General features: G+C 44.4%; 1 protein-coding gene across 1 annotated transcript; it reads right to left on the bottom strand.

The window, feature by feature from the left end:
- Positions 1-16,867: 16,867 nt before the first annotated feature.
- On the bottom strand, positions 16,868-35,045 carry LOC134346021 (NACHT, LRR and PYD domains-containing protein 3-like). Its single transcript, XM_063047358.1, has 11 exons — positions 35,023-35,045; positions 34,452-34,591; positions 33,852-33,943; positions 27,214-27,438; positions 23,881-24,052; positions 23,715-23,780; positions 20,105-21,875; positions 17,907-17,993; positions 17,581-17,751; positions 17,258-17,425; positions 16,868-17,096 (listed from the first exon to the last, which is right to left on the bottom strand). Exons 1-11 carry the CDS (start codon positions 35,043-35,045, stop codon positions 16,994-16,996), a joined length of 3,018 nt encoding a protein of 1,005 aa, XP_062903428.1. The 3' UTR covers positions 16,868-16,993.
- Between the last annotated feature and the right edge of the window lie 37,044 nt (positions 35,046-72,089).

Below are 72,089 nucleotides of genomic sequence, written 5' to 3'. Positions count from 1 at the left end.
GGTGCAGGGAGCAGGGTTTTAGATTTTTGGATCATTGGGATCTCTTCTGGGGAAGGTGGGACCTGTACAGATTGGATGGGTGCACCTGAACTCGAGGGGGAGCAATATCCTTGCAGGTAGGTTCACTGGCATGGTTCGGGAGGGTTTAAACTAATTTTCAAGGGGGATGGGACCCAGAGCGATAGAGCCATGAAAGAAATGCATGAAGTAAAGCCATATCTAACATATAGAGAGGCTTTGAGGAAAGTGATGAACTGAGAGCTTGGATACATACATGGAATTATGATGTAGTGGCCATTACAGAGACTTGGCTGGCACCAGGGCAGGAATGGATTCTCAATATTCCTGGATTTCAGTGCTTTAAAAGGGGTAGAGAGGGGTGAAAAAGAGGAGGAGGGGTGGTCAGGGATACTATTACAGCTACAGAAAGGGTGGGTAATGGAGCAGGATCCTCTTTTGAGTCAGTATGGGTAGAAGTCAGGAACAGGAAGGAAGCAGTTACTCTATTGGGGGTATTCTATAGGCCCGCTGGTAGCAGCAGCGATACAGAGGAGCAGATTGGGAGGCAGATTTTGTAAAGGTGCAAAAATAACAGGGTTGTTATCATGGGTGACTTTAACCAAATATTGATTGGGACCTGATTAGTTCCAAGGGTTTAGATGGGGCAGAGTTTGTTAAGTGTGTCCAGGACGAATTCCTGTCACAGTATGTGGACAGACCGAGTAGGGGGAATGCCATACTAGATCTAGTACTAGGTAATGAACCGGGTCAAGTCACAGATCTCTCAGTGGGTGAGCATCTGGAGACAGTGACCACCGCTCCCTGGCCTTTAGCATTATCATGGGAAAGGATAGAATCAGAGAGGACAGGAAAGTTTTTAATTGGGGAAGGGCAAATTATGAGGCTATAAGGCTAGAACTTGCGGGTGTGAATTGGGATGATGTTTTTGCAGGGAGATGTGCTATGGACATGTGGTCGATGTTTAGAGATCTCTTGCAGGATGTTAGTGATAAATTTGTCCTGGTGAGGAAGATAAAGAATGGTAAGCTGAAGGAACCATGGGTGACAAGTGAGGTGGAAAATCTAGTCAGGTGGAAGAAGGCAGCATACATGAGGTTTAAGAAGCAGGGATCAGATGGGTCTATTGAGGAATATAGGGAAGCAAGAAAGGAGCTTAAGAAGGGGCTGAGAAGAGCAAGAAAGGGGCACGAGAAGGTCTTGGCGGGTAGGGTAAAGGAAAACATTGAACATAGAACATAGAATAGTACAGCACAGTACAGGCCCTTCGGCCCACAATGTTGTGCGGACCCTCAACCCTGCCTCCCATATAAGCCCCCAACCTTAAATTCCTCCATATACCTGTCTGGTAGTCTCTTAAACTTCACTAGTATATCTGCCTCCACCACTGACTCAGGCAGTGTATTCCACGCACCAATCAATATTTTGAAAAGTGGCATGTCCCTTGCCGAAGTCGGCCGTAAGGTCAGCAAGAGCGAATCAAGTATTCACACAGTAAAGCAGAAAGAAGCTGAATCTCGTGGAAGTGTTAGTGCTACCCCTACAACGGCAAAAATCGTCTGTCTGGTTCCTGATAAAATGCTGGCAAAGACTGAGAAAGCATTAAGTGTGTGGCAAGAGGACATGTCACAGAAGGATATCCCTATTGATGGCAAAATTATGCGTGTAAAAGCACTTAGACTCAATGAGCACTATTGTGAGAGGTTTGAGGAGAGCGAGAGGAAGGAATTTACAGCTAGTAAGGGCTGGCTGGCTAGCTATGTAAAGTGCTACAGCCTCACGAACTTAAAGATCAGGGGAGAATCGGCATGGCAGATGTACCAAGTATCCTATTATGGAGCTGATCGAAGTACACTCCTGAAGTCTCTCAGAAAAATAAATGTTGATCACAAACTAACAAAACCTCACACTGCTGCTCTAAGTGTTGAAAATATAGCTAGTTAAGATGCTCTTGGAAAATTATGTAACACCATGAATGCTTCGCATCTAAAGGCAACTTGTTCAATTTTTCGTTCTGCATATTATTTAGCTCAGAATTCAAAAATTGGAATTGGACTGCATTCCCATACTAGTGCTACAAAGATAATTAATCGCAGAGCCATTAATATGAAAAGAAAACTTGCTAGCATATCAAGCAGATAAATGGAAAATTTTCTGTTCTTATTGATGAATCAAAAAGCCTGAGCATTAAGACCGCCCGAATAGTTCATTTGAAATGTGGAAGTGATAAGAAAGGTGATCGCCATTTTCTGTTTTTAGATCTAATTGAACTGCCTGATCAGAAAGCTGCAACTATTGCTAAGCATCTATTGAAATGTCTCAATCACCATAGGTTTAATGATTCTTACTTGAAACAGAACCTTGTAGTATTTGCTAGCGATGGGGCGAGTGTAATGCTTGGTGTCAAATCTGGTGTTGCTACAATTCTCAAGGAACATTACCTTGATGTGATAATTGGCATTGTCTTAATCACAGATTAGAACTTGCAGTAGGTGATTCGGTGAGAGTCACCGATGGAATAAATCATTTTTAATCATTTATGGACAAATTGTACTCTGTTTACAGTAGATCACCTCTAAATTAAAAGGAACTGTCTGAATGTGCCTCTCAACAAGAACAACAAATTTGCAAAATAGCGCGTGTTCTGGGCACCAGGTGGGTTGCCAGCTCGTTTCGAACAGTTTCAGCAGTGTGGCAAGATTATGAAGCACTGTGTTTTAATTTTGAGAAAGCAATAAAGGGTGAAACAAGATCTGGAAGTGACAGAAAAACCGAAGAAGGACTGTTGAACGCAAACACGAGGAATTCTGCAGATGCTGGAAATTCAAGCAACACATACCAAAGTTGCTGGTGAACGCAGCAGGCCAGGCAACATCTCTAGGAAGAGGTACAGTCAATGTTTCGGGCTGAGACCCTTCGTCAGGACTAACTGAAGGAAGAGTGAGTAAGATATTTGAAAGTTGGAGGGGGAGGGGGAGATCCAAAATGACAGGAGAAGGCAGGAGGGGGAGGGATGGAGCCAAGAGCTGGACAGGTGATTGGCAATGGGGATATGAGAGGATCCTGGGACAGGAGGCCCAGGAAGAAGGAAAAGGGGGGGGGCAAACCCAGAGGATGAGCAAGGGGTATAGTCAGAGGGACAGAGGGAGAAAAAGGAGAGAGAAAGAAAGAATGTGTGTATATAAATCTATAACGGATGGGGTACGAGGGGGAGGTGGGGCATTAGCGGAAGTTAGAGAACTCAATGTACATGCCATCAGGTTGGAGGCTACCCAGATGGAATATAAGGTGTTGTTCCTCCAACCTGAGTGTGACTTCACCTTTACAGTAGAGGAGGCCGTGGATAGACATATCAGAATGGGAATGGGATGTGGAATTAAAATGTGTGGCCACTGGGAGATCCTGCTTTCTGTGGCAGACAGAGCGTAGGTGTTCCGCAAAATGATCTCCCAGTCTTTGTCGGGTCTCGCCAATATATAAAAGGCCACATCGGGAGCACCGGACGCAGTATATCACCCCAGCCGACTCACAGGTGAAGTGTCGCCTCACCTGGAAGGACTGTCTGGGGCCCTGAATGGTGGTAAGGGAGGAAGTGTAGCATGTGTAGCACTTGTTCCACCTACAACGATAAGTGCCAGGAGGGAGGTCAGTGGGGAGGGATGGGGGGGAACGAATGGACAAGGGAGTCGCGTAGGGAGCGATCCCTGCGGAAAGCGGGGGGGGGGGCGGAGGGAAAGATGTGCTTAGTGGTGGGATCCCGTTGGAGGTGGAGGAAGTTACGGAGAATAATATGTTGGACCCGGAGGCTGGTGGGTTGGCAGGTGAGGACCAGGGGAACCCTATTCCTAGTGGGGTGGCGTGAGGATGGAGTGAGAGCAGATGTGCGTGAAATGGGGGAGATGCGTGTGAGGGCATAGATGATGGTGGAGGAAGGGAAGCCCCTTTCTTTAAAAAAGGAGGACATCTCCCTCGTCCTGGAATGAAAAGTCTCATCCTGAGAGCAGATGCGGCAGAGATGGAGGAATTGTGAGAAGAGGATGGCATTTTTGCAAGAGAGGGTGAGAAGAGGAATAGTCCAGATAGCTGTGAGAGTCAGTAGGCTTATAGTAGCCATCAGTAGATAAGCTGTCTCCAGAGATAGAGACAGAAAGATCTAGAAAGGGGAGGGAGGTGTCGGAAATGGACCAGGTAAACTTGAGGGCAGGGTGAAGGTTGGAGGCAAAGTTAATGAAGTCAACGAGCTCAGCACACGTGAAGGAAGCAGCGCCAATGCAGTCGTTGATGTAGCGAAGGAAAAGTGGGGGATACCAGAATAGGTTTGGAACATAGCTTGTTCCACAAAGCCAACAAAAAGGCAGGCATAGTTAGGACCCATACGGGTGCCCATAGCTACACCTTTAGTTTGGAGGAAGTGGGAGGAGCCAAAGGAGAAAATATTAAGAGTAAGGACTAATTTCGCTAGATGGAGCAGAGTCGTGGTAGAGGGAAACTGATTAGGTCTGGAATCCATAAAGAAGCGGAGAGCTTTGAGATCTTCCTGATGGGGAATGGAAGTATATAGGGACTGGACATCCATGGTGAAAATAAAGCGGTGGGGGCCAGGGAACTTAAAACCATCGAAAAGTTTAAGAGCGTGAGAAGTGTCACGAACATAGGTAGGAAGGGATTGAACAAGGGGGGATAAAACCCTGTTGAGGTATGCAGAAACGAGTTCAGTGTGGCAGGAGCAAGCTGAGACAATAGGTCTGCCAGGACAGGCAGGTTTGTGGATCTTGGGTAGGAGGTAGAAACGGGAAGTGCGAGGTGTGGGAACTATAAGGTTTGTAGCAGTGGATGGGAGATCCCCTGAGCAGATAAAGTCGGTGATGGTGTGGGAGACAATGGCCTGGTGCTCCTCAGTGGGGTCACAATCGAGGGGTAAATAAGAGGAGGTATCCGCGAGTTGTTGAAAAGACTTTCTTCAGAACAGTTTGTATTGGACTTAGCTCTAGAGTCTCATGTATGACACGTTTCATGAACTTGGTTTACTGTCAGATTGTTTACGGAAACGCACTACTACGATTGTGTATGCAGAAAAAAAAACAAATCCAATGTAGCATAAGATCACTGCGTGGACTGAAAGAGCAACGTGGTACAAAATCTCTAGAAGCTCAAGAGGCAGTTGAAAAGAGGAAGTTTGGAGAAATTACCTTAACAAGCAAAAACAAAATTGTCTCCTTTAAATATCTACAGTTTCTTACTAGTTGTATAAATGAGTGGCAGCACCGTATGTTCACGGCAACATCCTTCAAAGGTTCTCAAACTTCCAAATCCCTGCTAAATGAAATGTGTGTCCTTGATAAAGACAACTGGCCTGCTGAAATACCGTCTAATTATGGATAAGCTGCAATATCATAATCCAGATATTATGTGGAGGATCGTGGACGCCGCATCCCCCAAGATTTACGCCCAACACTGAGCTGTTCACGGGTTATTCCTATTAGTACTGCTGAGTGTGAGAGAGGATTCAGTCACATGAACTTGATAATATCAAAAACACGTTCAAGAATTCTCATAAGTCATATATCAGCACTTATGTTTGTTAAACTACACAGACCTCCTCTAATTCAGTGGAATCCTGAACCGTATGTTACAAATGGCTGCGGTACCACAGATCAGCAGATAACACCAGTACAAGAGTAGCTTCAGACACCCGAACACGTATTATGCCCGACCCTTTGTGGAAATTATTGTGAAACTTCTTATTGGTGGCATTTGATAAGTAGGTAATTACTTTTAAATTGGTAAAATACATGATTACCGTCTTTTTCTTTACTTGCTTGATATTTTTATTTATTTATAATTAGTGAGTGCAACCGTGCAATACTTTGTCATATTATTAAATTAAGTATTATATGTTTTATTGTACCAATTATACACTGAAATATAGTGATAGGCTATAATCTTGTTAATGTTTTAACTGTCACTAAATTTCTGTGGAGCTCTGGGATTCATTTCTGTGGAATTCTCTGCCATCTGTGGAATTCTCTGCCACAGCAAACTGTTGAGGCCAGTTCATTAGCTATGTTTAAAAGGAAGTTAGATATGGCCCTTGTGGCTACAGGGGTCAGGGGGTATGGAGGGAAGGCTGGGTTCTGAGTTGGATGATCAGCCATGATCATAATAAATGGCGGTGCAGGCTCGAAGGGCCGAATGGCCTACTCCTGCACCTATTTTCTATGTTTCTATGTTTCTATATATTTCTTTCATCTTAGTTTAGTGCTTGACATTATAAGAAGCCCTATTCATATATATATATATATATATATATATATATATATGTCACACCCAATTTGTTTAAATGTTCATTACATGAATGGGGCAAGGAAGTTGCCCAGTACCTGAAATGAGCAAGTACACAAATTAGCTGTGACATATATATATATATGTATATATATATATATATATATATATATAGAGAGAGAGAGAGAGAGAGAGAGAGAGAGAGAGGGAGGGAGAGAGAGAGAGAGGGAGAGAGAGAGAGAGGGAGAGAGAGAGAGAGAGAGAGGATATAGGAAATGGCAAGCATGTTGTCAGCTCCGGCAACTAAATAATTAGCATTGTGCTTGGGTCCGATGATGACTGAAGTAGTAAATGAACACTGGATCAATATTCTCTAAGCATAGGGACGTGAACGAACGGAAGATCAACGTGGAACGCACAAATTGCTAAGCCATTTTCAGAAACTGTAGGAGTGTTGCATGGCATCGGAATGAAAAAAAGAACAACATTCACGGCATAGTACAATATTTGAAATACTATGTGCAATTATTATCTCAGTACACATACACCACTTTATGTAACCGTGAGATCACTTTTCTCGCCAGTACATTCAGTATATCCAAGAACCGTAATAAAATCATTTAAAGCCCATATCCAACAGGACGGAGAAATAAGCAATGTGCAAATGAAAAACCGTGTAAACATAAAAGAGAGAACAATATTAATGATATCAATAATTATTATAAAAATTAGCATTTATTTGAACTGCTTCATTACTGGACGGTTACAGCAATAACACAGATGCAGAGCGTTCACAGAATGCTAATGTCGAAGCTAAACTTCTAGACAAAATCATCCAAATATTTAACACCGCACAAACAGTATACTAAATATGGGCATTGACCAAGCGAAAAAGACCTTACATGCCAAAGTGAATTATGTCATAAAATTGGAAAACAAATAATACTCTAATCTATATTATATTAACACAATTTTTAGGAAAACTTGACACGAAGAAATTCACACAACAAAATTTTGCGCAGCCTTAACAGCGGTGAAGTGCCTTGACTGAAAATTAGAGGCGTTCAATTATAGAAATCAAACTTTGAGAAATGAAACGCGGAGATGGAAATGGCAGAAGAAATGAAGACACAAAATTGAAAAGAGCAGAAATCGCCCACCTAATGGAGTATAAATTGGATAACCCGAGCAAGAAATTTAAGAGAATTGTAAGGCAACACCGAGTAAAGGAGCTGATAATGGCGTCAGAGGGAGAGATGTCCCAGTCCATCCGTGAAGCAGCTGCAATTCTTCACCCTAATGCCTCTTCTTTCTTTTCCAAGGCGGGGGCCCGATTCAAATCCATGATCCACAGCTGCATCAAACTGCGGTCCTTCTCGGCGGTGTGTTCCCGTTCTCCCATTTTTGATATCTCCAGGAGTGTCGAGGAAGGGGTGTACCTCCGGGATGTGGCCTTGTGCGACTCGATTCCTCGCTGGTGCCGCCAACAGAAGCATCGCAGAAAATCGGAACATCGAAAGAGCGGACGTCAAAGGTTTCAGCTCTTGAGCACTCATTATTTTTCTTTCTCTTGAAAGTGATGGAGAATTTGGTGCTGATTTCCATCAAGGAAACTCAAAATAAAAGGTTCGTTACAGACTGTAACATCGAAGAAGCTGCTGCCTTTCTCTTTCTCTCTCTCTCTCTCTCTGTCTATTGATAGTGAGAAAGAGAGCCTGTAGCCTGACGAACTGTTGGATGTACAAAGGTTATTAATGCTTTCTAGCTGATGGTCTCTTTGGGGTCTTTGCTATTGATTGCAAGAACCGGCTGATGTGGTCTAAGATTTTAATGGGGCGGTGGAGTATTGAATAGGGCACTGTGGAGCGGTTTCATGCTATCCCGTTGCTTGTGTTTGAAAGCGAAGAGTGACACGAACGTTTTCCATTCATACATTCTTTAGGTTTTCTTCCTCTTTCGTTGAGGTCTGCGGAGTAAGAATTTCTGGTTGCATATTGTGTACATTCTCTGATATCAAACGGAATCACTGAACAACTGAAATTTAAAGTCCCTTCAAGATACAATCAACTCACAATGCGAGTTGTGGTAGAATTTATTGATTGAATACAACAGAGGTTTGGTCCATACAAAACAATACAGATAAATTAAATTTGCCAGGCAAAGTTAACATAATTGTCACTTCAGAAATAATAAAAAAATTGTTTATGTAGGATACAGAAACTAGACTTGACGTGCAAAATTTCAGCAAACCTCGCAAAGAACTAACCACATAAAACACAAAATGAATTTAAGGTCCAATGTCTGGTCAAACATGTTGCTTTCCTAGATCGGTTAGTGTTAGTCAACACCTTAGATAAACAACAGCCAATTGAGCACCCTTTATGGGTGCATGTGTCTGGGGAAAATAAGCGGACAGAGCTCGATATGCTTTCACGATGTGTTCAAACTGAACTCCGTCGAATTACAAACGGCATTTTATTTTTTACTTGTCGATTCTCTCCTCTCAGTTCAAATAATTTCATTCCAAGACGGACGTTATCCCGTCAGGTTCAAGGAATGAAATTAGAGGAATTTTCCACCCAGGGTTGAAATGTCTCATACCAGTTGGCGTGCATTTAAAGTGAGAGGACATAGGTGTAATAGTGATATTTCTGTAAGGTTTTATATTTATTTTATTTCCTTTTTCTCTCAGAGGGTGGTGCACGCGTACATTGTATTGCTTGCTATGCTAATAGAGGCCACTAAATTAGAAACTATTAAGAGACGTTTAGATAGGCACATGGCTATGAGGAAGATGGAGGGAAATGAATATAGTTCCGGTAGAAGGGATTTGTTGTACGGATTTTGTATTCTCTTTTTAACTGGATCGGGAGAACATCATGGGTCAAATGACGTTCCCTGCTGTATTGTTCTACGTTCTGTATTCTATATTCTCTGTTTGTGACAGGCCCCTTGGCATCCGCCAGTTCGTTCGTTCAAAACAGTCCTGAAGCATACGGATTGCTTTATTAGATGAAATGATTATATTGGCTGGATTTGATATTCTCAGCAGCGGTTGGTATGCTGGAATTAACATTGTGGAACTGTAGTCAGAGTACCCAAGATCAGTGTGTTGAACTGCTTTGTAAGTACCAAGTCTTTTTTTGTAAAAGTGCTCGAATCTGTTTGTTCGCATAGCGCCTGTGGTGACGTGGTATTCGAAACTGGGTAAAATGCTAGAATCAACAACTAAAATATTGTCACAGGAATAGTTTTTACATAATCCGCTTTGAAATGTTCAACGAACAACATTACAGTAATTGCTTGTAATATCCCGGAGGACCGGAAGTCATTGAAGAGGGACACAATGTGCAAACATAGACCATGCTGACTGTGGTAATTGTTCATCGACCTGTAGCTGATGGTGGTGACGAAGTTTTCATACTAATTAGCTGAACGAGCTCACTATTTTCTGCGTAAAAAGGCTGTTTGACCGAATGCAGAGTTTATATGCATAACTGGAAAGCCCTGTACAACTGATCGCGACTTCAGGTGGAAAATGGGATATCCTGCGATTTACTACATAGTGAGCATTTACTATCCAGTACTTGCAGCGGTCGGTGTACTTGGTAAGATACAAGAGCTGGCTTCTCTCTTTGCTGTTACAACTTCTGTCTGAACCTGCTGCAGAACATTCGGCTTGATCCCTGAGACATGATCTGCCTGTCGTGATCGCTGTTTATTAGATTGTACGAGTATATCTTAAAATTTATTTTTTATATATTCTTCAAATGTGAATCTCATTCTTTTCTCAACTGTTTCAAATAACTAGTGCTGGGAAAGGCATTGCTATCGCTATCAGTATTTTAGCATTTCACCTTTCTGAAGCATTACTGGTATGTCTTCCTCGATGCCTGAATTCCCATCAATGTATCTAAAATATTACAACGACTAAGTCCTCACGTTACAACTCAACGAAGAAGATGGAATAATTGAAAACAGAAAATGCTGGAAATACTCGTCACGTCGTATGGATTTGCGGTGAAGAGAAATATTCAAGATATCAGGTCGGTTGCAGATTAAGTATCTTTGATCTGATAGATCAGACCTATTTTTCCTGCCGATGGTGTGATACAGTCTAAGCAGATCAACACACACACAATGCTGCAGGATCTCGGCCCGAAACGTCGACTATACGTTTTTTTCCCCACAGATTCTGCTTGGCAGCTGATTTCCTCCATCATTTTGGAAGGATGTCGGTGTAAGAGTGTATCCGGATTGCGGCTGTGCAGCTGGGGAGCTGTGGCGGACTGAGTTTCTACTCATTGATTCAATGCTGACTTGTCTCAGTATTGGTGCAGCAGAATTGGAAACAATCAGTATTTAACTACACATTATAGAACAAATAACAAGCAGGGTTACTTGCTGATATTACAGTTTTCTTTATTCTTGCAGTTAATATAATGTCCATTGTGATCCTTTCCCGGGGAAAGTGTGGACTCTCGAAATGCATCACACGTTACTTGGTGGGAATGGCAACAGCGGATCTCATGGTGGTTATCGTTACGGCTATCGTAGAGCAAGCTAATTTCATTTATAGCTACGCGGATTTCTTGTTCATAACGCCGATTTGTGCTCTGACACTTCTACTTAGAATTGCTACCATGGACTGTTCCGTTTGGCTCACGGTCGGTTTCACTTTCGATCGTTTTGTTGCCGTTTGTTGTCAATAACTACGCGAACGATACTGCACGGAGGAAAAAGCGATAGCTGTTATAGCGACCGTTGTTGCAGTGTGCTGTGCGAGGTGTGTCCCGTTTTACTTTATAGTGGAGCCAGAGGTCATAATAAACAACGATCCATGGCGCTGTGTCTTAACGTCTGAATATTTAACGTCATCAGTGTGGAAAGATTACGAGCTATTTGACAGTATCTTCACACCGTTATTACCGATTTGTTTAATTCTATTGTTTAATGTTTTAACAGTTCGACATATAATTTTGGCAAACAGAGTCCGTCGTGGTTTCCGGAACAACAGCGCGGATCAGAAGGATCCAGAATTGAAGAACCGGAGAAAGTCCATGATTCTGTTATTTGCCCTGTCAGCCAATTTCATATTACTGTGGTTTCCCTATGTAGTACACTCCATGAATTGGTAAGTGCAGAATTATTCTCACACAGACAAATATTTGAATAACCCAGTTATTGAATAATCCTGCAACAAGTTGGGTTCCTCATGCAATTCCTCAGTACCTGCACCAACACGTGCATCTACACACTTACCAGAGAAAATTCAGAGAGGAGCTCAGAAATGGAGTGAAATATCTGTTCACACTAAATGGACGGTGCAGTAGATAACGTGCATGTCTGTTTGCAACTTGAATGAAGAACTCTAGGAGTGGAGTACATGTCATTCATTTATCTATTCAGGTATTTAACAAGTAAGAGTAAAACTAATTTGTTTAATAAGGAAAATTTGACAACCCAAATTAAATACGGTGGTTGGAGCTCTTGCAGCGGTACAGTAGAACTTATTTTCAAACCATGTTACCAGAACCGTAAGTCCGTATGCGATGTTGTAAGACTCTGAACTTATCAATTATCAAATGTAAAGCTGATATATCATATGATATCCATAGATGTCTTGAAAATATTTTGACTTCTGCCTTATGGGTTTTGGCTTGATTGGGTTCGGGATGTATGCATCACACTTTTAGCGCTGAAGTATCCAAAAGCCAAATAAAGGAAATCCATATCTAAGTCGGAACTGATTATCGTTTTCAGTATATCTGTTATGGAAATTGGGACGGAAGTCCAGGTGTTCGAAATGCCCTTATGGCTTGCAAATGAAGCCCGTACAACATACAAAGTCAAGTTTACATTTGGGGGGAAGGGACAATGATTGTAATTCATCCAGTTTCTTCTGACCATTACCTACCACCAGACACCAGGTATTTGGCCGTGATTTCCATGTGGAAGCACAGTCCGACTATTTTTGTACCTGTCCATTTATGCATCACTGCCAACTTATTACATCTGGTGTTCCTTTGGATTTCCGGCAAAAATAATAATTTCTGTTCAATTATCACAAATTAACACCTTCTTAGAGGAAAAGTGATATTGAATTGATTTCTGTTGCAGAGACAGAATTTCGCTACATTTGCTAAAACGGGTGAAGGATCGGGCCAGTTGCTTCATCTGAAATATTGCCTTCGTTTCTCTCTTAGTTGACCTAACCAGTGTTTTATGTTTTAGTTTGATTTTCCTACTTCTGCAACGTTGTGCTTTATATTTCAATGTTCCTCACGCTTCTAACACCACCCGACTGTGACTGGGCTTCCCCAAAGATCCAAAAGAAACTTGAAGAACATCAGTAGTTATGGAGCGCAGATTGTAAATCGGGCTGAAGAGCTCCCTTCCCAATTTGTAACCAGGTTGCTTTCTGAAAATATCAAACAAATGAATAGTCCAGAATGTGTCTTCAATTAACTTTTTAAAATGTATTTCAGTACTCTCATACTTTCTAATCTGCTTTGCTACTATCACTATTTAGGCTCTGATCCCGAGCATTACTACTGTTCCAGTCAGGTTAGAAACTGGGCAATTCAGCAGATAATGCGTGGCTGAAAAGTTCTAGCAGTGGATAGGGCTTCAGGTCTTTAGATCATTAGGACCTCCTCTGGGTGGTCTGACCTGTACAAAATGGACGGGTTGCACCGGAACATGAGAGGGAACAATATTCTCGCAGGCAAGTTTGTTGGACCAGTTTAGGAGGGGTTTTTAACTAATTTGTTAGGAAGCTGAAAAATGGATGAAAGAAGTCAGGATAGTACAAATGGTAAAAAAAAACAAAGAGGGCGTGTAGTCAGACTGTCAGGAAGGGCAGGCAGATGATAGGATAATTGCAGCAAGCAGGGTGAATATTAATGCCTTTGGAATTAAACTCAAAAAGTGTAGCAAATGCAGCACTCATGCTGTTATAACTTAACGCACGGAGTATAAGGAATAAGGTGCTGCACTATTACAGATTGTCGGGTTGGATATTTTGGCATCATTAAATCATGCTGAAAGGTGGTTGTAGTTGGGAGCTAAATGTCCAAGTTACATGTTGTATTGGAAGGATGGGGGGTGTAGGAGGCGGCGTGGCTCCGCTGGTGAAGAATAGCATCAAACAATTAGAAAAATGTGGTAAAGATGTTGAATATTTGTGGGTTGAGTGAAGAAAATCGAAGAAATCTTAGATACAAAGATTTTGGGAGATTTTGGCTGTTGGGAGTCCTTGTTCAGACCTCACAAAAGGTTAACTTCCAGGTAGAGTCAGTGTGAGGAGGGCAAATGCAATGTTAGCATTCATTTCAGGAGTTCTCGAATAGAAAAGCAGGGATGTTTTGCTGAGGCTTTGTAAGGTAAAGGTGAGGCCTCACCTTGAGAGTTGTGGACGCTTTTGGGCTGCTCATTTAAGATACGATGTGCTGGCATTGGAGAAGAGTCAGAGGAGGATCAGAAATAGGATGCCCAGAATGAGCAGGATTGACATACGACGAACGTTTGATGACTGTTCGCTATAATTTAGAAGTTATGGGGAGATCTCGTTGCAACGATTCTAATGTTGAAAGGCCTCGACAGAGCAGATATGGAAATTATGTTTTCCATGGTGGGGTTGTCTAGGACAAGACTGCACAGCCTCATGACAGAGGGGCGTCCATTTAAAACAGATGCGGATTTTTTTTTAGCCAGAGCATACTGAATTTGTAGAATTAATTACCAGAGGCAGCTGCGGAGGACAGGTTGTAGGGTCATTTAATACAAAAGACTGATAGGTTCTTGATTGGGCACGGGATCAGTGATTAAGGGGAGAAAGCAGGAGAGTGGGGCTGAGGACGGGGGAGATGATCAGCCATGATTGGATGGCGAAGCAGACTATATGGGCCAATGACCATATTCTGTTCCAATGTCAGATTTAATTTATGTCAATTTAATAATTGGTGGCCCAAGGATCCCGACTCACTGGGACACGCTAATACCTCAACTGCCCCCTCCTTCATGTCATTAATATTGATAGTAAAGAACTGAACATCCAGAACCGATCGCTGGGACACTCAGTAGTTAGATACTCCCATCCAGAAACAGACTCGTTCATTTCATCTCTGTCGTCTTTGACATAAACAGTCCTTATTAACTTTTCTCCCCCTGTCCTGTAATGTCTGGTGTTGTGCACCAGCCTACCACGCGGCAAATTGTGCAATGCCTCAGGAAATCCTTGGTCCTCCACATACTGCAGATTGACTTCGAATATCGAGAAAAAAAGCTGTTTCCATGTCGGTCAAACATGGGTGGATTTTCGCCCAATGAGCTGACAGCGTCTCGGACAAGGTCACAGATGGAGGTAGTGATGAAGACACCTTTTGGCGCACTAGCCTTTATCAGTCAATATACCGAGTATCGAACTTGGGATGTATTGTAGCTGTTGTACGCGATGTTGTTTTTGAAATCACATTCAAAATCGTGTTTAATTTTTGTCTTCATGCATTTGGAAAGATGCCATTAAGCTGGAAATACGACCCGAAAAGTTGCGAGGTCGTTGCCGGGCCATGAATGGATGAATAATAAAGAGAGGTTGGGCAATTTAGGAGTGTTTTCCATGGACGGTGGGAGAATGAGAGTCAATATTCTAGACATGTATAAAATAATATGGAACATAGATCAGGTGAATGCACAGAGTCGTTTTAAAAGAGATTTGCTAAGTATACCCGCACAACAAAAAGAAACGCAGTGTTATGTGTGGTGACAAGTAGGCACTCTGATAATAGATCTTACGTTGAAATTTGAACTGGAATGTCAAGGCTTTGAAGAGGGTGCAGAAGACTTTTACCAGGGCATGGGCTACAACAAGAGGTTGGATAAACTTGGGCTATTTTCTCTGGAAGGGAGGAGATTGAGGGTAGAGATTTATAAGTTCATGAGAAGCATGGATAAAGTAGACAGACAGGATAGTTTTCCCAGAGTTGAAATGTCAAACAATAGAGGGCATACATTTAAAGTGAGATGGGGCAATTCCAATGGAGATATGGGGGGGGGGCGGTGGAGGGGGTGGGAGAGGTTTCTTTTTAACACAGTGTGGTTGGTGCCTGGAATGCGTTGCCTGGGATGGTGGTAGAGACAGATACATTAGGGATTTTAAAGAGGTATTAATATAGGCACAAAATTTTACATTAAATGGAGGAAGATTCAGAGGAAGTTTTTTTTTCCACAGTGAGGCGGGAAGACAGGAATGTCCTGCCGAGGGTAGTTATGGAGGCAGGTGCATGAGGAACAATTAAGAGACTCTTAGATAAGCACAGGGACGACGGAAATATGGAGGGCTATAGGCTGTGAGTGGGGAGAAATTCGAGGTAGTTGGGGCGCGGGGGAGCGATTTGGGGGACTGGCGCAGGGAGAGTGCGGGCCTCAGCGAGGAGAGTTCTGGAAGGCAGCCGAGTGAGGAGAGCGCAATTGGTGGGGCGGGGGGGGGGGGGTGCGGTTCGAGCGTGCAGAGTGCGGGGTGGTGGTGGGGAGCGAGGAGAGCGCAGAGTCTGCGGAGGTGGAGGACGAGATCCTGTACTATATTCGTCGGCTTGGGGATGATGCGACAATGGGTGGTAATGGGCTGTGCAGTTATGATGGGTTTGACATTGTTCAGCAGCGAGAGAGCGAGGATGTGGCGGGCGCAAGATGAGCGCGCGATGAGAAAATAAGGACGGTAGGCCGGTGGTAGGTGCGAAGAGTGACCCCAGGCGGTAGGCATCCAAGTTGAGCACGCGGGTGGGAGCTGGAGGGCGTGGGGAGGGTAGCGATGAGAGAGCGGTGGGAAGAGAGCGCGGGTTAGGAAACGAGGAGAGAATGGGAGAGGCATCGAGGGAGGAGAGCGCGGGAGGACACCAGACTCTGTGAGACTGACTTTCATCAGGCTGGAAATGAGATTCTGCTTTGCTGTGAAGAGATATGGACCACTGTTACAGTGCACTAAGTGCGCGGGGCGGCAGTAATCTCAGCTCTGTGTTTATTTCCTCTAGTAAGACTCATCCGACACCAGCACAGGACGTTACGGTGGTTTATTGATTTCATCATGACAAATGTAAATTAAACTACGTATGAGTTGCTAACAAACGGGTATAAATAAGCTCCCGATTCATACACAGTCACACACAATTAACTGACCGACGACAACGAGAGACAGGTTGAGTAATCAGTCCCGTTTCTCACCGTCACTCTGAATCGGGGAATCGATGATTATAAAATCACACATCAAGGCACTGACCGAGATCGCTGCAGATCCAGGGTCACTACCGAGTTATTTGTTAATTTAACATCAGTATAGCGGCAAGACTGACGAATATACCGTCCTCAGCCCAAAGTGAGAAAAAACGATCCCCTTCCCGGATAACCCCACCCGGGACAGTGGTGTCCCAGAGCGACAATGGCCGCCTATGTAATTCCGGTCTGCGTAATTCCCCGGTTCCCCTTGGCGAACCCTGCACCAGGACATCCGGCGGAAGCAGGGCCGCTACACTGCAGACGGAAACACTCGGCTCCGGTATTGCCTCTGACGTCGGAGCACGCTCGGCTGGAGTCGGATTCTATTGGAATTAATTCTGGAGCGCGGCCATTAAAGTCGACCGTTGAAGGTAAAACCGGGAAATCTGCCTGAATGTCTCCATCCCGTGGGCGAAAATGTTCACATATCCCGATGGTCAAATATCACGCTCAGTCCGGGTCCGGGTTTCTGGAGAGACGTCAGTTCATTCTTCCCGGTTTGATTGAACCGGTTCTCCACCAGCCTGAAACAGATGGAAGAATAAAGATGAAATAAACAGATGACACAACAGTGTCAGTAACGGGGGACTGGGATTAATGTTTCAACAACACTCACAGACAAATATCACCAGAAAACCCGCGGATCCGCTGTTTTTTTTAAATCATATTGAATCTTAACACTTACACAAGCCGCTCCAGACTCGGGAGTGCCAGTATAAGGCGACGAAGAGCAGGCACAGATCGGTCTGTGAGCCAATTTGATCCCAGGTTCAGCCGCGTTAGTATTCGGTTTGTAATGATAGCTGAGACGAGATCCTCGGCACCAGAATCTGTGAGACGGACACCACTCAGCCTGGAGATGAGAGAGAGTGTGGGTGAAGGACACAGAGACACAGGAGACGTTACAAGTCCCCAGTGTTTATCAGTAACACAATTACTTATCACACTAATGTTCAGCGTCAGACACCCAGTGACTGTAAACACAGTCTCCCACAGTCTGGTACATACCACAGTTTCTGTATTTTACACTCTGGGTTCCTCAGAGCTGCAGATACCAGTTTCACTCCTGAATCTCCCAGTTTATTAACACTCAGGTCCAGCTCCGTGAGAGATCGGTTTGTACTGAGAGCGGAGACGAGATCCTTGGCTCCAGAATCTGCGAGACCGACACTGATCAGCCTGGAGATGACAGATAGTGTGGGTGAAGAACGCAGAGAGACAGGAGACGGTACAAATCCCCAGTGTTTATGAGTAACACAATTACTGATCACATTAATGTTCAGTGTCGGACACTCAGTGACTGTAAACACAGTCTCCCACAGTCTGGTACTTACCGCAGTTTCTGTATTTTACACTCCGGGTTCCTCAGAGCCGCAGACACCAGTTTCACACCTGAATCTCCCAGTTGATTCAGCCCAAGTCTAAATACAAACAGACAAACTGATGAACAAAGTGATTCAATCCGTGGGTCTGATGGAATTTCTCCCACTCGAATATTTCCGAAAACATTAAACCCTTCAGTAAGTCACTGATCGGAGTTCCCATCACTGTCAGTGTCCCTCACTGCCCAGCTCCCGGGTGTTCACCGAATGTCAGCAATTTAGTCTGTCGCTGTGACCCTGTAAACTCCACAAATTCCGTCTCCTTCCCCGACGGTTAGAGAGATATTCATGTTCTGTGAGCGTCGGAAGGAGTAGGATTGAAGTTTAGATAAATTCCCATGGTGAAGAGGCGTGTTGGATGGAAAGATGTTCAAAGGCGATTGTGGAAGAGACTCCCACACCAGGATAAAATAAATAGGCAGAGAGATTCCACCGGCAGAAAGGGGCATGGAGAAGAGAAATCCGACTGGAGGAAGGGGCGGAAAAGAGAGGTCCGACAGGAAAAAGGGAGATGGGAAGGGAGATCTTATAGGAGGAAGAGGTGGGACGATCGATCCCTTCAGGAGGAAGGGAATGGGGAAGAGAGATGCCACAGGGGTGGGTTAGGGAAGAGAGAACGGTGAAATGGAAGGGGATGCGCAAGACAGATCTCCATAAGAAGTGGTAGGGAAGTGAGTTCCAACTGTGGGAAGGGGGATGTAGGAGCTACTTCCCTCAGGATGAAGAGGAATGGGAACAGAGGTTCGACAGGAGGAAGGGAGATGCGAAAGAGAGATCCCACAGGGGAAGTGGGACGTGGAAGTGTGATCGGACAGGTTCAAGGGAATGCGCAAAAAAGATTCTCGGAGTAAGGGCTTGTGGAAGAAAGATCCGACCGTCGGAAGTGGAATAGGGAAAGGCGGTCCCACAAGGCGCAGCGTGAAGGGGACGAGTGATACCACAGGAGGAAGTGGGATGCGAAGGAACATTCCGCTGTAGTAAGGAGGATGTGGAATAGGGATCCATAAGGAGGAATTAGGCTTGGAAAGAGATCCCACAGAAAGATAGTGATGCGGCATAGAGATTCCACGGCTGAAGGGAGCTGGGGAACAGACATCCGCCAGGAGAAAGGGGGTGAGGGAGCTTGATTCGACAGGATGGAGGGGAGTGGCGAAGAAAGTTCCGTCGGAAGAAAAGGGATTACTACAGAGAGATCTCGGAGGATGAAGCGAATAGGTGTTCCCACAGGAAAAGGAGGGTGTGGAAAAGAGAACAGGCAGTTGGAAGGAGGATGGGGAAGGGACATCAGACTGGATGAAGGGGAATGAGAGAAGAGAGATCCCATAGGAAGAAGGAGGATGGGGAAGAGTTTTCCGTCAGTAGGATGTGGAGTGGTGCAGAGAGATCCCACGGGATGTAATGGGTGTGAAAGAGAGATTCAATGGGAGCAAAGCTGCGTGGGAGAGAATTCGGACAGGAAGAAGGGGATTGGTGCACAGAGATCCACAGGACGAAGGGGATGAGGAAGAGGGATCCAACAGGAGGACGGGGGTGAGCGAGGCTGAAGCAGAGATATCCCACAGAAGGCTAGCGATAAGAAACGATGATCCCTCAAGAAGAGGCGATAGGGGTTAGGCCCACAATCTGGAGAGGAGGTGCTCATATGTAGACTGCGTATCTGATAGTGAGCAAATACGCACAAGTGGAGCGATAATGAGAATCACACACAGGGAAGGACAAGGTCAGGACAATCTCACAGAGTTCTGTCTCAGCCTCTCACGAGGACAGTCCACTGAACCTCTCTAGTCTCTCAGCAGGAAGATGCTGTGAAATTCTGACCCACCTGCTGCAGTCAGTGCCGGCCTGGGTGTCAGTAACAGTGAAAAGAAACATTGTCAATAGACCTGTCGCAGACAGCGAGAAACACGGCCATTCCTGTGATTTACTACCATTAAACCAGTGGCCGTTGTTCATTGATCTGATGGTCTCCAATGTCTCTTCACAAGGAATTACAGAATCCTCCCGTCTTTGGGGAATTACTGACCGATCCCCTGCTCATTTGTCACAATTCTTCACAATATGATTTATTACAGTTTTACCCAAATTCATTTACATTGAAACAGAACAATGCAACAGTTTCACAGTTCAGAGTGAGAGATAAATCAAGTTACCTCAACTCCTGGCACTTGTGCAGCCCGGGTCCCAGCCGCTGGATTTCTTCACACTGAATGTGGCATTTCTCCAGGTCGAGGTGTTTTATTGTATCACAGAATCCGATGACATGAGACAGGACAGCGCAGTCAATCGGGGTCAGTGTCATTCCACTGAATGAAAGTGTTTCCACAGATCCCAGTGCGGCCTGAGACAGTCCAGGATTCTGAGACTCAAACAGGTAGTGCAATGTGTTCAGGAGGCTTTTTTTTTTACCAGGTCCACTCCCAGTGTTTTCGCTCTGGCGTTTAACCTCCTCCTTCACCCAGTCAATCACCCGGCAGATTGTTTGATGAGGAAATGGACCCCGAAATTCCTCCAGGCCCTGAGCTGTGATTGGGGAGGAGAGACCAGCAACAAAACGGAGAAATACCTCGAATCGCCCATCTGTTGCGTTGTGAGCTTCAGTGAGGGATTTCAGGATATCCCCGGGATGTGGATTCAGGAATTGTGCGATTGCAGCTACAAACTCTTGGATGGTGAGGTGTGGGAATGTGTACACCACACACCGGACAGAAATCTCTCTCTCCAAAAGCTCCATCAGGAACCCGGACAGGAATCGGGAAGGTTGCAGATCGTAGTTGATCAAATCTACACCTGTAAACACAATTTTCTTTTCGGACACTCCTCTGAAGGCCATCTGACCAACTCTGAGTAATACATCACGGGGGCTCTCAATTTCACGGCCGTGGTTTTTCAGGATGTTGTAAATATAGTAGCAATATAGTTGGGTGATGGTCTTTGGAACTTGCTGCGTGTCCCTGACATTTTGTGTGAAGAAAGGACTCAGTGCCAGAGCGAGAATCCAGCAGTAGGACGGGTTGTAGCTCATGGTGTACAGGATCTCGTTCTCCTTCACGTGTTGGAAAACAGCTACTGCCACCGTCTGATCTTCAAAATGCCTGATGAAATATTCCTTCCGTTCCTCACCAACAAATCCCAGGATTTCAGCCCATATACCGATTTCCGCCTTTTCCAATAAATGTAACGCAGAAGGGCGGGTGGTCACCAGCACTGAACACCCTGGGAGAAGTTTGCCCTGGATTAAACGGTACACAATGTCCGACACTTCACACCACCACTCGGGGTCTGGGCACTGATGCTGAGGTTCTGTGTATCTCGCACTGTCACCAAAATTGATTTCGTGTTTGAATTCATCCAAACCATCAAATATAAACAACAATGCCTCTGGGTTCTTCCAGACCTTTCTCAGGATATTCCCAAAGTAAGGATACTGGTCCAGAATCAGTTCCCTCAGGTTAGTTCTGCAGTTAATGGAGTTTAAATCCCGGAATTTGAAACTGAAGACAAACTGGAATTGTTGGTATATTTTTCCAGTGGCCCAGTCATAAACAATCTTTTGTACCATTGTTGTTTTCCCGATCCCTGGGACTCCGGCCAAAGCTGCCGAAAACCCGGACCTCGATGGTGTAAATAATTTCTTCAGTTTGTCGCGAAAACGATGTGAGTCATTGCTCTGAAACAACTGATCCATCCGGAGTTTTTCCAACTTCCCGCGGAGATGTTTCACCCTCCATTCCTCGTGAACTTTGCCTCTTGCCAGCAGTTCATGTTCCACCAGTCTCCGATCTCGAACAGTAGAAATGACAGTGAGCTCAGCGTATTGATCAACCAGCTGGAAAACCTTCTCCTGCTCGCTCATCAGGATCGCGTTCACTCTCAGTTCTTCCGTCTGTGCCCGTAGAGTCTCTTTGTGTTTCCTCTGAACGCCTGAGGACATTATGGAAAAAAATGTAAGTGTCGATTCTAATCATCATGAATCCCCCAACACATTTTCTCTGCGAAAGGTTTTGCAGAAGTTCAGACAATGTTTGTCTGCCGGTGGGGATCCCGGCATACCTGCAGTGCTGAAAATGAATACGATAGCACAATCATTTCAACTTCACAGCTCTACCACTCCATGCGTTCATGTCTTCCTTGATAGTGGCATTTGCCCCTTTGTTAATAATTGCAGTTTCACAAAGCTCTGATGAACACGAGGTCAACGCACAGTCCTGGATATTTCAATTTTCTGATTTTACAGAGGGGGAGATACACACTCTTTTTACAGTTTAAAATCTGTTGAACTGGGCTTTTGTACCGACCTTTTTAAGAAACGCTACGATCACTCAAATCCACCACTCCTTAGTAGTCCATAATGTGCAATATTGCTTTCATCCATTTGCCTATTTTAGAGTCCCTTGAATGCCCTTAATGTATCAGCTTTAGCCATTAACCCCAGCAGAGCATTCCGGACACCACTCTCTGTGTAAAGGATAAAGAAAACTACCTCTGATATCTCCTTTAATGCCTGTAGTATAAAGCAAATAGTAGCGCCCTGCTGTTCTGTTATTAAACAGAGGGATGTGGGCGTGCCAGTGCAGAGTTCACTGAAAGGAGCATCTCAGGTAGATAGGATGGTGAAGAAGGCTTTCGGCAGACTGACCTACATCGGTCAGTGTCTTGAGCACACTTTGCAGTTGTAAGATGTCACTGACTCAATAGGAGTAACTGTACAGATTTGGTCACCTTGTCATAATAAAGATGTTAGTAAACTAGGGGAAGTGTAAAAAAGGTCCACCAAGATGTTGTCAGAACTCGACGACCAGAGATACAAGGAGAGATTGCATAGAATTGGATATTATTCGATGGAATCTAGGAGATTGAGGGATGGGCGGATAGAAGTACAATATCATGATGGACACAGACGGGGCGCTCAACGTCTTTGCCCCGGAGATGTGGTGCGAACAACAAGAGAGTTTAGCGTTAAGATCAGAAGGAAAAGAGTCGAAAGAAGCTTTGGGGACAACCTCTTGACACGTACTTGGAATGAACTAACAGATATAGTGGGTGATCAGGGCACATTATCAATGTTGAAGGCACCAGATACGCACATGGGCGGGAGAGTTTTAGAGGGTTATGGGCCAGATGCAGGAAGATGGGACGAACTCGCTGGGTAACACTATTCGTGCGGATGTGTTTGGCCAAAGGCCACGATTCCATGTTGTAAGAGTCTATGACACTGTGTATCCATCACAACATCAGGGAAAATTGTAAATCCCAACATTTGATTATTTTTACTTTCCACATACTGTTCTGGCTCCCCTGTCATTTCCTTGAGATTGAAACTCTCAATATCAAACCATTGCCAATTTGAGCTAGTGGTAGTCCTCAATTCGCTGTAACGTCTCCACATTCTCCTCTCCTCTCAGGATCTGACATGAATGTTGTGCTAGGCCACTGCATTCCGGGTGTGAGTCTTCCTAGACTGGGATTCATGCTGGGATCATTCTGCCTTTATTTGTTGGAAGAGTTGACAACTCTCGACGCCTCTTGCCGGCGCTCCGGAACGTAGAATTCCCACATTCTTACTAACGGCATCCATCAGCACGGCCGATTAATGGACTCGTGTTGGAGGTTTCTGCTCGAAAGCTCGAAACTTGGCAGGGTGTCTGAGGACTATGGCAAATCTGAATGGCTTCCAATCCTCCAGGCACCCAGATTCCAATACGAGCTAAACAGGGGTACATATCCGCAGAGTGAAATAAAAATTTTGGTATTTCAGCTTACCTTTCAGGTGGGTGGGCACTTCAGATAAACGCCGCTCCCTGTCCATGTAGGAGAACTGGGCATCACCTGTTGAAAACAGATTGACCCTATATGAAGTCTGCTCTCTGCAATACTTTAAATTCGGCAGCATCTACATCTGTAACACACAGTGTATTGTTCACCGTACCACATTCCTGTATTTCCTTCAATATTCTGCTCAGCTTCGGTAAATTGTGATGTATTTTCACAAAGGATTCCCACAACACCCTCCGGACCCCGGAGCCCTTCTCCATCACCAGATCCAGGAGGAGTTTGGAAGCGCTCGCTCGGTTTCCCTTCTCCGCGAGCTCAGTGACGCTCTGTAACGAACAAAGGGGAATATATTGAGGAGCGGAGGGAGGCGGGCTGTAGGCAGGAGGAAAGGGTCGACTGTCGGACAGGATCTGCAGGAACAGTGAGTGTGGACACTGGACGGGTACAGGTCCATCCTGGACAAAGACAGATAAAACACCAGGTAGAGCAATGACAGTGTCACTGACTGGTTTCCCGGGGAAAACAGCTGGTAAAAAGCAGCAGGTTCACGTGATGGACGGTGGCAGGCTCACGCTTAATTGCCTGGCACCATGAGTGTTCCGGTCTCAGCCTACTGCTGCGAACTTGCACCGAGGAGCAGCCAGCAATTTCAGGAGTTCTGCGCATGTCAGGAAGATCAATGCAACTGGCAGTAATGGCGAAAAAAAGAGTTTGGACTGGAATTATCAGACATCAAAAGGGGAACGTTATGTTTAGATATCATGTGCGGCTCAGCGGTACCATTCAGTCTGGGTGACAATAGGTGAATGTGACCCCAGTACAGAGTGGTAATTAGAAGGCGGTCTCTAGTTAATTTTGCGGTAACTTACGCATACTTAGCATATTGTGGGTTTATTGATGCTAATTCAGCAAACTTTATGTTAACATTTCTTTTTCCAGAGGGTGGTGAATCTGTGGAATTGATTGCCACTGAAAACCGTGGAAGCCAAGACATATATTGTTGAAAGACATGGACAGAGTGGATGTGGCAAAGTTTTTTTCCCATGATGAAGGAGTCTAGTACGAGAGGGCATGATTTAAGGATTGAAGGGCGCCTATTCAGAACAGAAATGAGAAGAATTTTTTTTACTCAGAGGGTGGTGAATCTATGGAATTTGTTGCCACGGGCAGCAGTGGAGGCCAAGTCATTGGGTGTATTTAAGGCAGAGATTGATAGGTATCTGATTAGCCAGGGCATCAAAGGTTATGGTGAGCAGGCGGGGGAGTGGGACTAGATGGGAGAATGGATCAGCTCATGATAAAATGGCGGAGCAGACTTGATGGGCCGAACGGCCGACTTCTGCTCCTTTGTCTTATGGTCTTATGGTCTATATAGGTATATATAGGACATAGAAACCTGCAGCAAATTACAGGCCATTCGGCCCACAATGTTGTGTCGACCATATAACCTACTCTAGAAACTGCCTGAAATTTCCCTACCACATAGCCATCTATGTTTCTAAACTCCAAGTACCTATGTCTTAAAAAACATAGGTTTTTTAAGATCACTCAACCTATTCTCATAAGAAACGCTCTCTAATCCAGCACTATCCGTGTAAATCTCTTCTGCGCCATCTCGACAGTATCCACTTCTTTTCTGTTGTGAGGTACCAGAACTGAACACAGTAACTCAAGGCGGGGGGGGGGGGGGGTCTAACCTCGGTCTTATATCGCTGTAACATTACCGCACGGCTCTTGAACTCTATCCCACGGTTGATAAATACCAACACACCACACACCTTCTTAAAAACACTGTCAACCTGCGTAGCAGCTTTGAGCGACCTTTGGACACTGACGTCAAGATCTCCGTAATCCTCCACACTGCCAAGACTCTTACCATTACTATGATATTTTGTCTTCAAATCTGAACTATCAATTTGAACCACTTCACACTTGTCTGGTTTGACCTCCATCTGCCACTTCCCAGCCCAGTTCTGCATCCTCTCGATGTCCCGCTGTAACCTCTGACAACCTTTCAGTCTGTCCACAACACCGGAAAACTTAGTGTCATCAGCAAACTTACTAACCCACCCTTCTACTTCCTCATCCAGGTAATTTATAAAAATCACAAAGAGGAGGAGTCACCGAACTCTTTGCAGAATACGTAACAGCTACAACCACCCTTGGCCTTCTGTGGTTTAGCCAAGTTTGGATCTCAGCAAGGTCTCCTTCGATACTATACTTCCTTACTTTCTAAACGAGCCTTGTGTGGGGAAAGTTGTCAAATGCCTTACTGAAATCCATATACAATACGTCCATCCATTTAAACAGGAGATTGATAGGTTCTTGATTATTAAGGTGTTCAAAGGTTATGGGGAAAGGCAGGAAAGTGGGGTCGAGAGCAATGATACTTTGTGATACCTTATACTTTATTGTCTCCAAACAATTGATACTAAAGCGTAAAATCATCACAGCGGTATTTGATTCTGCTCTTCGTGCTCCCTAGAGTACAAGTCGATAGAAAATATTAAAAATTGTTAAATGTAAATTATAAATCATAAATAGTAAATAGAAGAGGGAAAGTAAGATAGTGCAAAGAAAAACAACGGGAGGCAGGTCCGGATATTTGGAGGGTACGGCCCAGATCTGGGTCAGGATCCGTTCAGTAGTCTTATCACAGTTGGAAAAAAGCTGTTCCCAAATCTGGCCGTACGAGTCTTCAAGGTCCTGAGCCTTCTCCCGGAGGGAAGAGGGACGAAAAGTGTGTTGGCTGGGTGGGTCGTGTCCTTGATTATCTTGGCAGCATGGCGATCAGACTCGACGGGTCGAATACCCTAATTCTGATCATATGTCTTATGATCTTAACAGTATATACGGTAGGATTTTTAAGCTGTAAATATAACAGTCACAAGTAACAGAAGTTCACAGAACCACGAGGCATGTCGGGGTAATTGCTCAAATACAACCGTTTCTGCCGTACACAAGAGAGACGATATTCAGCAGTGTCTGGTCAATATATGCTGGGGCTGAAGGTAGACTGGGGAGGTGATCTGCGAAATAAGTCACTATACAATTTATTTGCGGGAAATCCACTGGCTATGAAGCAAACGCAAACTGGTGTGTAGCAATTAAGATCGAGCTTCGCGAGTATAATGGGAAATGAGACAGATTGGTGCAAAGTGGTTTTCTGTCCACTTGCAAGTTCCGTCAAGTGCCATAGTACCAAAGTCTCCTGTCAGTGATTGGCTGCACCGTAACCTGCCTAAAAATCAGAGAGGCTACTATTGGTTGAATAAAGGATAAGTGTACCTGCATCTGGGGACATTTCTGTTATTATTATAAAGGGCCATAAGGCCTGTTTCTGTGCTGTAGTTTCTGTGGTTTCTATGGTTTCTATTGACCACAAGCATCTCGGCCTTTCAATGTCCGACATTTCTTCTGCACCGGTACTGTGCGTCTGTGATAGCTTTAGCAGAATCTGCACTCAGTCTGTGTCCTTTAGACTTACGTGATACTCCCGTCCCGTGAAGTGATCCTCGCCTGTTAACATGAGGCCGAGTTCCTCCACACCCTCCTCAATCGCCTGCTCCAGTCGGTCCCGATAGAATTTCGTCAACCGGAACAGTTGGTGATCAACACAATGTGACAGGAAGGAAGAGATTGCAGAGTTCCGAACTGTGGACAACAATAGTAAATCACAGCATGATTGTGCCGACCACGGTGTGAATTTAAACTAATCCCATAGACAGGCATACGGTCAATATCCTGCCGTTTCCTACTTACTCAAGAGCTCTCTTGAAAGCACATTCCAGACACCGATCAGTCTCAGTGGAAATCATACATCCTAAATCCCCTTCAAACTTTCACCTTCAACCTATTTCCTCTAGTATTTGATATTTTGCACTCTGAGTCAAAGACTGTATGCTTTATCCATGCCTCTCCTAAATTTTAACTTCTATGAGGTAAAATATCATCTTCCAAGGGAATCTAACGTTGTACAACCTCTCCTGATGTCTAATATTCTGTAATCCAGGCAGTATCTTTGTTAATCCTCCATATCATTCCTGTGATGTAGTTATCAGTTGTGCGAACAATACTGAAATTGTTTCTAAAGTAAAGTTTCAACAAGCTACAGCACGACCTTTCAAAATTTCGACCAAGCTACACCTCGACCAATACTGTTACTCGTCTTTTGTACCATATCTACTTGTGTCTCTACTTTTTATCTATCTATGTACTTCCTCACCTAGATCGCACAACAACGGGATCAATGATTCTTGTAGAACACTACTGGACACAGCCCTCTAGTCAGAAATCCCCATCCATTTCTGTCTCTCCTTTGTGCGGCTAAGCCAACTTTATAATTAATTTACTAATTATCTGCTGAACACTCTGAACCCGAAACGGTATTTTTTCCTTTCCCCTCATTGATGCTGCCTGACCTGCTGAATTCCTGCAAATTCTCTCTGGATACACTTTTGGTTTGCTTTGATCCTATACGGTAAGGTCAGTTAATTGTCCGGGAAGACCGCTTAAATTACACGTCTAAGTTTTTCCTCTATTCTTTATATTACTCAAAAGATAACCCCCACTCCATGTTTGGGTCGAAGGACCTTAAGCACACTTTAAGAAACACACTTTCACATTAATCAACTAAGACCATCATTTGAGCATTATAACAGATTAACAGACCACAAATCTGGTAAAGATACTTTGTCTACGGTGAGCTATAACGGCTCCACAATCTGTAATGTTCTGTATTTCGGCCACTGAATCAGACTCCGGGAAGCTACGTTCATGATCGTTAAGCTACTATCCGAAAAAGCAACTGGATATTAAACATAGAAACATAGAAACATAGAAAATAGGTGCAGGAGTAGGCCATTCGGCCCTTCGAGTCTGCACCGCCATTTATTATCATCATGGCTGATCATCCAACTCAGAACCCCGCCCCAGCCTTCCCTCCATACCCCCTGACCCCCGTAGCCACAAGGGCCATATCTAACTCCTTCTTAAATATAGCCAATGAACTGGCCTCAACTGTTTCCTGTAGCAGAGAATTCCACAGATTCACCACTCTCTGTGTGAAGAAGTTTTTCCTAATCTCGGTCCTAAAAGGCTTCCCGTCTATCCTCAAACTGTGACCCCTCGTTCTGGACTTCCCCAACATCGGGAACAATCTTCCTGCATCTAGCCTGTCCAATCCCTTTAGGATCTTATACGTTTCAATCAGATCCCCCCTCAATCTTCTAAATTCCAACGAGTACAAGCCCAGTTCATCCAGTCTTTCTTCATATGAAAGTCCTGCCATCCCAGGAATCAATCTGGTGAACCTTCTTTGTACTCCCTCTATGGCAAAGATGTCTTTCCTCAGATTAGGGGACCAAAACTGCACACAATACTCCAGGTGTGGTCTCACCAAGGCCTTGTACAACTGCAGTAGTACCTCCCTGCTCCTGTACTCGAATCCTCTCGCTATAAATGCCAGCATACCAGTCGCCTTTTTCACCGCCTGCTGTACCTGCATGCCCACTTTCAATGACTGGTGTATAATGACACCCAGGTCTCGTTGCACCTCCCCTTTTCCTAATCGGCCACCATTCAGATAATAATCTGTTTTCCTATTTTTGCCACCAAAGTGGATAACTTCACATTTATCCACATTAAACTGCATCTGCCATGAATTTGCCCACTCACCCAACCTATCCAAGTCACCCTGCACCCTCTTAGCATCCTCCTCACTGCTAACACTGCCACCCAGCTTCGTGTCATCCGCAAACTTGGAGATGCTGCATTTAATTCCCTCATCCAAGTCATTAATATATATTGTAAACAACTGGGGTCCCAGCACTGAGCCTTGCGGTACCCCACTAGTCACCGCCTGCCATTCTGAAAAGGTCCCGTTTATTCCCACTCTTTGCTTCCTGTCTGCTAACCAATTCTCCACCCACACCAATACCTTACCCCCAATACCGTGTGCTTTAAGTTTGCACACTAATCTCCTGTGTGGGACTTTGTCAAAAGCCATTTGAAAATCCAAATATACCACGTCCACTGGTTCTCCCCTATCCACTCTACTAGTTACATCCTCAAAAAATTCTATGAGATTCGTCAGACATGATTTTCCTTTCACAAATCCATGCTGACTTTGTCCGATCATTTCACCGCTTTCCAAATGTGCTGTTATCACATCCTTGATAACTGACTCCAGCAGTTTCCCCACCACCGACGTTAGGCTAACCAGTCTATAATTCCCCAGTTTCTCTCTCCCTCCTTTTTTAAAAAGTGGGGTTACATTAGCCACCCTATTCGCTGTTGCCCGTTCAAAATATGAAATATGCTCTCATAACTCAGACACTAAATTCCCAGCAATGTTCCAACGACCCGACGCTGCCTTCTACAAATGAAATAACAGCCGTTCCTCCCACTGACACTTGGATCATTTCTCAAATCAGGGTGTGCCAAGGGATGAAAGAAATTCTGCCTGTTCCCTTGAATGTTACATTGCCCACACAATCGCCGATGGAATCCTTTCTGTGTTTCACCCACATCCATCTCATTCAGGAATCGTTCTCTTTTCACTCAGGTGAAGATTTGCATCGTGAGCGGCGGATTGATTAGACATGCCTAGTATTAGGATCCTGCGCTGGAACTGACGAACTGTGCCAGTATTCAAGGCCGCTTTACTAAACAGTTTCTAGAGTAGGTTACATGGTCGGAACAACACTGAGCTAGGAGCCTGCAATGTGCAGTAGATTTATATGTTCTTTTGTCTTAGTTCTATGTTATATGTGCACCATACGGACGGAGGTTTAATTGACACGTGCTAGCGAGGGCAAGAGTAGTCGGATCAGGCAGATGAATGCCTGGCTGAGAGACTGGTGTAGGGGGCAGGGCTCCAGATTCTTGGATAATTGGGATCTCTTCTGGGGGAAGTATGACCTGTTCAAAAAGGACAGGTTACACCTGAACCCGAAGGAGACCAATATCCTGGCGGGAAAGTTTAGTAGAGCTGTTAGGGAGGGTTTAAACTAATTTGGCAGGGGGTTGGGAACCGGAATGATAGAGCGGAGGAAGGGGAAAACAGAAATAAATCTAAGATAGTGAGCAGTAAAGATGTTAGGAAAGACAGGCAGGTGATGGGGCAAATTTGTAGCCATTGGGATGAGTTGCAGTGCAATAAAGTTGCAGTGAAATCAAAGCAAGGAGTATCAAATACTGGTCTTAAGGTGTTGTACTTAAATGCACGCAGCATAAGGAATAAGGTGGATGATCTTGTTGTACAGCTACAGATTGGCAGGTATGATATTGTGGCCATCACTGAGACCTGGCTAAAGGATGCATGTCTCTGGGAGCTGAACGTCCAAGGATACACGGTGTATAGGTAGGATAGGAAGGTAGGCAGAGCAGGAGGCGTGGCTTTATTGGTAAGAAATAATATTAAATCATTAGAAAGAGGTGATATAGGATCGGAAGGTGCAGAATCTTTATTGGTTGAGCTAAGAAATAGCAGGGGTAAAAGGACCCTGATGGCAGTTATTTATAGGCCTCCAAACAGCTGCAGGGATGTGGACTACAAATTACAACTGGAAATAGAAAAGGCTTGTCAGAAGGGCAGTGTTATGATAATTGTGGGGGATTTTAACATGCGAGTAGATTGGGAAAATCAGGTCAGCACTGGATCTCAAGAGAGAGAATTTGTAGAATGTCTGCAAGATGGCTTTTTAGAACAGCTTATTGTTGAGCCTACCAGGGGATCGGCTATACTGGATTGGGTATTGTGTAATGAACCGTAGTTGATTGGAGAAATTGAGGTGAAGGAACCCTTAGGAGGCAGTGATGATAACATGGTTGAGTTGACTGTGAAATTAGAAAAAGAGAAGCCAAAATCTGATGTGTCGTTATTTCAGTGGAGTAAAGGAAATTACAGTGGCATGAGAGAGGAACTGGCCAAAGTGGACTGTAAAGAGACACTGGCGGGAAAGACAGCAGAGCAGCAGTGGCTGGAGTTTATGCGAGAAATGAAGAATGTGCAAGACAGGTATATTCCAAAAAAGAAGAAATTTTCGAGTGGAAAAAGGATGCAACCGTGGTTGACAAGAGAAGTCAAAGCCAAAGTTAAAGCAAAAGAGAGGGCATACAAGGAAGCAAAAATTAGTGGGAAGAGAGAGGATTGGTAAGTTTTTAAAACTTTATAAAAGGAAGCCAAGAAGGTCATTAAGAGAGAAAAGGTTAACTATGAAAGGAAGCTAGCACATAATATCGAAGCGGATACTAAAAGCTTTTTCAAGTATATAAAGAGTAAAAGACAGGTGAGAGTAGATATAGGACCGATAGAAAATGATGCTGGAGAAATTGTAATGGGAGATGAGGAGATGGCAGAGGAACTGAACAAGTATTTTGCATCAGTCTTCACTGAGGAAGACAGCAGTATACCGGACACTCAAGGGTGGAAGGGAAGAGAAGTGTGCGCAGTCACAATTACGACAGAGACAGTATTCAGGAAGCTGAATAGTCTAAAGGTAGATAAATCTCCTGGACCAGATGGAATGGACCCTCGTGTTCTGAAGGAAGTAGCTATAGAGATTGCGGAGGCATTAGCGATGATCTTTGAAAAGTCGATAGATTCTGGCATGGTTCTGGAGGACTGGAAGATTGCAAATGTCACTCCGCTATTTAAGAAGGGGGCAAGGAAGCAAAAAGGAAATTATAGACCTGTTAGCTTGACATCCGTGGTTGGGAAATTGTTGGAGTCGATTGTCAAGGATGAGGTTACGGAGTACCTGGAGGCATATGACAAGATAGGCAGAACTCAGCATGGATTCCTTAAAGGAAAATCCTGTCTGACAAACCTAATACAATTTTTTGAGGAAATTACAAGTAGGCTAGACAAGGGCGACGTAGTGGATGTTGTAGATTTGGATGTTCAGAAGGTCTTTGACAAGGTGGCACACATGAGGCTACTTAACAAGATAAGAGCCCATGGAATTACGGGAAAGTTACATATGTGGATAGAGCGTTGGCTGATTGGCAGGAAACAGAGAGTGGGAATAAAGGGATCCTATTCTGGTTGGCTGCCGGTTACCAGTGGTGTTTCGCAGGGATCAGTGCTGGGGCCGCTTCTTTTTACATTGTACATCAACGATTTAGATTATGGAATAGATGGCTTTGTGGCTAAGTTTGCTGACGATACGAAGATAGGTGGAGGGGCCGGTAGTGCTGAGGAAACGGAGAGTCTGCAGAGAGACTTGGATAGATTGGAAGAATGGGCAGAGAAGTGGGAAATGAAGTACAATGTTGGAAAATGTATGGTTATGCACTTAGACAGAAAAAAATAAACGGGCAGACTATTATTTAAATGGAGAAAGAATTCAAAATTCTGAGATGCAACGGGACTTGGGAGTCCTCGTACAGGATATCCTTAAAGTCAACCTCCAGGTTGAGTCAGTAGTGAAGAAGGCGAATGCAATGTTGGCATTCATTTCTAGAGGAATAGAGTATAGGAGCAGGGATGTGATGTTGAGGATCTATAAGGCGCTGGTGAGACCTCACTTGGAGTACTGTGGGCAGTTTTGGTCTCCTTATTTAAGAAAGGATGTGCTGATGTTGGAGAGGGTACAAAGAAGATTCACTAGAATGATTCGGGAATGAGAGGGTTAACATATGAGGAACGTTTGTCCGCTCTTTGACTGTATTCCTTGGAATTTAGAAGAATGAGGGGAGACCTCATAGAAACATTTTGAATGTTAAAAGGCATGGACAGAGTGGATGTGACAAAGTTGTTTCCCATGATGGGGGAGTCTAGTACGAGAGGGCATGACTTAAGGATTGAAGGGCGCCCTTTCAGAACAGAAATGCGAAGAAATTTTTTTAGTCAGATGGTGGTGAATCTATGGAATTTGTTGCCACGGGCAGCAGTGGAGGCCAAGTCATTGGATGTATTTAAGGCAGAGGTTGATAGGTATCTGAGTAGCCAGGGCATCAAAGGTTATGGTGAGAAGGCAGGGGAGTGGGACTAATATAGGAGAAAATGGATCAGCTCATGATAAAATGGCGGAGCAGACTCAATGGGCAGAATGGCCTACTTCTGCTCCTTTGTCTTATGGTTTTATGGTCTTATGGACAAAGAAAGCCCACTGAGCATACCTGCGTCCATTCTGACTCTGACTGATGATGGATGATTGCTGTCTTCTTAAATTCCTTCTCGGTGGAAGAGCGTCCCAACTGCTGGTAATGCTCTGAATAACACAAATAAAACAGAGCAAATAAATGGCAGGGATTTAAACACAAAATGCTGGAGAAACTCTGCTGGTCAAAAAGCATCTATGGAAAGGAATAAACAGTCGAAGTTTCAGATCATAACGCTTCATCAGGACCAGAAAGAAAACGAGGTCAGAGTCAGTAGGGGACAAAGTGAAAAGCTAGGAATTTGATTAGTGAAAGGGTAAAGGGCTGGAGAAATGGAAATTTGATAGGAGAGGGTCGAAGAATATGGAAGAATCTTATTTCAGGAACTTCGAGAAATCGATGTTCATGCCATCAGGTTGGAGGCTACCCAGATGGAATATAAGGTGTTGTTCCTCTAAGCTGAGTGTGAACTCATCGTGCCAGTAGAGGAGGCCATGGACTGACATGTCGGAATGTGAATGGGAAGTTGTATTAAAATCGTTGACTAAAGGGTGATCCCGCCTTTTCTGGAGTACATGTTCGCGGTGAAATGGTCTCCCAAACTACGTTGGGTCTCACCAATATACAGGAGGCCACACCTAGAACACCAGATGCGGTAGATGACGCCAACAAATTCACAGGTGAAATGTCGCATCACCTGGAAGCACTGCTGGCGGTCCCGAATGGCAATAAAGGAGGAGGTGTACGGGCAGGTGTAGCTGGCAAGAATGAGTACAAGCAGGGAGATCAGTGGAGAGGGACGAATGGACATTAGATTCGCGTAGGGAGCGATCCCTGCGAAGTTGAAAGTGGCGGGGAGTGGAGGGGGAGGGGGTGAGACATGCTCGGTGGTGGGATCCCATTGGAGATGGCGAAAGTTACGGAGAATTATGTGCTGGATGCGAAGGCTAATGTGGTGGTAGGTGAGGACAAGAGGAAGCCTATCCCTGGTATTGCGGCGGGAGGATCCGGTGTGAGCGAAATGGAATAGATGGGGGCAAGGGCAGCGTTGATGGTAGAGGAAGCTCGTTTATATGAAGAAGGAAGATGATTACTTTGCAACTATGAAAGTACCTCCATTCCCTTCATCAGTGCTGCAGTTCGCTTAGGACCCAAGTATGACCAATTACGAGTAAATTCTACATCTTGCCTGTCCAGTAACATCTGGCGCATCTCGCCGATAGATTCAGAGATAAATGCACCATTTATAAAGGCCCTTCGGCCCAACGAATCCATGCCGACTTGTGTACCAAGACAGATTGCCCGATTTCCTGCGTAAGGCCTATGTTGCTATATAGCCCTGCGTCAGAAATTTGCTGTCCATGGCCCTTTTAAACCTTTACCTCTCATACTTAATCTATGTCGTTTGGTCTCCCTTGACTTCGGAAAATGACTGCTAATATCCATCAGATTCCTGCCATTCAAAATTTAAAACACTTCTGTAATGTCGTTGTTCATTCTCCTATATTCAAAGGAGTAAAGAAAAAGAGTGGTCATCGTCTCCTTCTAACTCAAGCCTTCTAATACTAAAAACATAATCGGAAATCTTTGAATTATTTGCAGTTTATCGCAGTAATTTCCAGAAAGTAACGGCCAAAACTATGCTTAGTACGGCAAACATTGACTCCCTTACGACATATACGACAGCAATATAATGTCCTAGCTCCTGCACTCATAGTGTCTTGACTGATGAAAGCCGGCGGGATAAACGCCGTCTTCACCAGTGTGACAGGGTCCTGAATTACCCCTATGAACAGTGTTTTTGAAAAGAGAGAGAAGGTGTTATCTAACACCGAAATGTTGTTTTGAAAGAGAGAGAGAGAGAGAGAGAGAGAGAGAGAGAGAGAGAGAGAGAGAGAGAGAGAGAGAGAGAGAGAGAGAGAGAGAGAGACGAATACTAACTGTTGGACTGTCACTTTAAGGCACAAGAAAGAACTGGCTAACTTTTGGATTTCTGCTGAGTTGGAGATGGAACCGAGCAGCTCGTAAGTTGCTATGGTGACGGAGGGCGTTATCTGACGGACGATCGATGTTATGATTTTTCGGCAGCGTGTTTATACTTTCTTCAAGGATATTTGCCCGCTTGTGCATTTCTTACGCAGACAAAGGAAGGAGGAGTAATTTGAGTGACAGTTGATGCTCTGCACGGGAAGATAAAATAGGAGGTCAGATGATAGACCTCAGACACATGTTCTGGGACACTGAATGAGCTTTGTTGTGCCAGCAGAAAAAGTGGGTTTTTCGAGGATCGATCAGGCAGTTCAATCAGCGGCTCTTGCAGTGAAAATGAAAGGCAGTGACCGGTGGGAAGTTGTCTACGTGTCCACCCTTGCCTGCGTGACAGCTCCACCACAGAAAACAGGCCCCCTTTGTTGTGGTCACAGTCGGTGACTTTTAAAGGATTTCGGAGGACAACGGGAAGATCGACAGCGTCAACTCAACTAAAGACTCAAATCTCCCCCTCTCTCTCTTCTCTCCATCACTACTCAACTCAACACCAGGAACTGAACTGAACAGAACTGAACTTTACTCATCATCGTAAGACTATATCTTTTTACCCCTAGACTTAAGGAAGCTTGATTTTCCACATATATTTCCACAGTTACTGATTTACTTACTTATATATATAATCATTGCTAACCTGTTTGATTGAACTACATTTATATTACTGTATTGCGTACTTACTAATAAATATTATTAGTTAATTGTGTCATGTACCCCGTGACGGGAATAAAGAACCAGCAGAAATAAAAAACACTTTGGAGTCTATGTATTGCTATAATCTAATAACATTTATTAATAACTACGCAATACAGTAAAGTAAGTGAAGATAAATCAAACAACAGGAATTCTGCAGATGCTGGAAATTCAAGCAACATACATCAAGCAGGTTAGCAATAATTATATATATGAGTAAGTGAATCAGTAAGTGTGGAAAAATATGTATGAAAAACCAAGCTTCTTTAAGTCTAGGGGTAAAATGATACAGTGTTACGATGTTGAGTAAAGTTCAGTTCATTTCATTTCGTGGAATTTAGTTGAATAGCGATGGAGAGAGAGAGAGAGAGAGAGAGAGAGAGTTGAGTATTCAGATGAGCTGTTGCCGTCGGTTTTCTCGTCGTCCTCCGAAATCCTTCACAAGTCACCGACTGTGACTTAACAACAAAGGGGACCGTACTTCGGTGTGGTGGAGCTGTCTACCCAGTCCAGGGTCGGACACATGGACAACTCCCCACCGGTCTTGCCATTGAATTTTCACTGGCAGAGCAATTGGATTGATCCGCCTGATCGATCCTCCAAAACCCACCTTCTCTGCGGGCACAACAATGCTCATTCAGTGTCCAGATCATTTGTCTGAGGTCTGTATCATCTGACCTCCTATTTATCTCACCGGGCTGAGCATCACCTGTCATTCAAAGTGTCCCTCCTTCCTTTGTGTGTAAAGGAATTCGAGTAGGCAACAAGTCCTTGGAAGTAACATCAATAATGTCCTGTCGGTCACCGTAGCAACCTTCGAGCTGCTCAGTGTTATCTCCAAAGTAAAACTGCAATCTTACCTCCCGTGACAGACCAACCGTCAATCTTCGTCTCTCCCTCTTTTCAAAACAAGTCATCAATGATAAATGACTCTGTCTGTCTCTCTTCGACCAGCTAATAGGGGCACTTCTGGATCCCCTCACAATAGCAATACTGGACCCCAAAGTGTTTTCTATTTCTGCTGGTTCTTTATTCCCGTCACGGGGTACGTGACACCAGCTTGTGACCCCACATTGAGCGAACTATTCATTACAGTCCTCAGTCCCTCTGCTCCATGACACTCGCTGGCGACCTAGAACAAATTCTACGTAGGTTTGTTTTCCGAAATGCACCATCTCACATTCAACTTTATTAAAGTCTATTTGGCACGCCTCCGTCCTCTTTCCTAATCGATCAAGATCCCCCATTATATAAGATAATCTTCTTCAGTATCAACAAGTCTTGCGAATAATGTGTCACCAGCAAACGTATTGATCAAGACCTGTGCATTCGCATCCAAATGATTAATATAAATAACGGAAAACAAACGTACGAACATAGAGCGCTGTAACATGCCAGCGTCCATCTGACTATCACACCCACTCACCTGGATACACTTGCTACTTTCCAACACTTTTGTAATATCCCCCTCCCCGTAGGTGTTATTGTTCTTTGTAAACGTTTGTAATAATGTTCCTCCTGAACATTAAGAACTTTCAGTATTGCTGGCTTACCGCGTCAGTGAGTTGCTCGTTGGGCAAGAAAGTGAAGGAGCTGGACTTGGTGTGGATCGTGCTGCTACCTGCTTCAGAGAGGTATTGGAGGGGTCGGCTTCCGAGGTGGTGTGCAGACTAACAGGGAACGATCGTCTTAAACTCCTTTATTGTGATAGCAAGATACTCTTGGACATTGTCAGTGTGCAATGGTCTAACACCGATTCAATGATCTATTAGCAAACGGCGGGGTAGCTGCGTGGCCTCGTCGTAGCAAGGACTGGGGCTCAAGCTGCGGCATCGCTTGTTTACAGCCGCCCAGTGGAGAGGCGTCAGATTCGTTACACTCCACCAGAGGCAATGTGGCGTTACGTCCAAGCTGTAGTCCGTAATACCACCCCCAACCCCGGTGTTCGCTCGGTCAAAAAGTTCTATTTTAACTTCATCAGTCTACAGGACTTGTTTCCAAAATGCATCAGATACTTGTTTGGATGTTTGGATGTTCCTTTGCAAACTTCTGACGCTGAATTTTGGTCTCAATGAGCAAATGTATGCTCGGAGATAAAAAATCTGTAAAAAATGCTGAAGATGAAAAGAGGATGCCTTCTAAAACAGGATAATGATCCTAAACACACCCCAAAATCCACAATGGACTACCTCAAGAGGCGCGAGCTGAAGGTTTTGCCATGGCCCTCACAATCCCCCGACTTAAATATCATCGAAAATCTGTGGATAGACCTCAAAAGAACAGTGCATGCAAGACAGCCTAAGAATCTCACAGAACTAGGAGCCTTTTGCCAGGAAAAATCCCCCAAACAAGAATTGAAAGAGTCTGAGCTGGCTACAAAAAGCGTTTACAAGCTGTGATACTTGCCAAAGAGGGTGTTACTAAGTACTGACCATGCAGGGTGCCCAAACCTTAGTTTCGGGCCCTTATCCTTTTTTCTTATTTTGAAACTGTAAAAGATGGAAATAAAAAAAGTAATCTTGCTTAAAATATTAAAGAAATGTGTCATCTATAACTTTATGCCTTAGGAAATCAGGTCATCCTTTACTCGCTTAGCTATTCACAGTAACGGAAATTTTGACCAGGGGTGCCCAAACGTTTGTATGCCACTGTAGAGTTTCAGCTCAAACTTCCCTCATCTGACCCGGTACAGGGAGCCACCTGTCTACTGAAATTAAACCAAACACGTTCAACAATTTATTTCCACTCAACTGGAACAAATTTGATTAAAGGTTTTCTCAGAGCGTCTCGATTCAGGGGAGTTTATTAGCATTCATTTTTCAGGAATGGCATTAAGATATTATTGCGTTTCCATTCGGGCACCTGTTGCCACGAGAAATCCGCTCGCCCACGGTTAACAGCGGGTTTCATTTCACAAGCAGGGCTTACTAATCCACACCCCGCTGGAAAAACTTGTGGGATCTGTCCTTCTTGAAAGTCCATTAGACCCGAATATATAGGAACAGACTTAAATCATTCAGCCCATCGAGTCTGCTCCGCCATTTCAACATGTCTGATCCAATATTATTTTGGTTCCATCTCCCACCTTCTCCCAGTGTTCATTCATGCTCTGACCAATCAACAATTTATCAATCGCTGCTGTAAAATACGATATTATATATATATATATAATGATCTGACACCCACAACTGACTGTGGCAAAGAATTCCTCAGATTCGCCTCTCCCTAGCTAAAGATATTCTTCCTCATCTCCGTTCTAAAGCGACGCCTCTCTATTCTAAGGCTTTATCCTATGGCCTTGGGCTCCCCCACCACAGAAAACATCCTCCCCACATCCACTGCATCAAGGACTTTCACGATTCGATGAAGTTTCAATCAGGTCACCTCTCATCCTTCAGAATTCCAGTGAATACTGGTGTTGGTCATGTTGTATTTAAAATATAGAAGAATAGGTCAAGGACAGTGGAAGCAGATAGATCAATTGTCTTTGTTTCTTTAATGTCCCTCTCTCTGGCCCAGGCAGTTGTCCCCACAATCTTCAAGATCGCCACCATCGTGCCAGTGCCGAAGCATTCCATTGCCACGGGCCTGAATGACTTCTGTCCCGTTGTATTCACCCCCCATCATTGCAAAGTGCTTTCGTTCTATCACATCCGAAATCCTGTCTGCCCACTACCCTGTACCCCAATCAGTTTTCATATCGCACCAACAGGTCAACAGAGGACGCCATCTCCACGGCACTTCACTCTGCCCTGACCCACCTGGACAGCCCCAACTCTTACGTCAGAATGCTGTTCATTGACTTTAGTTCGGCATTCAATACTGTGAACCCTCCAAGCTGATCGCCAAACTTCGCCAGCTTGGTATCAGCTCATCCCTCTGCAAATGAACCTTTACTGTCTGACTAACAGACCCCAATCAGTTAAGTTAGACAGCCTCTCCTCCTCCACTCTCACCCTGAACACCGGCGTGCCTCAAGGCTATGTGCTGAGCCCTCTTCTGTACCCCCTTTTCACATATGACTGTGTTTCTGTACATGGTTCTAACTGCATAATTAAGTTCGCAGACGACACCACGGTGGTTGGCCTGATCAGAGGGGATGACGAGACGGCCTACAGGGACGAGGTCCAGCACCTGGTCGCATGGTGCGCCGACAACAACCTGGTCCTTAACACCCAGAAGACCAAGGAAATCATTGTGGACTTCAGGCATGCTAGCAGCCACACTCACGTCCCCATCTACATCAACGGAGCTGTAGTCGAGCGTGTATCAGGCTTCAAATTCCTTGGTGTCCACATTACCGAGGATCTCACCTGGTCCCTGAACTCCTCAATCCTGATCAAAAAGGCGCTCACCTCTGTCCCAGGATACTGACGGACTTTTACCGCTGTAACATTGAGAGCATACGCACCAACTGCATCTCAGTGTGATATGGCAATTGTCGCATATCAGACCGCAAAGCACTCCAGCGTGTGGTAAGACTGCCCAGCGGATTATCGGAACCCAATTGCCCACCATTGAGAACATCTACCATAAACGCTGCCTGGGCAGCGGATTATCACGGATGCATCTCACCCTAACCATGGACTTTTTGCTCTCCGCCCATCCGATATGCGCTACAGGAGCCTCCGCTCCCGCACCAGCAGGCACAGGAAGAGCTTCTTCCCTGAGGCTGTGACCCTGCTGAACCTCACATCACAGCGCTAAGCAGTATTGCACCCATATTGTACTGTCTCAGTACTTTTATATTTGTATGCTGTAGCACTTACTTTTTATTCGCAGTTATTTTGCAAATAACACTATTCTTTGCATTTCTGATCAGATGCTAACTGCATTTCATTGGCTTTGTATCTGTGCTCTGCACAATGACAATAAAGTTGAATCTAATCTAATGAATCTAATCTAATGTGCTTGGAGATGGAGGTTACCTTTTTATGAAACTGTTTTACATCCTCCGTTTTGTGAGATGGAGTTGCTTTGTTTTCAGTGTTTTAAAGAAGACACAGTGATACTTCAGGTAATCTGCGGGACTGGAGATCATTTCCAAATAAGAAGTTATTTGTCAGGTGTTCTGTGATATAACATAACATGTAGGTTTGAAAATGTCTGGAGCTGGTTACTGAAGAGAACAAAAAGCCATAAATAATTGACTGTCACTTAATAGGAAGAGGGCAATAAATTGATGCAGGCCTAGAGCAGAGCCCATAAAAAGCTGTTAAAGGTCAATCAGATGACCTACAGCCAATGGCACTGGAATGCAATATTTGAATTGGTAAGGAAGAAATATAAAAGAGGACACTTCCAGTGGGCGATCATCGATAACTCTGTCTAGCAACCCACCATCTCAAGAAGGAACCCCATGCCGGGGGCTGGGCGAAGAAAGGTCGATCATCTAGGCAATGGGGAACCAATATTTCGATGTTGTAAATCGGACAAGTTGTGTCAGTGAGTATTAGTACAGAGGGAAAAGTAGAATTCATGTTCTAAGCTATTGGCCTGGGATCAACAGAGTTACGTTGTTGTTTGTGCAGAGACAATAAAGCGTTAGCCAAATTTGAAGAAATGAGAAAGGATCTAAAAAGCGTAGATTGGGACAGGTTGTTCTCTGGCAAGGATGTGATCGGTAGCAGGGAAGCCTTCAAAGGAGAAATTTTGAGAGTGCTGAGCTTGTATGTACCTGTCAGGATTAAAGGCAAAGTGAATAGGAATAAGGAACCTTGGTTCTCAAGGGATATTGCAACTCTGATAAAGAAGAAGAGAGAGTTGTATGACATGTATAGGAAACAGGGAGTAAATAAGGTGTCTGAAAAGAGGATGCTGTCTAAGTTCCATGCCATCTTGGTCAATGTCTCCCATCCACTACATAATGTACTGGCTGGGCACAGGAGTACATTCGGCCAGGGACTCATTCCACTGAGATGCAGCACAGAGCGTCATAGGAAGTCATTCCTGCCTGTGGCCATCAAACTTTACAACTCCTCCCTTGGAGGGTCAGACACCCTGAGCCAATAGGCTGGTCCTAGACTTATTTCATAATTTGCTGGCATAATTTACATACTAATATTTAACTATTTATGGTTCTATTACTATTTATTATTTATGGTGCAACTGTAACGAAAACCAATTTCCCCCGGGGAACAATAAAGTATGACTATGAGTATGTCTATGACTATAACACGGATAAGTCGACCTCACGGCCCCTTGAAACTCTTGCTGCAGATAATGAGAGCATGGCTGATCAGATCTAAAATGTCATGTCCCCCATGTCCATCCCTCCACCACATCTACCCCATCTATACCCACCATGGTTTTGTAGACCACTATTAAATCTCCCCCAGATCTGCTGCGTTCCAAGGAACAATATCATAACTCGTAACCTATTCAATCTTCCCTTATAACTCGGATCCTCCAATCGCAGGAACATCATTATACATTTTCCTTGTACTCCGGCAACCTTAAATAAATCTTTCCTGTAGCTAGATGATGACCTGTACAAGAGAGACGAGTTACACTTGAACTACAGGGGGACCAATATCCTTTCAGGGAGGTTTGTTAATGCTATTGGGGAGGCTTTAAACTAGATTTGCAGGGGGATGGGAACCAGAGTGCCAGAGCTGACAGTGTGGCTGGGGTGAAAATAAATGATGTTAAAAGTTCAAGCAAATCCGCTAATAGAAAGGTTGTGAGTAGTGGTAAAAATCTACTGAGGTGTATATATTTCAATGCTAGGAGTATTGCGGGGAAGGCGGATGAGTTGAGGGCGTGGATTGACACATGGAATTATGACATTATAGCAGTTAGTGAAACTTGGCTACAGGAGGGGCAGGACTGGCAGCTTAATATTCCATGGTTCCGATGTTTCAGATGTGATCGAGGCAGAGGAATGAAAGGTGGGGGAGTAGCATTGCTTGTTAGGGAAAATATTACAGCAGTGCTCAGGCCAGACAGATTAGAGGGCTTGTTTACTGAGTCCTTATGGGTGGAGCCGAGAAACAGGAAAGGTATGGCCACATTAGTGGGATTGTATTACAGACCACCCAATAGTCAACGAGAATTGGAAGAGCAAATCTGCAGAGAGATAGCAGGCAACTGCAGGAAACATAAAGTTGTGGTGGTAGGGGATTTAAATTTTCCATATATTGATTGGGTCTCCCATACTGTTAGGGGTCTAGATGGCTTAGAGTTTGTAAAATGTGTTCAGGAAAGTTTTCTAAATCAATATATAAAGGGACCAACTAGAGGGGATGCAATATTTGATCTCCTGTTAGGAAACGAGTTAGGACAAGTGACAGAAGTCTGTGTAGGGGCGCACTTTGGTTCCAGTGATCATAACACCATTAGTTTCAACTTGATCATGGACAAGGATAGACCTGGTCCTAGGGTTGAGGTTCTTAACTGGAAGAAGTCCAAATTTGAAGAAATGAGAAAGGATCGAAAAAGCGTGGATTGGGACAGGTTGTTCTCTGGCAAGGATGTGATCGGTAGGTGGGAAGCCTTCAAAGGAGAAATTTTGAGAGTGCAGAATTTGTATGTTCCTGTCAGGATTAAAGGCAAAATGAATAGGAATAAGTAACCTTGGTTCTCAAGGGATATTGCAATTCTGATAAAGAAGAAGAGGGAGTTGTATGAAATGTATAGGAAGCAGGGAGTAAATAAGGTGCCTGAGGAGTATAAAAAGTGCAAGAAAATACTTAAGAAAGAAATCAGGAGTGCTAAAAGAAGACATGAGGTTGCCTTGGCAGTCAAAGTGAAGGATAATCCAAAGAGCTTTTACAGGTATATTAAGAGCAAAAGGATTGTAAGGGATAAAATTGGTCCTCTTGAAGACCAGAGTGGTCAGCTATGTACGGAACCAAAGGAAATGGGGGAGATCTTAAACAGGTTTTTTGCGTCTGTATTTACTAAGGAAACTGGCATGAAGTCTATGGAATTAAGGGAAACAAGTAGTCAGATCATGGAAACTGTACAGATCGAAAAGGAGGAGGTCCTTGCTGTCTTGAGGAAAATTAAAGTGGATAAATCCCCGGGACCTGACAGGGTGTTCCCTCGGACCTTGAAGGAGACTAGTGTTGCAATTGCGGGGGCCCTGGCAGAAATATTTAAAATGTTGCTGTCTACAGGTGAGGTTCCGGAGGATTGGAGAGTGGCTCATGTTGTTCCGTTGTTTAAAAAAGGATCGAAAAGCAATCGGGAAATTATAGACCAGTAAGTTTAACGTCGATAGTAGGTAAGTTATTGGAGGGAGTACTAAGAGACAGAATCTACAAGCATTTGGATAGACAAGGTCTTATTAGGGAGAGTCAACATGGCTTTGTGCGTGGTAGGTCATGTTTGACCAAACTATTGGAGTTTTTCGAGGAGGTTACCAGGAAAGTGGATGAAGGGAAGGCAGCGAACATTGTCTACATGGACTTCAGTAAGGCCTTTGACAAGGTCCCGCATACAAGGTTAGTTAGGAAAATTCAGTCGCTAGGTATACATGGAGAGGTGTGTGACAAAATAGCAAATTATCAGAAGATTGAGGCAGATAAGGAAGACAATGGGGGAACATTCAGAAATGTTAATGGAAGACGAGAGAGATTAACGAAAGGAGACACAGTTCCAAGTATTGTCAGACGGGTTGCTTTGAAACCGAACTGTTTGAAGTTTGATGGACAGGCGATACCCCAGCTGAGGGATAAAAGGACACACCACCACACCACGACACGACGAGGGAACGAGACCCAGGAAAAGCGGTGTGCCCCCACAAGTTGGTGGAAGTTTTGGAGGTCTGGCGCGAGACCAACCACAGACGCACAGGGTGAGTAGGTACGATCGGCGGGAACCTGGTGTGAATGTCCACCCTTGCCTGGGTGCCGGGTTCATCGCAGAAGAACGATTGTATCCGGAACGGAGGGGTCACAGTCGGTGATCTCAGAAGACATTAAAAAGGGCTTGCGCTGAAAGCTAACTGTGAAGAACAAAGGTCGGTCCGAATCGGATTTGCATATTCATTCTCTTTCCCCAACGGCACAACAGTGATTACTGCGAACTGAACTAAACTGAACTGAACTCTGCGTCACTTGAGACTAATCATTTTACCCCTGGACTGCGATTGAGTTTGATTGATCCTATTATCCTAGTTCTGTGTACATGTGTGTTTTACCATTGCTAACCTGTTGCATTTATATCCTTATGATTAGAGTACTGTGTTGCTTACTTCTTTAATAAAACTTTCTTAGTTTCAGTCATCCAGACTCCAACTAAGTGGTCCATTTCTGCTGGTTTGGCAACCCAGTTACGGGGTACGTAACAGGTGGTAAATTGGATTAGACATTGGCTCAATGGAAGAAGCCAAAGAGTGGTAGTAGAGAATTGCTTCTCCGAGTGGAGGCCTGTGACTAGTGGTGTGCCACAGGGATCAGTGCTGGGTCCATTGTTATTTGTCATCTATATCAATGATCCGGATGATAATGTGGTAAATTGGATCAGCAAATTTGCTGATGATACAAAGACTGGAGGTGTAGTAGACAGTGAGGAAGGTTTTCAGAGCCTGCAGAGGGACTTGGACCATCTGGAAAAATGGGCTGAAAAATGGCAGATGGAGTTTAATACTGACAAGTGTGAGGTATTGCATGTTGGAAGGACCAACCGAGGTAGAACATACAGGGTTAATGGTAAGGCACTGAGGAGTGCAGTGGAACAGAGGAATCTGGGAATACAGATACAAAATTCTCTAAAAGTGGCGTCACAGGTAGATAGGGTCGTAAAGAGAGCTTTTGGTACATTGGCCTTTATTAATCGAAGTATTGGGTATAAGAGCTGAAATGTTATGATGAGGTTGTATAAGGCATTGGTGAGGCCGAATTTGGAGTATAGTGTTCAGTTTTGGTCAGCAAATTACAGGAACGATATAAATAAAGTTAAAATAGTGCAGAGAAGGTTTACAAGGATGTTGCTGGGACTTGAGAAACTCAGCTACAGAGAAAGGTTGAATAGGTTAGGACTTTATTCCCTGGAGCGTAGAAGAATGAGGGGAGATTTGATAGAGGTATATAAAATTATGATGGGTATTGATAGAGTTAATGCAAGCAGGCTTTTTCCACTGAGGCATGGGGAGAAAAAAAACAGAGGACATGGGTTAAGGGTGAGGGGGGGAAAGTTTAAAGGGAACGTTATGGGGGACTTCTTCGCACAGAGAGTGGTGGGAGTATGGAATGAGCTGCCAGACGAGGTGGTAAATGCGGGTTCTTTTTTAACATTTAAGAATAAATTGGACAGATACATGGATGGGAGGTGCATGGAGGGATATGGTCCGTGTGCAGGTCAGTGGGACTAGGCAGAAAATGGTTCGGTACAGTCAAGAAGGGCCAAAAGGCCCGTTTCTGTGCCGTAGTTTCTATGTTTTTTTTTCTATGTAAACTGTACAGAATATTCCAAATTGGACCTCATTGACGTTTTAAAAACCTTCAATATATCATGCAATCTACTGTACTGAATACTTTAATTTATGCAGGCCAATATGCCAAAAATTTTGCTAACTACCTTATCTAGTTGTGCAGCCACTTTCAATGAATATTAAACCCGTATCCCACTGTTCATTGTGTAAGACCTAACCCAGTTAATCCTTCCGAAGTGCAACAGCTCGCAAGCCTGCATTAAATTTCATCTGTCATTATCAGCTCATTTTCCCACCTGATGCAAATCCCGCTGCAAGCTCTGATAGTCTTCCTCCCTGTCAAATACACCCGAAACCTTGGTGTCATCCGCAAATTTGCTGATCCGGATAATCTAATTATCATCGAGATAATTGATATAGATGACAAACAACAACGGATATCAGCACCGATCCCTGCGGAATTCCACCAGTCACGGGTCTTCAGTCAGAGAGGCAGCCATCTGCTAACACTATTTGCCTTCCTCCTCTAAGCTAATGTCTACTCCCATTTACTACCTCACCTTGAATGTCAAGAGAATGAAATTTATTGGTCAACATCTTATGCCGGACCTTGTCTAATGTCCGTTTAGAAAATATCCAGTGCCTTGCCTTCATGAACTTTCCTGGTAACATTACTCGTAACTTTTCGAAAAACTCAATAATATTGTCTAGAACACACAAAGTCATGTTGTATATCCGTAATCAGTCCTGTTTATTTAAATACTCCTATATCCGGTCCCTCCAATGTCTTCCCACGACTGATGTCAGGCGCACCGGCCTATAATTTCCTGGTTTAACTTTGGTGCCTTTTTTAAACAGTAGAACGGAATTACCTATCCTCCAATCCTTTGGTACCTCTCCTGTCTTTGAGCATAATATAAACATATCGGCTACATCCCTGTAATTTCTGCATTTGCCTCCATCAGGGTCCGAGGACTGAACTTCTCAGTTGCTAGGGATTTATACAGTCCAATTTGCCAAATAAGCCAAACATCCATGGCCTCACTTCTCCTTTGCCTCATTTCTATAGATTCGTTTCCCGAGTGAACATAGAAGCAAAAATCCACTAAAGAACTCCCATATCTTCTTTGTCTCCATGCATGCATTACCATTCGGATAATCCAGACGATCAACTGCGTCCCCTGCAATCATTTTGCTTTTAAAATATCTGTAAAATCTCACACCTTGTCTACTAGGACAACCTTATGCCACCCTATAGCCTTCCTGGTTTCTTTCCTCAATATTATCTTGGATTTCCTCGACTCCATAAGTACTTCATTTTTTCCGACCTGCCTACACCTGTTATGCACTTAAAAAAAAAATCTGTACCAGGGTCTCAATATCTTTTGAAAAACTAGTATATTTAACTTTCATTCGTACAGGCACATAAGTTTCTTGAACTCTACAAATTTTATCTTTCAATGTTTCCCACTTACCAAATACACATTTGCCAGAATATAGCCAATCCACACTAGTCAGATCCTTTCTGATACCATCAAAATTGGTCTTTCTCTAATTTAGAATCTCAACCCACGGAGTAGAGCTATTGTTGTCCATATTTCCTTTGAATCTGATGAAATTGTGATCACCGATGCGAACAGTTTTCCTACACAGACTTCTGTTACGTGTGTCCTGTCTCAGCCCCTAATGGAAGATCAAGTATCACACACTCTCTCTTTGGGACTTCAATGCACTGATTAACGAAACTTTCCTGAAGACATTTGTCAAATATATGAGTACATTTACTCAATAGACAGTATGAGAGTTCCAGTCCGTATGTGGAAGGTTAAAATCAAATTATAACATTTTTTTTTCTTGCAATATTCTGTAAAGTCTCCTAATTGTTCCTCTAAATCCCGCAGACTCTTGAGGTGGTCTATAAGCCAGACCATTTAACATATTCAGACAATGTTTATTTATCCGGTCTACCCATGAAACCTCACTAGATGAGTCCTCCCAGCTGTCCTTATTGCACACTGCCGTGACATTCTCCCCGAGTAGTGAAGGCACCACTACTCCTTTCATGCCTCACGCTCTGTGGTGTCTAAAACAACAGAACCCCAGAATATCGAGCTGCCAGTCTCAATAATGACGACCATATCATAATTCTATGTGTTGATCCATGACCTAAGTTCATCTGCCTTTCCTTCAATACTTGTTGCATTAAAATATACGCAACTCAGAACATTAATCAGAACATGGTTAACCTTCGGTTCCTGACTTTGTCTGACGACTTAACAACATCTGTTTGAGAAACTTGGATAGGTAAATGGATGGGAGGGGATGGAGCGCTTGTCAATGGGTGTCGACGCATTTACAGTTCGACACGGAGACCCGGAACCGTGCACATTAAAACTCCTGGTGTGAGAAAGGGATAATAGGAATCAATCGCAGTAAAGCAGCCAGTATGGGATATGGAGACCGGGAATGGTGCGCGATAAGATCCAAAAACCGGGAATCGTTTGTGGAAAAATCCTCGTGTGGGATTGGAGATCCGGAAACGTGCGTGTAAACACCCCCGCTGCGGGATACCAAGAGCTGGAACCACAATCTCACGGTGGATATGTTCAGTGACTTGTGATCAGCCATGACGAACATCCAATAATTCTGGCCTCCCTCACACGCCTTTGCCTCCTCACCACCACTCATCACCCCGCTCTCTTCTCCATTCCTCTCCCTAACCCCTCCCAACTCGCCCCACTGTACTCGCCACCCATCAACCACGCCGTCCTTTCTCATCATCCCCCTAGTGCTCACCCTCCTACCCATCCGCACCCCACACCTTCTCTCCTTCTGCCTCAATATCGTCTCCCTCACTGCTCTTTGATTGATGTCATTCTCACTCGCTCGTCTTTCCTCGTCACCCAACTCGGTCACACATCCTCGGCACTGTACAATCCATTACCCCTCCCTCCTCACCGCTGATATCACTCATCCCTCCTTACTTGCCAGCCTAGTCACACCCCTCTTACTCGCTGCCCCTCTCGCTCACCCATTCCTCCTCGACGCCTCCTGCACACTTCTCCTTCGACATCCCACTCACTCACACCCTCCTCGACGCCTTTATTCCACCTTCCCCTCATATTCTCCCTAACCATATCTCCTACTCATTCTCCTCACTATTTACTCCTTCCGCGCTCTCGCTCCTCTCTCTCTGCTTCTTTTCTTCATCCTCTCTCCTATTCCACTCCCCTCTCTCTTCGTCTCCCATTGTCCGCTCGCCATCCATCCGTCCCTCTCACTCCCTTTCTCTCAGCCTCTCAGTCACTCTCCCCACACCCTCCCCCCTTTGTTCCTCCCTCTCTCTGCCCCTTCTCTGTCTCCCTACTTCTCCCCTTCTCTTCCCTTTCTCCTCTCTTTCTAGACTTCTCTCACCCTGCTCTCCATCTCCCCACCTCACTCTCCCTCTTTGGCCTTCTCCCCCTTCTTTCACTCCCAACGTCTCACTCTCTTACTCCCCCTCTCTCTTGCTGTCTCCCCTCATCCCCCATCTTTCACTCCCCCTCCCTTTCCCCACTCTCTCTACTTCCCCCACACAATTTCAGCTTCCCTCCCCCCATCTTCCACATACTCATCCTGCCGTTCCACTTACGCTGCTCAGCCCATAACTCTCCTTCTTACCCTCAGTCACCGACTTTCACTCATCCTTACATTAACAGCGTTTAAGAGATCAGTGGCAACTGTGACTGCGAACGCTGCACGTTCCGTACCCTAGGGTAATGGTAACGTTAGGGATTCAAGACCCCAGGTCATATTCTTCATATCACGTTAAAGGCTCTATGACTCCACACTGCAGCAGAAATGGTTACATACAATATTAAAGTGACTTTGTTCACACCCCAGTGAGAGTGATTTGTCGAACCGGTTCCATTTGATTTCAGCAGTTGTAAGTAAAGTGAGTGTGGCAGTTTGCAATGTGTCAAAACGCTGTTGGACTATTCTTGGGAAATTACTGTGTGAATCATTCAACTTTTGACATTTATCAAAAATTCCTGTTAAAAACAAGGTCGGGGATGAAAAGACACGAGAACGTTAGATGGCCAGGGAAGTGATAAATTTGGTCAAGAAGGACAATGAAACGTATGTAAAGCTAAAAGATGTTAGGTTCAAACAAGACACACGAGGAGTATAAAAACACCAGAAAATAACGAAAAAAGGGAATTACGAAAGCCAAGAGGGGTCACGAAAAATTCTTGGCAAGTTGGATTAAGGAAAATCCTAAGGCATTCAATACATTCATCAAGAGTAGGAGGATAACTAGGAAGAGAACCCTAATGCGTTCTGTTCAGTAGTCAGCTCGAATCACATCAGGCAGGCACCAACCGCATCATTCACAAAACTGCATGTTATATTATACCAAAGAACACCTCACCAATAACTTCTTTGGAAAGGATCTCCAGTTTAGCAGATTACCTGAAGCATTGTAATGCCTATTTTAAAACACAGAAATCAAAACAACTTTATCTCACAAAATGGAGGATGTAACACAGCTCCACAAAATGGCAGTTCCAAGCACATGGCAGAAGAAAAGACAAACAACAGGAATTCTGCAGATGCTGGAAATTCAAGCAACACACACAAAAGTTGCTGGTGAACGCAGCAGACCAGGCAGCACCTCTAGAAAGAGGTGCAGTCGACGTTTCAGGCCGAGACCCTTCGTCAGGACTAACTGAAGGAAGAGTGAGTAAGGGATTTGAAAGTTGGAGGGGGAGGGGGAGATCAAAAATGATAGGAGAAGACAGGAGGGGGAGGGATGGAGCCAAGAGCTGGACAGGAGATAGGCAAAAGGGATACGAGAGGATCATGGGACAGGAGGTCCGGGAAGAAAGAGAAGGGAGGGGGGACCCAGAGGATGGGCAAGGAGTATATTCAGAGGGACAGAGGGAGAAAAAGGAGAGTGAGAGAAAGAATGTGTGTATAAAAATAAGTAACAGATGGGGTACGAGGGGGAGGTGGGGCATTAGCGGAAGTTAGAAAAGTCGATGTTCATGCCATCAGGTTGGAGGCTATCCAGACGGAATATAAGGTGTTGTTCCTCCAACCTGAGTGTGGCTTCATCTTTACAGTAGAGGAGGCCGTGGATAGACATGTCAGAATGGGAATGGGATGTGGAATTAAAATGTGTGGCCACTGGGAGATCCTGCTTTCTCTGGCGGACAGAGCGTAGGTGTTCAGCAAAGCGGTCTCCCAGTCTGCGTCGGGTCTCGCCAACATATAAAAGGCCACATCGGGAGCACCGGACGCAGTATATCCCCCCAGTCGACTCACAGGTGAAGTGTTGCCTCACCTGGAAGGACTGTTTGGGGCCCTGAATGGTGGTAAGGGAGGAAGTGTAAGGGCATGTGTAGCACTTGTTCCGCTTACATGGATAAGTGCCAGGAGGGAGATCAGTGGGGAAGGATGGGGGGGACGAATGGACAAGGGAGTTGCGTAGGGAGAGATCCCTGCGGAATGCAGAGAGAGTGGGGGAGGGAAAGATGTGCTTAGTGGTGGGATCCCGTTGGAGGTGGCGGAGGTTACGGAGAATAATATGTTGGACCCAGAGGCTGGTGGGGTGGTAGGTGAGGACCAGGGGAACCCTATTCCTAGTGGGGTGGCAAGAAAAGACAATTAATCTGTCTGCTTCCACTGTCCTTGACCCATTCGAGTTCGACATTTTCTTCCAGATTTTAAATCTACCATGGTCAACAAATTGACAAGAATGAGTTGAATTGTTCAACTTTGAAGTTCAATGGTTAAAATAATACGTTCCAATTATCACCGTCATTCTGCGTTTATTACAACATTACAGCGCAGCATCGTATACCAACATCTATGCAGATCCAGAGTCAGCTGTTGAGATATTTGTCAAATTAACTTTATACAGACAGACTGTAACAGGGACAGTAGTAAACCGTGCAGATATACGGACTTCATAACGTGGCCAAACGGTTCTCGACCCGGATAACCACGCCCTGCGATATTGAATCCGATCACTGGTGTCCCATTCTACGCCCCATCCTGGAGCACTGGTGGCATTACTAGTGTCCCTGATTGAGACTAATTCTGGGGCACTAATGACATCATAGAACCATAGAACCATAGAACCATAGAAAGTACAGCACAGAAACAGGCCCTTTGGCCCTTCTTGGCTGTGCCGAACCATTTTCTGCCTAGTTCCACTAACCTGCACACGGACCATATCCCTCCATGCACCTCCCATCCATGTATCTGTCCAATTTATTCTTAAATGTTAAAAAAGAACCGGCATTTACCACCTCGTCTGGCAGCTCATTCCATACTCCCACCACGCTCTGTGTGAAGAAGCCCGCCCTAATATTCCCTTTAAACTTTTCCCCCCTCACCCTTAACCCATGTCGTCTGTTTTTTTTTCTCCCCTTGCCTCAGTGGAAAAAGCCTGCTTACATTCATTCTATCTATACCCATCATAATTTTATATACCTCTATCAAATCTCCCCTCATTCTTCTACGCTCCAGGGAATAAAGTCCTAACCTATTCAACCTATCTCTGTAACTGAGTTTCTCAAGTCCCGGCAACATCCTTGTAAACCTCCTCTGCACTCTTTCAACCTTATTTATATCGTTCCTGTAATTTGCTGACCAAAACTGAGCACAATACTCCAGATTCGGCCTCACCAATGCCTTATACAACCTCATCATAACATTCCAGCTCTTATACTCAATACTTCGATTAATAAAGGCCAATGTACCAAAAGCTCTCTTTACGACCCTATCTACCTGTGACGACACTTTTAGGGAATTTTGTATCTGTATTCCCAGATCCCTCTGTCCCACTGCACTCCTCAGTGTCTTACCATTAACCCTGTATGCTCTACGTTGGTTTGTCCTTCCAACGTGCAATACCTCACACTTGTCAGTATTAAACTCCATCTGCCATTTTTCAGCCCATTTTTCCAGCTGGTCCAAGTCCCTCTGTAGGCTCTGAAAACCTTCCTCACTGTCTACTGCACCTCCAATCTTTGTATCATCAGCAAATTTGCTGATCCAATTTACCACATCATCATCCAGATCATTGATATAGATGACAAATAACAATGGACCCAGCACTGATCCCTGTGGCACACCACTAGTCACAGGCCTCCACTCAGAGAAGCAATTCTCTACCACCACTCTCTGGCTTCTTCCATCGAGCCAATGTCTAATCGAATTTACCACCACTCCATGTATACCTAGCGACTGAATTTTCCTAACTAACCTCCCATGCGGGACCTTGTCAAAGACCTTACTGAAGTCCATGTAGACAATATCCACTGCCTTCACTTCATCCACTTTCCTGATAACCTCCTCGAAAAACTCCAACAGATTGGTCAAACATGACCTACCACGGACAAAGCCATGTTGACTCTCCCTAATAAGTCCCTGTCTATCCAAATGCTTGCAGATTCTGTCTCTTAGTACTCCCTCCAATAACTTACCTACTACTGACGTTAAACTCACAGGCCCATAATTTCCCGGATTACTTTTCGATCCTTTTTAAAACAACGGAACAACATGAGCCACTCTCCAATCCTCCGGCACTTCACCCGTAGACAGCGACATTTTAAATATTTCTGCCAGGGCCCCCGCAATTTCAACACTAGTCTCCTTCAAGGTCCGAGGGAACACTCTGTCAGGTCCCGGGGATTTATCCACTTTAATTTTCCTCAAGACAGCAAGCACCTCCTCCTTTTCAATCTGTACGTTTCCATGGTCTCACTACTTGATTCCCTCAATTCCATAGATTTCATGCCAGCTTCATTAGTAAATACAGACGCAAAATACCTGTTTAAGATCTCCCCCATTTCCTTCGGTTCCGCACAAAGCAGACCACTCTGATCTTCAAGAGGACCAATTTTATCCCTTACAATCCTTTTGCTCTTAATATACTTGTAAAAGCTCGTTGGATTATCCTTCACTTTGACTGCCAAGGCAACCTCATGTCTTCTTTTAGCCCTCCTGATTTCTATAGAACCATAGATTCCCCCTCGTGTTACCACTAAACTTTTGCCCTTTAACTCAACTCGTGTCCTCTTGTTTGAATCTCCCCCTCTCTCAATGGAAAAAGCCTATCCACGTCAACTCTATCTATCCACCTCTTAATTTTAAATACCACTATCAAGTCCCCCCTCAACTTTCTACGCTTCAAAGAATAAAGACCCAACTTGTTCAACTTTTCTCTGTAACTTAGGAGATGAAACCCATGTAACATTCTAGTAAACTCTAGTAAATGCAGCTCCTGACGAACCGAGTTAGGGAACTGGAGCTGGAGCTGGACCTGGATGAACTTCGGATCATTCCGGAGGCAGAGGCAGAAATAAACAGGAGTTACAGGGAGATAGTCACCCCTAAGAGTCAGGAGACAGGTAGCTGGGTGACTGTCAGGAGAGGGAAGGTAAATAGACAGAATGAGCAGAGCACCCCTGTGGCCGTTCCCACCAATAATAACTACATCATTTTGGACACTGTTGATGGGGACGACCTACCAGGGACAAGTTGCAGTGTATGCGTCTCTGGCACGGAGTTGGGACCATCAATTCAAAAGGGAAGAAGGGAAAAGAGGAGAGCATTAGTGATAGGGGATTCGATCTTTAGGGGGACAGACAAGAGGTTCTGTGGAAGAGATCGAGAACCCCGGATGGTCTGTTGCCTCCCTGTTGCCAAGATCCGAGATATCTCGGATCGAGTTCTCGGTATTCTCAAGCGGGAGGGTGAGCAGCCCGATGTCGTGGTCCATGTACGGACCAATGACGTGGGTAGGAAGAGTGAACAGGTCCTCAAAGGTGAGTTTAGGGAGTGAGGCGCCAAGTTAAAGGACAGGACCACCAGGTTAGCAATCTCAGGATTGCAACCAGTGCCACGTGCAGGCGGGTTTAGAAATAGTCAGGTAGCGCAGATCAAAACGTGGCTGGAGACATGGTGCAGGAGGGAGGGCTTCAGATTTATGGATAATTGGGAAGTTTTCCAGGGAAGGTGGGACCTGTTCCGGCCGGACGATCTACATCTGAATTGGAGGGGGACAAATATTCTTGCTGGTAGGTTTGCTGGAGAGGCTCCGGTGGATTTAAACTAGATACGACGGGGGAGGTGAACCAGACTGTACGAACAGATGTAGGGAAGAAGGAAGAAATAGAAAATAGTAAAGTTGTTTGCACTGTTATTGATAAACAGACAGAAAGAGGTGGAAAATTTCTTCAATGCATTTCTTTTAATGCTAGGAGCATTATAAGAAACGTGGATGAGCTTAGAGCATGGATTGATACCTGGAAGTATGATGTTGTAGCTATTAGTGAAACCTGGTTACAGGAGGGGTGTGATTGGCAACTAAATATTCCTGGATTTAATTGCTTCAGGTGTGATAGAATCGGAGGGAAAAGGAGGGGGAGGTGTTGAATTGCTTGTCAGAGAAAATATTACAGCGGTGCTTTGGCAGGATAGATTAGAGGGCTCGTCTAGGGAGGCTATTTGGGTGGAATTGAGGAATGGGAAAGGTGTAGTAACTCTTCTAAGGGTGTATTATAGACAACCTAATGGGGACGGGAATTGGAAGAGCAAATTTGTAAGGAGACAGCAGATATTTGTTGAAAGCACAGGTTGTGATTGTGGGAGATTTTAATTTTCCACACATAGACTGGGAAGCCATATTGTAAAAGGGCTGAATGGTTTGGAGTTTGTAAAATGTGTGCAGAATAGTTTTGTGTGCAGCAATACATAGAGGTACCAACTAGAGAAGGGGCAGTGTTGGATTTCTTATTAGGGAATTAGATAGGTCAGGTCACGGAAGTTTGTGTCGGGGAGCACCTTGGGTCCAGTGATCACAATGCTATTAGTTTCAATATCATTATGGAGAAGGATAGGTCTGGACCCATGGATGAGATATTTGATTGGAGAAATGCTAACTTTGCGAAGATGCGAAAACATTTAGAAGGAGTGGATTGGGATAATTCGTTTTATGGGAAGAATGTACAAACGTTTGTAATAGAGATATGGAGGTTATTTAAAGGTGAAATTTGGAGAATACAGAATCTTTATGTTCCTGTTAGGTTGAAAGGAAAGGTTAAAAGTTTGAGAGAGCCATGGTTTTCAAGGGATATTGGAAACTTGGTTCGGAAAAAGAGAGATCTCTACAATAAATATAGGCAGCATAGAGTAAATGAGGTGAGGCCAGTTCATTGGCTATGTTTAAGAGGGAGCTAGATATGGCCCTTGTGACTACAGGGGTCAGGGGGTATGGAGGGAAGGCTGGGTTCTGAGTTGGATGATCAGCCATGATCATAATAAATGGCGGTGCAGGCTCGAAGGGCCGAATGGCCTACTCCTGCACCTATTTTCTATGTTTCTATATATGAGGTTGCTTTGGCAAGTAAGACGAAAATAAATCCCAAGGGTTTCTACCGTTATATTAATAGCAAAAGGATAGTGAGGGATAAAATTGGTCCCTTAGAGAATCAGAGTGGACAGCTATGTGTCGAGCCAAAAGATATGGGGGACATTCTGAACAATTTATTTTCCTCGGTATTCACTAAGGAGAAGGATATTGAATTGCCTAAGATAAGGGAAACAGGTAGGGAAGTTATGGAAACTATGATGATTAAAGAAGAGGAAGTACTGCAGCTTTTAAGGAATATAAAAGTGGATAAATCTCCGGGTCCTGACAGCATATTGAGAGAAGTTAGTGAGGAAATACCAAGGGTTCTGACAGAAATATTTCAAAAGTCATTAGAAACGAGGACGGTGCCGGAGGATTGACGTTTTGCTCATGTTTTTGCATTGTTTAAAAAGGGTTCTAAGAGTAAACTTAGCAATAATCGGCCTGTGAGTTTGATGTCGATGTGGGTAAATTGATGGAATGCATTCTTAGAGATGGTATATATAATTGTCTGGATAGACAGGGTCTGATTAGTAACAGTCAACATGGACTTGTGCGTGGAAGGTCATGTTTGACCAATCTTATTGGATTTTTGGAAGAGGTTACAGGGAAAGTTGACGAGGGTAAAGCGGAGAATGTTGTCTATATGGACTTCAGTAAGGCGTTTGGCAAGGTTCTACATGGAAGGTTGGTGAGGAAGGTTCAATCGTTAGGTATTAATATTGAAGTAGTAAAATCGATTCAGCAGTGGCTGAATGGGAGACGCCAGAGAGTGTTGGTGGATAACTGTTTGTCACATTGGAGGCCGGTGACTAGTGGTGTGCCTCAGGGATCTGTACTGGGTCCAATTTTGTTTGTCATATATATTAATGATCTGGATGATGGTGTGGTAAATTGGATGAGTAAGTGTGCAGATGATACTAAGATAGGTGGAGTTGTGGATAATGAAGCAGGTTTTCAAAGCTTGCAGAGAGATTTAGGCCAGTTAGAATAGTGGGCTGAAAGATAGCAGATGGAGTTTAATGCTGATAAATGTGAGGTGCTACATTTTGGTAGGACTAATCAAAATAGGACATACATCGTAAATGGTAGGGCATTGAGAGAGACGAAGATTACAGGTTGCACTGTCACTTTAAGGCACTGGAAGTAACTTTGGATTTCTGCTGCGTTTGGAGTTGGAGACAACACCGAGCAGCTCGTAAGTTGCTATGGTGACCGAAGGCAGGTTGTTGATATCACTTCTTCAACGACAGTTTGCCTGCTTGCATTTCTTCACAGACAAAGGAAGGAGGGATTATTTGAATGACAGTTGATGCTCAGTACGATGAGATAAATAGGAGGTCAGATGATACAGACCTCAGACACATGTTCTGGACTGTGAATGAGCATTGTTATGCCCGCAGGAAAAGTGGGTTTTGGGAGGATCGATCAGGCAGATCGATCCATCGCTCTTACAGTAGAAATAAGGAAAAAAGTGTTGACTGGTGGGGAGTTGTCTATGTGTCCACCCTCGCCTGGGGGATAGCTCCGCCACAGAAAACCGGTCCCCTTTGTTAAAGTCACAGTCGGTGACTTGTAAAGGATTTCGAAGAACAACGAGAAGATCTACGGCGACAGCTGACCTGAAAACTCAAATCTCTCTCCGTCACTACTAAACTCAATACCACGAACTGAACTGAAAATTACTCATCATCGTAAGACTGTATCTTTTTACCTCTAGACTTAAAAAAGCTTGGTTTTTCATACATATATATTTCACACCTACTTTTATGTAATCATTGCTAACCTCTTTGATTTATCTACATTAATATTACTGTATTGCATAGTAACTAACAAGTATTATTAGTTTATAGCAATACTGTACTTCAAAGTGTTTTCCATCTCTGTTGGTTCTTTATTCCCGTCACGGGGTTCGTGACACTAGTCTAGTATTAAAGCCCATGTCTCGATATTCGCAAAAGTCGGACCACAGCATCACCGCAAATCCTATTTACAAATGTACTGTCTTTACAGTGCTACCTAATGCCGTGACCGTGCTACAGATAGCCGGAGGCCCAGTGACTTAGTTCATTCGGCAGAGCCTGATCCCGCGTCCAACGGCATGGAGCCACTCACAATGTTTCTTATTAATTCATATTTACTGCACATAAGGAGCAAACCCAAAATAGCTATTTCCCACATACACTCTAAAAAAGCATTGTGACAAATTGCCTTGTCAATTGGCTCGTCTGTCAATATGTAGCTGCAAAACTTCAAAAGCTACCTACCTTCACCCAATCGACAGACCTTATTTTGGGGTCTATGACGCAGTACCCATAACAACCACAAAATGCTGGAGGAAATCATAGGTCGTGCAGTATCTATGGAGATAAATAGACAGACGCCGTTTCGGGTTGAGGGACCCTACCCATAGATGTTGCCAGTTCTGCGAACTTCCTCCAGTATTTTTCGTGCAAATCTCTTTTTTTCCGCATCTGCAGAATCTCTGGTGTTCACTCTCTCCGTAGCCTCCTTTTCCCTGCTATTAAGTATTTAAAATCACACCTATTCTGCATTACTACTACCTCTATATCTCGATTAAAGAACATTCGGATTCCTTAGTTAACATCTACGCCGATTTCCCCCCTTTTAGCTGCTGTTCTTTCACAGCACGGTGTAATCTGTAATAACGAGCATCTGGACCCGGTGATTTTACAGTCACATCTCCGTAAAGATATTAGGCCGGCCTCAGATATGATGCTTTCGGAGTAGTAAAGAAAACAATATTAAGGTTTTCTTATGGATACCAGAAGGGCTAAGACAACGGATATCATTTACTTGGATTTTCAGAAGGCGTTTGATGAGGTGCCACACATGAGGCAGTTTAACAAGATAAAATCCGATGGCGTTACAGAAAAGATACTGGCATGGAGAGTGGAATGTCTGGCAGGCAGGAAACAATGGGAGGGAATAAACGGGGCCTTCCTGCCTGGCTGCCGCTGATTAGTGGTGTTCCCAGGGGACCGCTGCTTTTCACATTGTTTGTCAATGATTTAGATAATGGAATTGATGGCTTTGTGGTAATATTTGTGGACGATAGGAATATAGCTGGAGGGGGTAGGTGGTGCTGAGGAAGCAATGGGATGGCAGCAGGATTTAGGCAAATTGAAAGGATGGGCAAAAATGTGGCAGATGGAACACAGTGTTGGGAAATGTATGATAATATATTTTGGAAAAAGAATAATAGTACGTATTATTATCGAAATGGGGAGAAGTTTCAAATATCAGACATGCAGAGGGACTTAGGAGTCCTCGTGCAAGACTTCCAGAAGGTTAATTTACAGGTTGCATTTTTGGGATAAGGCAAATGCAATGCTGGCATTTATTTGAAGAGGAATCGAATATAAAAGCAAGGAGATTATGCTGAGCCTTTATAAAACACTAGTTAGGTCGCACTTGGAGTATTGCCAAACGTTTTGGACACCATATCTCAGAATGGATGTGTTGTCATTGGAGAGTCCGAAGGAAGTTCACGACCATGATTCCGGCAGCGAAGCGGTTAACATATGAGGAGCTTTTGGCAGCTTTGGGCCTGTACTCATTGAAATTTATAAGAATGCGTGGGGATCTGATTGAAACCTACTAAATATTGAAATGACTAGATAGGATCGATGTGGAGGGAATGTTTCCGATGGTGGCGGTATCCTGAGCTGGAGAGCACAGCTTCAAAACTGAGGGGCGACCATTTACAACAGAGGTAAGGAGGATTTTCTTTATAGCCAGAGAGTAGTAAATCTGTGGAGTACTCTGCCACGGACTGCAGAGGAGGCCATGTCCGTGCTTATAATTAGGTGGAAGTTGATTATTTCCTGATCGGTCTGGGCATTAAAGGATATGGCGAGAAGGCAGGTGTATGGAGTTGAGTGGAATCCGCGATCAGCCGTGATGGAATAGCAGAGTGGACTCGATGGGCTGAATGGCCCGATTCTGCTCGTTTGTCTTATGGTCTGAGGTTTAGAGGCTTGGAAATGCTGGATGTGCTGATAAATTGGCTTCGCCATCGGCCTTGCGGGAGAAGCCAGCAAATGCTAAAAGATGGTTTGACCCTCTGACCGGAAACCAGTGGGTAGCGGGCTGCCCCAGGGACCGGCTCTGGGTCCATTGTTGCTTATCATATATGTCCGCCGCCTGGATCATATGATTGCGGCAATGTCTGGCTCAGGTTCGGCGACAGGTAAATTACATGCGTTATGGTCCGTTCGCATTAAATTGATTTACGATAACAGTAGCCAGAGCTTTTCTTGTGAACATACCACGCAGAAATTAACCACTCAGCCCATCGAGCTGTCTGCCACACACAGTGAAATCATGGTTTTCTTTCTGCAATACCACCTGCCGCTCTCAGTAACTGTTTCCACGCCCCCACCCCAACTATTTGCTATGTATCGAGGCCTGAAGCAAAATCCAAATCTTTGCTTCTACATGACGTTGCAGAGATCAGCTTGAAGCACCCACAATAAACACAGTCACAAAGAGGAAGGAACATGCATTCATCTAAAATGACAAATTTGGAAACGGAACCCGTGTTGGCTAATCAGCATTTCGCACGCCGGCTTTGAAATCGTAACCCATGGCTCGGTATCGGTTTTTAACCTTGACATAAATTGTGGAAAATCTCACACATGCAGACGGAAAACTGCAGGATCACTGACACCACCACCGCCAGAGGAGGGTTACAATAGAAATGATGACTTCTTTATCACTGATCCAAAACACAGATAACGTGCTGATTAAAAATAAAGATTCGAAATAAATATCAGAAGTCTCACTTCAATTCACCAAGAATGTTCTGTCTCCGTGTCGATATATTTCAAGTCGTTTTCTACTAACTTCATTCCAACCAGTCCAGCGACAGATATTTACTGGCTGCGGTAGAGAGGCCGGTGTTGCTGTTCTGTGAGACTGACAGCGCGATTTTCTGTGTGCATGCTGCTGCCTGTCCACAGGGCGGATTCTCTGCTGAAAGCAAACAATCCAGTTGGACACTCCACTGCAGCTGTGCACAAAGTAGGCTTAATATATGGTTAACATATGATGAACGTTTGTCCGCTCTTGGACTGTATTCCTTGGAATTTAGAAGAATGAGGGGAGACCTCATAGAAACATTTCGAATGTTGAAAGGCATGGACAGAGTGGATGTGGCAAAGTTGTTTCCCATGGTGGGGGAGTCTAGTACGAGAGGGCATGACTTAAGGATTCAAGGGCGCCCATTCAGAACAGAAATGCGAAGAAATGTTTTTAGTCAGAGGGTGGTGAGTCTATGGAATTTGTTGCCACGGGCAGCAGTGGAGGCCAAGTCATTGGGTGTATTTAAGGCAGAGATTGATAGGTATCTGAGTAGGCAAGGGTATCAAAGGTTATGGTGAGAAGGCGGGGGAGTGGGACTAAATGGGAGAATGTATCAGCTCATGATAAAATGCTGGAGCAGACTCGATGGGCCGAATGTTCTACTTCTGCTCCTTCGTTTTATGGCCTTATGGTCTTAATATTGTATTTAATTATTTCTGTTACAGAAAAATAAAACAGTAAGCACCCGTTGATATAGAAAAGAGAGTTCCTCAGTGTCTGCAATCCGAATGACTACTTGTTACAATTGCTACCAGACTTTGTGAGATTCCAGTATTTAATTTTACCCCCACTCCCATCATTTGTAGTCTTAATATCTTTTTTTGCGATTTTAATTCAATAAATTGATCTTCCGCATTCGCCACTGCGACGTTCCCAACACGGTCGCTCTATTATCCTCAGTAGTTAGTTTTTACTTTGTGTGCGTGTGTGTGTGACTCTGAAAGAGAGAGAGAGAGAGAGAGAGAGATTGGAGAAGGGACCCTCCCCTGCCCCGTGGGACATTTTAAATATCACTATCGGTGCGTAAGGTTCATCCGCGCTGACTCAGTAGAAACCGCCGCAGAAAATGTGTATAACTGAAGGGAACAACGTTGGTTCTTGTAACGCATTTGGTCAATAATTAATTTGGTAACTTGGCTGTGTGAGAGCACCATTGTCCCCTTGTATTCCCTCCAAATACCGACAAGAAACCGAGCCCCGCTGTAAACGCCCACTGATTTGCAGAATCGGAGATAACTTTTACCTCTGATGTAAAAACGGGACGGTATTCAGTGCTGTCCGAGAAGACAAATGTGCCGACCGTGCACCGAGAATTCAGTCTGTGTTTCTGCTCCCGACGCTATTTGGTTATAGAGTGTCAATCGTTCGTTACAGATAGACATGTCTGGATGAGCCGGGGTTAATGTGGATGGCCGCAGTTCTGGTCCATACTTCCTCACCAGCCTGGTACAGGCCCGGCAGCGGAAGGAGAGGACACTGGGGAAAATGTAGCCAACACAGACAGAAATACAGGGGCTGTGTTAACCTTCCCTCGCGGTCGCAAGTAATTTCTGTCTGGATTTCCGTGTAGAACTCTCTTTTCCTCCTTATTCCTCTGACGCAACCAGCGGGGCGGAGATTCTCCGTTTTATTCAGCCAGTCCCAGGCTGTCAATTTGATACAGCCGGATCGAGGGACTGCGTGAGAACGGAATTGTCCGGCGCAGGACAAGTTTCAGCTCAAACGCTCCACACCCGTCACAGCTATTTCGGGGTCAAATTGTTTAAGGCGTGACAGAGCGGGGAGGATTAATGAAAAAGGAGTGGCGTTACCGTTCAGAGAAAATGTTACGGCAGTGTTGCGTCAAGAGAAATTGTAGAACTCGACAAGTGAGGCATTCTGTGTGGAGCTGAGAAATAAGAAAAGTATGGCCACGTTACTGGAAAGACAGCCCAACAGTCCTAGAGATTTAGATGAACACATTTGTAAGGTCGCAGACTGTTGCAAGAACCTTGTAGTTGCTATAGTAGGTGATTTTAATTTTCCGCATAATGACTGGGAATCCACTATTTTAAATGAACTAGGTGGGGTAGAGTTTGTCAAACGTTTTCTTCATCGGTCGGCAGAAATCCCAATGAGAGAGCGTGAAATACTGAATCTGTAATTCAGCAATGGGGCAGGGCAGGGGACAGAAGTTTGTGCATGGCGACACTTTGCATCCACTGACCACGATGCTATAATGTTCACGTAAATATGCAAAAAGTTAGGACTGACCCTTGGGTTGAGATTCTAAATTGGAGAAGGTGCAATTTTGATGGTATCACAATCGATCTGGCAAGTGTGGATAGAGACAGGCTGCTTTCTGGCAAAAGTGCACTTGGAAGATGTGAGGCCTTCAAAAACGAAATTTTGAGACTACAAGCTTGGCAGAATGAAAGATAAGAACAGCAAGTGTAGGAACCTTGATATCCAAAAGATATTGAGGCGCCGGATAAAAGAAGAAAGGAGGTGCATAGCAGATAGTGGCAAGTAGGATCAAATGAGGCACTTATGGAGTATAATACGAGCAAGAGAATGCTCAAGAAAGAAATCAAGGAGGCTAAATAAGGCATTAAGTTCCTCTAATAGACCAGGTGAAGGATAATTATTGAGGATTCCACAAGCATGCTCCGAGTGAAAAGATTGCACTGTAGAAAATTGGACCTCTAGAAGACCAGAATGATAATCTGATGAAGTCTGATGTAGCTGTATTTCAGTGGAGTAAGGGAAATTACAGTGGTATGAAAGAGGAGTTGGCCAAAGTAAATTGGAAGGAGCTGCTGGCAGGGATGTCAGCAGAACAGCAATGGCGTGCGTTTCTGGAAAAATATGAGGAAGGTGCAGGACATGTGTATTCCAAAAATGAAGAAATACACACATGGCAAAATAGTACAACCGTGGCTGATAAGGGAAGTCAAAGCTATTGTAAAAGCAAAAGAAAGGGCATACAACAAAGCAAAAAATAGTGGGAAGATACAGGATTGGGAAGATTGTAAAAGCCTACAGATAGCAACTAAAAAAATCATTGGGGAAAGAATGAAATGTGAAAGAAAGCTGGCAAATAATATCAAAGTAGGGAGCATTTCTTTTCCTGCTGTATATTAAAAATTTAGATGGTGGAATACACAGGTTTCTCGCCAAGTTTGCAGATGATATGAAGATTGGTGGAGAGGTAGGTAGAGTTCAGGAAACAGGTAGGATGCAGAAGGACTTAGACAGATTAGAAGAATGGGCAAGAAAGCGGCAAATGTTCGAAAATGCATGGTCATGCACTTTGGTAGTAGAAATAAATGTGCGTACTATTTTTATAACGGGGAGAAAATCCAGGAATTTGAAATGCAGATCGACTTGGGAGTCCTTATGCAGAACACCCAAAAGTTTAACTTTCAGGTTGGGTCGGTGGTGCGAAAGGCAAATGTCATGTTAGCATTCATTTCAAGAGATTTAGAATACAAGAGCAAGGATGTGATGCTGAGGCTTAACTAGTCCCGGGTAAGGCAACAACTCGAGTATTGTGAACAGTTTCGGTCCCTCAGCTTAGAAATAATGTGCTGGTATTCGAGAGGGTGCAGAGGAGGTTCACAAGGACGATTCCAGGAATGAAAGGGTTATCACAGCAGGAACGATTGATGACCCTGGGTCAGTGCTCGCTGTAATTCAGAAGGAAAGAAGGGGTGTGGGGCGGATCTCATTGAATCCCTTAGAATGTCGAAAGGCCTAGACGGAGTAGATGTGGAAAGACGTGAGAGAGTCTAAGGCAAGAGGATACAGTCTCAGGATAGAGGGGCACCCTTTCAAAACAGAGATGCGGAGACATTTCTTTAGCCAAACGTGGTGAATATGTGGCTGCTACATGCAGCTGTGGAGGCCAATTCGTTAGGTGTATTTAAGCCAGAGATTGATAGGTTCTTAATTGGACATGGCATCAAAAGTTACGGTGTGACGGCCGTGAAATGGGGTTGAGCAGGAGGAAAAAAAGGATAGTCAGTATGCCTTCTTATAGACTTTTTCGAGGAAGTTACCAGGAAAGTGGATGACTGCAACGTATTGGATGTTGCCTGCAAGGTCCCGCATGGGAGGCTGGTCAAGAAGCTTCAGTCGCTTGGCATTTAGGATTACTTCAGGATTCGGCTTTAAAGGAGTGGTAGTGGAGGGTTGACTCTCTCCCCGGAACCCTGTGACCAGTGGTGTGCCACAAGGATGGGTGCTTTTCCGTTTGTTGTTTGGTATCTATATCAATGATCTGGAGGATAACGTGGTTTACTGATGAGCAAATTTACGGATAGCACAAAGTTTGCGGGTGTCGTGGACAGTCAGGACGGCTATCATGGCTTGCAGAAGGATCTGCATTAACTGTAAAGTTGGGCTGAAAAATGACCGATAGAAATTAATGCAGAAAGGTGCAAGGTTTTGCACTTCTGTCGGACCATCCAGGCTAGGTCTAACACAGTGAACATTGGGGCACTGAGGACTGTGATTAAAGAAAGAGATCTGGGGACACAGGTGCATAATCCATTGAAAGTTGGCCACAGGTAGATAAGGTCGTAAAGAAAGTTTTTGGCACGTTGCCATTCATAAATCAATCTATTGAGTACAGGAGATAGGATGTTATGTTGAAGTTGTATAATACGGTAGTGAAGTCTAATCTGGAGAACTGTGTGCAGTTTTGGTCACCTGCCTACAGGAAAGGTGTAAAAAAAGGTTTAAAGAGCACAGAAAAAAATACAAGGGTGTTTCAGAGTCTGGGGGACCTCAGTTATAAGGAAAGATTAAGCACGGTAAGACTGGATTCCTTAGTGGAAGATTGAGAGGGGATTTGATAGAGGTATACACAATAACAAGGGGTATAGATGGGGTAAATGCAAGCAGGCTTTTTCTATTTAGGTTGGGTAGGGCTACAATCAGGGTGAATTGTGAGAAGTTTATGGGGAACGTGAGTGGAAACTTAGAAATATAGATAACCTACAGCACAATACAGGCCTTTCGGCCCACAATGATGTGCCTAACATGCACTTACTTTAGAAATTACCTGGGCTTACCTCTAGATAATTGGTCTTCACTCAGAAAGTCTCGGCAGCATGGAATGAGTGCAAGCGAGCTTGATTTCAACGTTCAGTCGGAGTTTCTATCGATACGTGAGTAGTAGGGATATGGAGGGTTAGGATCCCGGTGTAGGTCGGTGGGGGTAGTCAGTTTAATTGGTTTTGGTATTGACTCTGTGCTGTCGTTTTATATGACTTTATGTTCCGGGACACGTAATTTCATCCCTTCTTCTGGAAAAAAAAACAAACCAGTTCGCCCATGTACGTTTCAGGGAGGTATATGACTATTCGTTTATTGATACCAGCATTAACTGATTATTATATTACCATCCGGGTAATTCCTGCCACAAGAAACACCTTCGCCCTCGGTTAACCAGCGGGTTGTTGATTCACACTGCGCCAGAAAGATTTGAGAAATTTATCATCCTTAAAAGTCGCCCATTCTAAAGGGCCACAAATTGTACCCATGTCGGGAGTGATAGGTTGTTTGGAAATGGAGGCTATTGAAGGAGTGACGCACGAACTTGAGATGGGCGTCCTCACTGTTATTGGAATGGCCGTCGGGGAGGGCGAGACGGAGAAACTGCAGTCACCTTGCCTGTTAGGGAGAGAATGACGTATTCAGTGAAAATTATATCCAGCCAGGGACTTGTGTGGTAGGAAAAATTGGAGCCAGGAAAGGAATGATTTCCAATTTTAAAATATTCAGGGTAGTGCAGATAACATACGGAAACTGACAGGCTATGGTGTACGGCAGAGAGAGTGAGTGGAGAAGACAGAAACTGCGGTGAATGGAGAAGGTGGGGAAGGACAGATAAAGGGATGAGAGAGAAAGAGAGAGAGAGAGAGAGGAGAGAGATTTCGGAAGGAAGATAGGAAACAGAAAATTCGGCAGTGAGATTGGTGAGTGGAAGAGGGAGAGGCTAGATGGAAGAAGGATTAAGATGGTGAGAGTGAGAAAGAAAGCGTTGAAGGGGAAGAGGGTGAGTGGAAGTGGGAGAGGGTGGTTACAGGTAGAGGCAGAGAGGAAGAGAGATAGGCGGAGAGAGTCGGATATATGGAGACGGTGGAAAAGAGAAGGGGAAAGAGTGAGAGGGACAGAGTCAGAGAGGAATGGCAGAGAGACAGAAAGAAAGTCTGAGATAGAGATAGAGAGTGAGAAACACCCGAATTAGGGACAAAAATAGGTGAGAGAAAGCGAGAAAGTAGATGAAATAGAAAGGGAGAGGGAGAGAGGGAGAGAACGCGGGAGAGAGAGAGCAAAAGATTGCGATACAGTTCGCTTCAAGGAAAGAGTTCGCAACGTGGGATATGGAGACCTGTACTGGGCGTAGGAAACCCCCGGTGCGGCGTAGGGAATCCGGGAACAGTGCAGAGGTACATAAAATTCAGAGGGGTATAGATAGGGTTAATGCAAGCAAGCTTTTTCCACTTAGGTTGGGTGTGAATGAAACTAGAGGTCATGAGTTAAGTGTGACGTGAAAGGTGAAATATTTGAGGTGAACATAAGGGGAAACTTCTTCGCTCAGAGGGCGGAGAGAGTGGGAACTAATGGAAGTTGGATGTGAGTTTGATATCCAATAACGAGACATAGATTCGCAGAGTCATAGAAAAGTATACAACAGAAACAGTCTCTTCGGCCCATCTATTCTGTGAAAAAACAGCCTATTCGCATCTACTTGCCCGCGGACCACAGCCGTCCATGCCCCTGCCATCCATGTACCTATCCAACCTTCTCTGAAACGTTGAAAACAAGCTCGCATGCACCAACTGCGGTAGCAGCTCGTTCCACATTCTCACCATCCAGTGAAGGAAAATTTTTTCCCTCACTTTCCTCTTCAGCTTTTCAACTTTCATCCTTCGCCCATGACCACTGACTGTAGTCTCGCCCAACTTCAGTGGAGAAAGAAACTACAGAAAATCTGCAGATGCTGGAAGTCAAAGCAACACGCGCACAGTGCCACTGGAGCTCAACAGGCCAGGCCGCATCTATCGAAAAGTGTAAACATTTCAGGCTCAGTCCTGATGAAGGGACTCGGCCCGAAACGTCTACAGTTTCCACTTGTCTATACGTGCTGCCTGGCTTGCTGAGTTCCTTCAGCATTGTGTGTGTGTTGTTCAGTGGAAAAAATCCTGCTTGCATTTACCCTATATGAACCCCTCGTTATTTATTATGCCTTTGTCAAAACCCCTTTATCTTCTACGCTGCAAGAGTTAAAGGGCGAACCTATCCAATCTTTCCTTATAACCCAGGTCCTCCAGATCCGACAAGATTCATGAAGATTTCCCCTAGACTTCTTCAAACTTATTTATACCTTTCTTGGTAGTAGATGACCAAACTGGCACAAAATATTCCCAGTTTGGCCTCAATGGCGTCTTATACAACTTCAACATTACATCCTGTCTTCTGTAATCAGTATTTTGATTTATGAAAGCCAGCGTGCCAACGGCTTTCATTTGGACCCCTGTAGCTCTGCCGCCACTTAAATTAATTATGGACCTGTACTACCAGTTCCTTTTGTTCCACCGCACACCCCAGTGTACCGTTCACTGTGTAAATCTTACCCTGGGTGGTCCTACTGAAGTGCAGAACCTCGCACTTGTCTGCATTAAAATCCATCTACCAGTTCTACAGCTGGTCCGGATGCCGCTGAAATCCAATAGTTTTCGTCGTTTTCCACTGCACCCCTAATATTGGAGTCATCCGCAAATGTGCAAATCGTGTTAGCTATCCATTAAGATCTGGATCAATGATATAGATGTCAAACAACAGCGGACCCGGCACAGATCCCTTTGGCACTCCACTAGTCACAAGCCTCCAGTCAGTGAGGCAATCACTCTCTGGCTTCTCCCGCAAAGGCAATACTTAATACAATTTACTACATCTCATTGAATGCCAAGGCACTCTACTTTATTGACCAGCATCCCATGCGGGACCTTGTCAACTATTTTGCTAAAGTCCATGCACAAAACATCCACTTCCTTGCCTTCATCAACATTCCTAATAAATTCCCGTTAAAACGCTACTATATTCATTAGGCACGACCTACAGGGCACAAAACTGTGCTGACTATCCCTAATCAGCCCCTGTCCATCCAAATACTCATAGAGCTGACCCCATAGAATACCGTCCAATATCCTTCCCATGTCTGATGTCAAGCTAATTCTGATCTAATTCTGATCGTTTATCTTATGATCTTGTAGATTGAGTCAGAGAGAGTAATTAGATCAACCAGAATGAATTGGCGATGCCGAGTCGATGGGCCAAATTCACCAAATCTGACCGTGTATCTTATCGTCTCATTCGCTATTCTCCAATTTTCCGTTGTCTTACCCGTCTACAAGGATGATTTAACTATATCTGCTATAGCCCGAACAGTTTCTGCACTTGTCATCCACAAGTTCCGAAGGAACACCTTGGCAGGACCTGGGAGTTTGTCAACCGAACTTGACTCAGCGCAGCAACATGTCCGCCTCTGTAATAAGTATATGCTCCATAAGCTGCTTCGCCTCACTTCTATATATTCTGTGAAGATTCTGCCTCCTTCTCCCAAATAAAACCGATAATAACGGCCCGCATAACCATTAGCTTCATGCATTGATTACTATTCTGGTCTACCAGAGCAGCAGTTCTATTGCTCTTTGCATTTCTGTAGAATCCCCTTCGGATTCTAGTTCACATTGGGTCTATTGAGGAATATAGGGAAGCAAGAAATGAGCTTCAGAAGGGGCTGAGAAGAGCAAGAAGAGGGCATGAGAAGGCCTTGGCGAGTAGGGTAAAGGAAAACCCCAAGGCATTCTTCAATTATGTGAAGAAAAAAAGGATGACAGGAGTGAAGGTAGGACCGATTAGAGATAAAGGTGGGAAGATGTGCCTGGAGGCTGTGGAAGCGAGTGAGGTCCTCAATGAATACTTATCTTCGGTATTCACCACTGAGAGGGAACTTGATAATGGTGAGGACAATATGAGTGAAGTTGATGTTCTGGAGCATGTTGATATTAAGGGAGAGGAGGTGTTGGAGTTGTTAAAATACATCAAGACAGATAAGTTCCCGGGACCTGACGGAATATTCCCCAGGCTGCTACACGAGGCGAGAGAAGAGATTGCTGAGCCTCTGGCTAGGATCTTTATGTCCTCGTTGTCCACGGGAATGGTACCGGAGGATAGGAGGGAGGCGAATTTTGTCCCCTTGTTCAAAAAAGGTAGCAGGGGTAGTCCGGGTAATTATAGACCAGTGAGCCTTACGTCTGTGGTGGGAAAGCAGTTGGAGAAGATTCTTAGAGATAGGATCTATGGGCATCTATAGAATCATGGTTTGATCAGGGACAGTCAGCATGGCTTTGTGAAGGGCAGATCGTGTCTAACAAGCCTGATAGAGACCAGGCATATAGATGAGGGTAGTGCAGTGGATATGATCTATATGGATTTTAGTAAGGCATTTGACAAGGTTCCACACAGTAGGCTTATTCAGAAAGTCAGAAGGCATGGGATCCAGGGAAGTTTGGCCAGGCGGATTCAGAATTTTGTTGCCTGCAGAAGGCAGAGGGTCGTGGTGGAGGGAGTACATTCAGATTGGAGGATTGTGACTAGTGTTGTCCCACAAGAATCTGTTCTGGGACCTCAACTTTTCGTGATTTTTATTACCAACCTGGATGTGGGGTTAGAAGGGTGGGTTTACAAGATTGCAGACGACACAAAGGTTGGTGGTTTTGTAGGTAGTGTAGAGGATTGTCGAAGATCGCAGAGAGACATTGATAGGATGCAGAAGTGGGCTGAGAAGTGGCAGACG

Source organism: Mobula hypostoma, chromosome 4 (genome assembly GCF_963921235.1).
Source record: "Mobula hypostoma chromosome 4, sMobHyp1.1, whole genome shotgun sequence".
In the NCBI taxonomy this organism is placed as follows: Eukaryota; Metazoa; Chordata; class Chondrichthyes; order Myliobatiformes; family Myliobatidae; genus Mobula; species Mobula hypostoma.
This window is presented reverse-complemented; position numbering and strand designations above follow the sequence as displayed.

Bases quoted from the DNA above. Each gene is read 5' to 3' on its own strand.
- LOC134346021 (XM_063047358.1), bottom strand. From the start codon at position 35,045: ATGCGCCAGATGTTACTGGACAG. The intron at 21,876-23,714 runs GTAAGCTGAAAT...TAATGTCCTCAG, and splicing joins AGTGCCCACCCACCTGAAAG to GCGTTCAGAGGAAACACAAA. The intron at 17,097-17,257 runs GTAAGTGTTAAG...CATCTGTTTCAG, and splicing joins CCGAGTCTGGAGCGGCTTGT to GCTGGTGGAGAACCGGTTCA.